At 44.0% G+C, this 72,089-nt stretch overlaps 1 protein-coding gene and 1 non-coding gene across 11 annotated transcripts; one reads left to right on the top strand and one right to left on the bottom strand.

Annotated features, from left to right (window-relative positions):
• Window positions 1-8,902: 8,902 nt before the first annotated feature.
• On the top strand, window positions 8,903-9,009 carry LOC121827816 (U6 spliceosomal RNA). Its single transcript, XR_006070098.1, has one exon. It is a non-coding gene; the product is annotated as a U6 spliceosomal RNA (small nuclear RNA).
• Window positions 9,010-11,831: 2,822 nt separating this feature from the next.
• On the bottom strand, window positions 11,832-69,221 carry Esrp1 (epithelial splicing regulatory protein 1). Of its 10 annotated transcripts, none has more exons than XM_006974935.4 (16): window positions 68,732-69,196; window positions 68,088-68,216; window positions 66,815-66,928; window positions 62,398-62,512; window positions 48,188-48,286; window positions 48,011-48,065; window positions 46,232-46,342; window positions 45,997-46,129; window positions 45,859-45,901; window positions 42,555-42,856; window positions 41,507-41,725; window positions 39,238-39,424; window positions 34,924-35,092; window positions 24,786-24,936; window positions 19,573-19,682; window positions 11,832-13,336 (listed from the first exon to the last, which is right to left on the bottom strand). In XM_006974935.4, exons 1-15 carry the CDS (start codon window positions 68,861-68,863, stop codon window positions 19,608-19,610), a joined length of 2,034 nt encoding a protein of 677 aa, XP_006974997.1. In that variant the 5' UTR covers window positions 68,864-69,196; the 3' UTR covers window positions 11,832-13,336; window positions 19,573-19,607. The 10 variants fall into 10 exon arrangements, with proteins under 10 accessions (XP_006974997.1, XP_006974998.1, XP_076420006.1 ...); XM_006974936.4 differs by having other exon boundaries at window positions 39,226-39,424; window positions 68,732-69,166; XM_076563891.1 differs by having other exon boundaries at window positions 39,226-39,424; window positions 46,232-46,339; window positions 68,732-69,039.
• Between the last annotated feature and the right edge of the window lie 2,868 nt (window positions 69,222-72,089).

Raw genomic sequence — 72,089 nt, 5'->3', positions numbered from 1 at the left:
TCATGCCTGGCAGGCCCAGTGCTGGACCCCAGAACAGGCTTTGTTTCAGTTCGTCAAAGGCCAACTGGTGGTCCTTAGTTCAAGTGAAATCTCACCCTTCTTTGGTGGCCTCATATAAGGGCTGGGCCTGTTCTACACAACCTGGGATCCACAGCAACAGAAAACTGCCGAGCCTAAGAACTCTTTCCCTGCCTGGCAGTAGTGGGTGTTGGGATCTTAAGGACTGTTTCCTTCTGTGTCTGAGAGCCACTGACGCCCTTCCTTCAAGACATACCCCAGGTATGTTACCTGCTGCTTGAAGATTTGGGATTTCTTCACGGAGGCATGGTACCCTAGGTCCCCCAGGGTCCAGTCAGGCAGGTTTCTTGATCTGCAGCTGCAATCAGTAAGTTGTCAACATACTGTAACAGACTGATTTCTGGGTTCTGTGCCTGATACTCACCCAGGTCCTTATGCAGAGCTTCATCAAAGTTGATGGGGGAGTTTTTGAATCTTTTTTTTTTTTTTTTTTTTTTTGTGGTTTTTCGAGACAGGGTTTCTCCGTGTAGTTTTGTGCCTTTCCTGGAACTCACTTGGTAGCCCAGGCTGGCCTCGAACTCACAGAGATCCGCCTGCCTCTGCCTCCCGAGTGCTGGGATTAAAAGCGTGTGCCACCACCACCTGGCGAGTTTTTGAATCTTTAGTCTGGTCCATGTCAGTTGACTGCTGATCCCAACCTCTGGCTCATGCTATTTGAAGATGAAGTACTGTTGGATTTTGGTGGCTGGAGCAGACTGAAAAGGGCATCTTTTAAGTCCAGGACAGTATACCATTGCCAGTCTGGGGGCAACCAGCTGAGTAGGCTATACGGGTTAGGCACTGTGGGGTGTATGTCAATCACCCTCTTGTTGACCTCTTGCAAGTCCTGGACTGGTCTGTAATCATTGGTATGAGACTTCTTGATGGGCAACAGGGGTGTGTTCCAGGCCGACTGCACAGGCCCGAGGACACCCAAGTTCAGTAGCCTCCTGACATGTGGTGTGATGCCCTTTTTGGCCTCTAGGGTCATGAGGTACTGATGGACCTTGACTGGGTCTGCCCCCAGCTTAATTTCCAAATAGACTGGAGGGAGCAGGGGATGCATTGCACCCAGGCTGATGGGGACTCCTGTAGCCATTTCTCCAGCTGGGGATCAAGCTCAGTGGCTGCCTGATGCAGCCTGTACTCTTCAGTCAAACTACTGGTCACAGTACATGAATGGGTTTCCCATTTTCATTAAGCAATTTAGCTCCTTCATTAGAGAAATATATCTGGGTTTTCTTGCTCAGTAACAAGAGGTATGGGCACACTTTCTCAGCCACCTTTAATAAATCCCTAATGTTTGTTTCTCCAAGGCATTCCAACCTCTAGTTTTCTCTTGATATCTAGAGCTGACTGGTTAATGAAGGCCAGGATCATTGCAGCGGCATTTTCCTGGGACTCGGAATCATGTATACCTTCTGAAGGCCTCCTGGAGGCGCTCCAGGAATGCCACTGGGCTTTTGTTTGCTCCCTTTCTAACATCATATACCCTACTCAAATTCGCAGACTACCCTGAGACCCACCAACAGAGTCTGGCAATAGACCAGGAGGCTCCTCCAACCTTCAACCATGCTGTAGTCCCATGCCAGGTGAATGGGGGGGGGCGGCGGGAGTGGGGGAAGCTGCATCTATGAGAGCCTGGTTAGCTGTGGGCTCTCCAGTAGGACCCGGAACCAACTTCCAGACCTCATTCTGTATCTGGCTCTCTCCTCTGTTGTGAAGAGGACCTGCAAAAGCTTCTGGCAGTTGTCCCACATGGGGAGGTGGGTGAAGAGAACTGTCTCAAAGAGGCTGATTAGCTCCTTATGGTTTCCCGAAAAGGGTGGCATTTGGGGCTCTACAATTGTACAGATCACTAGTGGCAAAGGGCCAGTAGTGGTATGGTTGACTCCCATCCTGGTCAAGGGGTCTTGCTGCCCTAAGGGGAAGGACATTTGAGGCAGGATCAGGGGTATCTCCCCTACAACAATGTGTCCTATGAACCGGTCCCTCTCTTGCTCCAGAGGCAGGAGCATTTGGGGCCGGGAGAGAAGGAGCTGGCTGAACTGATGGTGGGGCTGGTGGTGGGATGGCTGCATCATGATTGGGGGTTATAAGGGGGAGGAAAGATCTCTTCCTCTGTGTTGCTTCCTTGAAGGATCTCCAGTTTAGGAGCCTAAGGAGCCTTGGCGGGTAAATCTTTCTCAGCAGTGGCCAGGCCTTTAACCTGTCAGGGCAAGAATGGTTTAATCTAGGAAGGGGGATCCTCTACTAAGTCCCTCCAGACCACTATGTAGATCACTCATGGCCTGAAGACAATCTTCTCCACTGCCCCTATAAGGGCCAGGTTGAAGGGTCCCTCAGGAGGCCAGCCAACATTGAGTGCTGGCCATTTCAATCTGCAAAAGGTGACAAGTTGAGACTTTTTAATCAGAACCAAAAGATTTTGAGCACGTGTATTAACATCTTGGTAATGAGTTAAGAGTAAGTCCAGAGGAGAAGTCGTCTGTCCCACAGCATTCATCATGGTCAGAAACACAGAGACAGAGAAACACAGAAACCACAGAAGACCAAGGGCACAAGAGAAAAGCTTGTCCCAATGAGACTGAAAGCAGAGTGTCAAATAGAATGACAGCTTGCTGCCACATTGTGGGAGTACCATCCAGATCTGAGGCTCTCCAACCTCAAACAGATGTGGGGCTCTCCATCCTCATTACCAGGGTCTAGAACGTCTTCCAGCCCCTTGTGATCACAGTCCTCCAGCACGTCTACCTTTAACCATTTCTGATCACATCACCAACTTGGGTACACCACAGAAATGAAACTAAACACAGACAGACAGACATTTAGAGACATTTACTGGCCGGTCAGAGACCCTCTGCTCCAGAGTCTGTGGAGTGGTGAGGGTTTCTGGCCAACACACCAAATATTGCACCCATGCTACAAAACCCCCAGAGACCACCAAGGAGCCAGTTTCCTATGCAAGCACGCAAGGATCTTTATTGTTAGGTTTGCACCCAGACGACCACCCCATGCTCCAATGCAATGGATGGAGGGAATGTGGCAGCCTCCAGCTTAGGGGGAGGAGAGTTTTTAAAGGAAAAAACTGCAAGTCAGGAGTTATATACCTTGGTATTTCAGGATTGGGTGAAGGGATATGGGACAAGTTAATTTTTTTAAACTATTGGTTAAACTTTTGCTGAGAAACCACAACCTGCTGACAGGATATCTGGATATCTGCAAGGACCATAAACCACCAACAGGATGTCTGCAGGAGCATCTGGAGCTTATTAAATTTTACCACCCTGTTTTTTAATTGGCTTCTTCTAGGGTATCTGTTCAAATTTGCTGTCATGGCATATTCCTGAGGTTCTTCCTGGAACTAAATATACCCCCCCAGTCACCAGATACTCTAAGATGGTGGACCCTTTCTAAGATGGAGTCTGTAAATTTAAGTCTAGGCCTTCACAGAAACAAGGTTTCTCTGTGTAACCTTGTCTACACCTAACCTGTCCTGGAACTAGCTTTGTAGACCAGGCTGACCTCGAACTCACAGAGATCAGCCTGCCTCTGCCATTCAATTACTAGGATTAAAGGCATGAGGCACCACCGCCCAACTATTTTTTTAATGTGAATGGGTGTTTTTTTTAATGTATTTAATTTTATTTTATGTGCATTGGTGTTTTGCCCTGGGTGTTCGGTCCCTTGGAACTGGAGTTACAGACAGTTGTGAGCTGCCCTGTGGGTGCTGGGAATTGAACCCTGGTCTTCTGAAAGAGCAATCAGTGCACTAATCCATCTCTCCAGCCCCAATGTAGTTCTTCTTTGCCTAAAATCTCCCTTACTGTTGTGTGGGTCTCCATATTTGTGTGTGAGCAGATGCATGTGTGTGCACGTGTGTCAGCCAGAGGTCAACCTTGGTGTCCTCTTTATTTATTAGTGAGGGTATGTGCACTTGCCACAGCATGCAAGTGGAGTTAGTTCTCTCTGTCCGTCTTGGTTGGTCATGGCAGCTGAGCTCAGGTTGCCAGGCTTGCCCACCCGCACCTTCCCCACAAAGCTGTCTCATTACTTCACCTCACTTTTTGAAACAGAGCCTCTTACGGGGTTTAGGAGGCACGGCTTAGAGTATGCACGGCAGAAACCAGGATTGTCAGCCACAGGGGCCTATTTTCTTCAATAGATGCATGGGATTGTTTGAATCTTGTTTTCTAGTCCCTCCCCATCACCACCCTCATAGTCTGAAGGTAGATTTTTCTCTTGATAAAGGAACAAAAAAGGTGAACATCTTGTTTGTAAATAGGTATCTAGTAACTAGTGGTAAACTTGAAATGGTAGAATTCTTTAAAGCCTAATTCTAGGTAGTCTTAAGAAAATGTATCTTAATTATTTTTGAACCTGTATTCACCTTGTTTTTTTCAAATATCTTAAGTTATATTTTCTTTTTCAGAGCTGCTTCTTATTTGGGACTACTTTTTTTTTTTTTAATTGAGGCGTAATTCATAAAAGGGTATATTGTTTTGATGAGACTTTTTACAACTATGGCTGGATGTCTTTCTTTAGTCTTCCAAGAAGGGCCATTTTACTTTTTTAGAGTTACTTTTTAAAGTCATGAGGTCAACAACTTGGACTACTATGCATGTAAGTGCTAATGCAAATTAAAACCCAAGTTGACCTCCAGCAGCAGTTCATTCTATGTTGACAGTGAGAGAACACTTTGCCTGTTAGGATACTGTTACTCGTGGACTGAAATGCTGAAAAAACCCCTCCCCCTATTTTGTTTTTTGCAAAAATCAAGGTATATTCTAGGGTTTCCTGGTTGACCTCAACAGATAAACTGAGATGATAGTCTTAGTTCAGAAATGATCTGAATGTAGATTTACAGTCTACGTGTACAGCTGGCTAAGTGAGATCGCTTTCACAGTTCTGCATGTATCCCATTGGCTCCCCATTATTCACTGAACTCTTAAAACTGGTATTGTAACATTATCACAATGTTTTGCGCCAATTTTATAAACTTTACAGTACAATATGTGTTCCTTTTCTGAGGCAAACCAAAGGTATATTTCTCAAGGTTCTGCTGCTATCAGCAGCGTTGATGGAGGATTTTTTATACATTTGTAATAGATAGAAATAAACCAGAAAAAAAGAAGAAAAAAAAAAGTGGTGGAGGAAAAGGTGAACACTGCAAGAATACTCAAAAGGGCTGAGAGTTGCAAACGCCAAGAATGGCTTTGCATAGTAAATGGAATAGAATAGCTCTGAACTATAGCTTACTTTTCCTGGTTTGGTCTGACAGAATGATTGAATGCTTTTGTACAAAAATCAGAGCCTTAAAAACAAGGATTTGGTGAGATTGTAAAATGGTGTGCCACTTTGGCAAAACAGTTTGGTGGTTGGTCAAAATGCAAAACATTGTTACTCTGTTACTCAACAATTCTACCCTTAGGAATATATCCTCAAACTACTGAAAATGTGCACCTATGAAACATGTACATGAAGGTTTACAGCAGTGTGTTGCTAATAGTAAAAAAGTTAAAACAACTCAAATAGCTATCAAGTACTGGAGAGAAATAAAATGTGGCTTATTCATACAATAGAATATTATTAAGACATAAAAATGAATGAGAAACTGACAGATTAAATGACTTTGGTGAACCTTCATAATTTCATTTGTAGATCTTTCCATTTCTAATTTATAAATACATTTGGGGTTATAAATTATAAATGTACTGCCTCCTGACAACATTGTATACTTCTATTTGATGATTTCTGTGTCAAACATTATATGGAAATGTTTTCAAGTATTTTCTGTATTAACTGTGAATGAATAGAACAAAATAAATTGCCTGTGATGGAAAAAAAAAATAAATAAAATGTAAAAAAAAAAAAAAAAAGAAAGAGGCCCCATGTACTTGGAGCTCACTGATTAGACTAAACTGGATGCCCAGCAAGTCCCAAGATTCCACCTTTGCCTACCCACTGCTGGAGCTGCAAGTTGAGTGATAAGATAAAAAGGTAGATATTAAATCTACTTTTAGAAAGCAACTACTAGTTTTAAATATTTTACATTGGATTGGGTTCTTGTATGTTGTATACAAATTGTGTATATTCATACAAAGCTGAGATTATTTTTGTTGGAACATACTATACATATATTTCTACTCTTATTCAAGGTATTGTATCTGTACAGCTCATTTAACAATGTAATGCAAATTTCTAGTCCTTGAAAGTTATTATTACCAACTAATTAGGATACAAAGAAATGCAAGTTAGTGGTTAGTCATTACAAATAAATTTGTAGTCATATTAGGTATGTTCTCAAGGTCAAACAGAGATATATTTTAGATAGACAGGTCAACTTCAAACACTTCAGAGAGCTATATAATATGGCATTTAAGATGTTTTAATAACATATTCTTTTTTTTTTTTTTTTTGACAATGAGACATATTAGCTCCTGGCAGCACCAATCTACTCCAGAGATGATGGGCATCAAAGAAACTCCATATTGAGTTTCTTTGGCAAAAGTTAGCCACTGGGCAAGAAAATGCCCTTGCCTCAACTGCTGACAGTATGCTGTCCAAATGGACAAGCAGGACACAAAAGAAAGGACTGCAGAGCCTTGCCAAGACAAAGAAGGAAGGTTCTTTAGAAAATCCTGCTTCATTGGTGAGTCTGTCAGATATGCTAGGCCTTTATGCCGAAGATAAATGCCCCAATGCAGCAGGGGAAACTTGGGTGACTGTCCAGGTAGCCAGCTGTTTCTGTCATTTCTCACATTTTTTGGAAGTTTCTTGCTTGTACTTCCTGTTTACGTGGGTAATATTATTTCCTTCTCGGGTCTCTGAGCGAGCTGGAGACTAGATAGTTATAGTTATAGTTTTCCTTGTTAACAAATTCAGAAAAGAGGGGCTGGAGAGATGGCTCAGAGGTTAAGAGCCCCGACTGTTCTTCCAGAGGTCCTGAGTTCAATTCCCAGCAACCACATGGTGGCTCACAACCATCTGTAATGCGATCTGGCGCCCTCTTCTGTATACATAATAAATAAATAAATCTTAAAAAAAAATTCAGAAAAGAAACTCAGTAAAGAGGTATAAAGTGTATAAGTTTGCAAAACATCAAAAGATAGTTTTTGATTGGTAATACAAGTTAGGATAGAAAGTGAATTAAGTACAACACCTTGGATTCACCAAAATAGGATAAATAATGGAGTATTTTCTCTGAATCTGTCAAACGTCAATGGACTGGACATTGTTAATGTAATTCTTGACTGTATATTTGTATATAGTTATTGTACTTATTGTATATAGTCTTTATTTTTTTTATTTCTTATTTTAAGAAAAAAATATTAGGGTTGGGGATTTAGCTCAGTGGTAGAGTGCTTGCCTAGCAAGTACAGGGCCCTGGGTTCGATCCTCATGTCCAAAAGAAAAAAGAAAAAGGAAAAAATATTTATCTTATGTATATGAGTGCTTTCATCCATACGGGAAGAGGGCATCATATCCCCTTACAGATGGTTGTGAGCCACCACATGGTTGCTGGGAATTGAACTCAGGACCTCTGGAAGAGCAGCCAGTACTCCTAACCTCTAAGCCATTTCTCCAGCTCCCTAGTTTTTCTTATATTAGTTATAACTTTCTTTTACTATTTTACACAAAAAAGGGGAAATGTTGTGATATTTTGAACAAATAAAATTTGCCTAAAGATCAGAGGACAGAACAAGCCACTAGATTAAACATAGAGGCCAGGCAATGGTGGCACACACCTTTAATCCTAGCACTGGGGAGGCAAAGGCAGACATTCATCTGGATTTCTGTGAGTTCAAGGCCACACTGGGCTACATGACATTAATCCAGTCTAAAAGAGAAACAGAGCCAGGCAGTGTTGGCACACACCTTTAATTCCAGCACTGGGATCACACACCTTGAACTCCAGCACTGGGATCACACACCTTGAACTCCAGCACTGGGATCACACACCTTGAACTCCAGCATTTGGATCACACACCTTGAACTCCAGCACTGGGATCACACACCTTGAACTCCAGCACTGGGATCACACCTTGAATTCCAGCACTGGGATCACACCTTGAACTCCAGCACTGGGATCACACACCTTGAACTCCAGCACTGGGATCACACACCTTTGACTCCAGCACTGGGATCACACCTTGAACTCCAGCACTGGGATCACACACCTTGAACTCCAGCATTTGGATCATACACCTTTAACAACTCCAGCACTGGGATCACACACCTTTAACAACTCCAGCACTGGGATCACACACCTTGAACTCCAGCACTGGGATCACACACCTTGAACTCCAGCACTGGGATCACACACCTTGAACTCCAGCACTGGGATCACACACCTTTCATCCTAACACTAGGAAGGTTGAGACAGGAAGTGATATGGCTGGGCAGAGAAAGGAACATAAGGCAGGAGGAGACAGGAGCTCCGGCTCTCTCAGGCTGAGGAGTTGGTGAGGTAAGAGGTGGTGGCTGTGGCTTGCTCTGCTTCTCTGATTGTTCAGCTTTCAGCCTGATATCTGGCTCCAGGTTTTTATATAAGACCATTTAGGATTCGTGCAACAAGTGAGTGATACAATGTCCTGCTTTTTACACGGGTGCTTGGGTTCAACTCATTTTCACGCTTGTAAGTCAAGTAAGTACTTTACCAACTGAGCCATTTGCTCAGCCCTTGTTCTGGATTTTTTTTTTTTTTTTTTTTTTTTTTTTTACATCTTGGGCAAACCCATTTACAGGGATTGTGATGGCTCACTAGAAGATAATAGTGTTAATTGGTCTCAGCAGTCTGAGAAAGGACAGGTTAAATTCTTTTTCATTTTAAAAATGGAAAGGCGTGCTCGCTTCGGCAGCACATATACTAAAATTGGAACGATACAGAGAAGATTAGCATGGCCCCTGCGCAAGGATGACACGCAAATTCGTGAAGCGTTCCATATTTTTTTGAAAAAAAAAAAAAAATGGAAAGGCACCAACCTGGTCTACAAAGCAAGTTCCAGGACAGCCAGGGCTGTTACACAAAGAAACCCTGTCTTGAGAAACTTTAAAAAAAAAAAAAAAAAAAAGAAAGAAAGAAAGAAATGCAGTTAGCTATCAAATGGACTCTGAGTTCTTTATACAGTTAACTCAGAAACAAACTAACGAGACCCCTCCATACCCTAACACTGACCATGACAGTTGGCTCTGCTGTGTCATCAAGGCTAGAGTGGAAGGGGCCCAGCATCATCCTCTAAGTGGCCAGGGTGGACCACTCTCGAGCATGTGCAGATAGCTTGTGCTGGGTGTTACAGATCAGGTGCCTCCCAGCCTGCCTTCAGTCACTCAGTGCCAGCAGCGTATGTCATCACTGGCCCCGCCACCGCCAGGCACGGTGCATTCCACTGTAGCTACATATTTTCCTATGTGACAGTCACCTTGGCCCAGACCTGCTGAGGTACCCTCGCTGCTTAATCCTAACACTGGGGACCAAGTAATCACACTTCAAATTGTATTTCTGAGCATGTAACACACAGATACACACACACACAGACACACAGACACACACACACACACACACACACACACACACACACACACACACGAAGGAAATCTAAATGGAGTCACAAAATAAATAATGGGGGGAGACAAAGCTGTAACTAGACATTTTTACCACCAAGTGAAACTCCAGTGCCCAGTGCTGGAATGGGTTGTATCTAGCTGAGTTGCTGGCCAGAGGGGCTCCATGGAAACCCAAACAATCCAGGCTATTGCCAAGCTTATTTGTTTCTCTCCACAAAATGATGACCAGCAGTAGACAGCCAATACGAAAACAAAACAAAAAACATTCAATTACATTTTTGGAGGTTTGTTTTTTTTTTTTTCTGTCTCATCTCACTGTGTTGTTCTTTCTCTGACCTTACTGGTATTTTGCTTGTATATTATGGTTTCCAATTCTGTATCATTATGGGTTTTGTTTTATGTGTTTCTGTGTATGTTTCTTGTGCTTTTTCTTTTTTCGCCTGTTTGTTTTCTAAAGAGAAAGAAGGTCCATGGAATCAGAGGTGGGTAAGATATGGGAGATGAGGGAGGGGAAATCATGATCAGTATATACTATATAAAAAATTATTTTTAATAAGAAAGGATTTCATAACAGAAAAACTTTAGCCAGGCACTGGCCTGTAATCCCAGCTACTCAGGAGGCTCTAGTAGGGGAACTACTAGGTTGGACAATTTAGTGAAAGCCTGTCTTGAAACCAAAAGAGCTGGCATTGTAGATAACGGTAGCACACTTGCTTGCCATGGATTCAATTTCTAATACTACCCAGGCAGTCAGGTTTTCTCAAATCCTGTTACAAGCCTGGAATGTACCTACGGCTGGGAGTTGGTTCCTGAAAGGCATGTAGCACCGTGTGTCCAGTAGATGTCAGAAGCCACCAAACAAAGCACATAAATCTCATAACCACTGCAAATCCAGATGTGTAGCTAGCTGAGCATGAAAAGCAACTTCTTGAGTACATTAGTATTTCAAAATAAAAGTCAGAACTGGCTGGGAAGTGATAGCTAGCCTGGTTAGTCTACAGAGCTAGTTCTAGGACAGCCAAGGCTACACAAAGAAATCCTGCCTTGAAAAACAGTAGAAGTCAGAACTGTACTGATGTATCATAAGCTAGTACTCAAGAAACACAATTTTACTATGGTGGCGCACGCCTTTAATCCCAGCAGAGGCAGGTGGATCTCTGAGTTCGAGGCCATCCTGGTCTACAAAGTGAGTTCCAGGACAGTCAAGGCTACAGAGAAACCCTGTCATTTTTATTATTATTTTGGTGTTGGAGATCAAACTCAGGGCACTGAGCAAGTACTCTATTCACTCAGCTTGCACCGTGTCCCATACGTCAGGGACTGCAGTCCAAGAAGGTAGTGGCTAACAAGAACGGCACGGCCACCTATGCCTTGAGGTCCGCTTGGGCCCCAAGTCCCGGCTAAGCAGGGCCGTCTGAGTCCAGGGCCTGGGGGAGGGAAAATCAGGGAGACTATAAACTTGACCGGGAATGAAGGTTTTTTTTTTTTTTTACACATTCTGGATCTCTTTCTCATTTCTTACCCCATCACCCTTATTCAATTCCATATCTCCCGAATACTTCTCTTGAGACAGGGTTTCTCTGTGTAGCCCTGGCTGTGCTAGAACGCGCTCTGTAGACCAGGCTGGCCTCAAACTCAGGGATCTACCTGCCTCTGCATCCTGAGTGCTGGGATTAAAAGTGTGCGCCACCACTGCCTGGCCATATTGTATTCCCCACCCCCACCCCACCCCCGTTTTTGTGACATTGTACCTCAGTCTGACCTCCAATTTGGAATCCTCCTGCCTCATCCTTCTAAGTATCGGGATAGTTGTGTCCAGCTGGTCAAGCACAGAGAACTGGAACTAAGAATCGAAACCGGTAGGCTCAGTCAGTAAAGCACGTGCGCAGCCATAAGGCGAGGAGTTCGGGTTCTCAGCACCCACCCAGAAAGCCGGGCGTGGCGGCCGCACAGTAACCCCGGCCCTGGGAGGCGAGTCACGCTGCTGCAGGGACTCACTGGGGCTTCTGTCTCAAACAGAAGTTGGAGAACTAACCACACACACGGGCCTGGGTAGGTGCCCCAACAGAAAAAGATGTAAGGCTCAAACAACTCAGAGAGCCTCGTTTATCGGAAGCTTTTGTAACTTTGTATGCCCTACAGAAAAGGCAGACTTCCCCCGCCACGGTCACCTCACGCCTCCACAAAAAAGAACGCCAACGCTGAGATTAAGCAGGCAAGTTTTATTGTTGACTGTAACAATTCTACAAAAGAAACGCAGCAGTACGGTAGTAAGCGCGGCCGCCCACCTTAGTCCCTCAGAGCTCTGGGCAGGAATGGCTTCAGGCATCAAGTATGAACTTTCTTCTTGCTTGTTTCGAGTACCAGATCTCACCAACTTTCACAAAACGCTTTTTTTTTTTTCCACTGCAGTTGAAGGGCTAGTGTTGGTCAAGTACGAGGGTAATGTTTGACTCCCAGTCAAGGTGTTAATGCAAAGTAACTAAAAATAGCAGCCACAAAATCTGCATGACATTGCATCCAAGGAAAGGGCAACATGAGTTAACAAAGAAATATGTGCATTTAATCAAATCACTTCTCCCCTTGAGTTACACAAGGCAGCAGTACCAGCTAGTGTCTAATATTGCACTGCTGGAGCATAAACACAGCTAACCAGCGAGCGCTGATACTGCTCTAGCTGCCTCGGTGATTACGCAGTCCAGCATGCTGACTACAGTCTTAGGCGTTTACAGGCTTTAGGTATTTGACAGCTGAGGCATCAGAAAAAGGGCTATCATAATATACACAAGCATTCGCTTCCGTTAGTATATCGCTTTCCAAAATACACTGTTCAAATAGTCTTCTTTTTGTGACATTAAAAACTATGGAGTTTCTCTTATTAAAGTCCAAACCATCAACAATGAAAAAAAGTACAATATAAAATAATACACATGAAGCTGAACATTTAGTTACAGCTCAAACTAGGAATACTAACTACATGTAGCTGCTTCATTTTTGGTTTCAAATTTTGGCCCCTACTTCATTCTTATTTACAACTGGTACCTGCTGAGAAGAACATCCAAACCGGTAACTAGGCATATGTGTGGAGAGGAAGCTGGGACTGGAACCCAGGGCTCTAGCATGCTAGGCAAGCTCTCTGCCAGAGCTCCAGGCCCAGCCTGTCTGAGGTGTTTTAAAAATCTGTTTTTAACTATAAGGCATCATTATGGCATATTGAAGGAAACTAATATTTGGAAAAATATCAGTTTTATTTTATTCCTTTTCTTAGTTTGGTTCTTAAGTATTCTAAGAACTTACACTTAAATTACTTAGCAAGAGGGTTTTATTTTACAGAAAAAAGGGAGATAGACTAGTGGGAATACACAATGAAGCTTCCATAGCAGTTAATGGAGGAAGGTGGATACCAGACGAATATGTTTTATCTAAGACTTAAATTGATGCCACGTTAGCTGGAAGTGAGACGATTGACTTCAAATTCACATTTTAATTCCTATTTGCACTCAGCAAGGAGCCAAGTGTGTGCATGCTGCTCACTATTAAGATTTGGTTTCACTGGCTCAACATTTTTCACTCCACCAAAAGTAAGGCCCAGGCCCACTATCCAGTCGTGTTGGCTGAAAATACTGCAGCCTGAGTGTAGACAAACATCCCCTGAAATTGCTCCAAGTTTTCTTGTCTGATAGTTTCAGGATCACAATACGTCTTTCAAACACTGAAGGGAGAGAAAAAAAAAAAGGCAGTATTATAACCTCTAAATTTAAGTTTTCAAATTCTTAGGAGGCTAACATCTTTCAGACAGTCCCAGTTCTTATTCACAGTGGCATTCACATAGTCAGTTAGTTTACTAGACTGGCAAAGGCATCGGGTATTTTCTAATTACTCCCTCTGTATTACTCAGTATATTTAACATGTAACATGGCACTTGTCAAACTCAATTCAGTTCCAATTTTACCCATTCTTCAGTGGGGTCAAGTAATTGGGATGTTCTTACAGCATTATAAAAGTTCAACTCAATATTAAAGGTCTTATACAGAGCTGGAGTGCCAGGCATGGTGGTCTACACCTTTAATCCCAGGAATGGGGAGGCAGAGGCAGGAGAATTTCTGTGAGTTCCAGGCCAGTCTGGACTACATAGAGATCTTGTCTCAAGAAAACCAACCAAACAGAAACAAAAATGGCTCAGTGGTTAAAAGCACTTGCTGCTCTTACAGAGCACTGGAGTTTGGCTCCCAGCACGCAGAAGAGACAGTTCATAGCTGCCCGTAACTCCAGCTCCAGGGGTTCTGATATCCTGGCTTCTGTGGGCGCGCGCAATTTTAAAAAAATCTTTAAAAATAAATCTCGAGGGGCTGAAGACAGGGCTCGGCAGTTAAGAACACTGGCTGCTCTTCCAGAGGACCTGGGTTCAATTCCCAGCACCCACATGGCAGCTTACAACTATATCTACAGTTCCAAGGGATCTGATACCCTCACACAGACAAAACACCAATGCACATAAAATAAATTCAAAAGAAATCTTTAAAAAAATTTAAATATCAAGTTAAAAAAAAATCCCAAAACTCACAAATTTCAACAAAAATGTTAAAATCAACAGGCAGCACCAAGACATGACTGATGGCAACCAGGAACTCTCTAAGCCAGGGACTGATCAGCACTTGAGGCCGACAGTTCCTTCTCACACACCCCGAGGGTCTCAACCCCTCTGGCAAACCTCTATGCCCCAAAATATTTACATTTCAATTTACAACAGCAGCAAACCTACAGTTATGGAGAAGCGACGAAAAGAATGTTGTGGTTGGGGGTCCTCATAACACAAGGAACTGTATTAAAGGGTTGCAACGTTAGGCAGGTTGAGAACCACTGTTTGAGGTCGTCGTGCTACATCCATCGGACTGACTTTGGTAGTAGGGGTGAAGCCCAGGTCTTCACACACCCCACGGCCACCTTGAAGATGGGCAGAGTGAGGCAGACAGTGTGGAACTGGCACAGCAAGCCGTTCACACTCATGGATCCAGATTTATACATTTGAAGGGTGGGTAAGGACCACTCAGGAGGAAAAGCTGAGTCCTGATCATGGACACACTCTTCTGGTCAGTATCTCCTCCTTTATTTTTATTACTCGTGATTATGTATATTCATGTGTCTGTGTGGGAATATGTGCATATGTGGAGGTGACTGAGGCCAGAGAGTGCCCCGGAGCTAAAATTACAGGAGGTTGAGAGCCCTTCATGTGGGTGTGAGGAGCCAAATTCAGCTGGTTAGCAAGAACAGTGTGTGTTCTTTTGTTGTTTCAAGACAGGGTTTCTCTGTGTAGCTCTGACTGTCCTGGAACTCACTCTGTAGACCAGGCTGACCTCAAACTCAGATCCGCCTCCCTCTGCCTCCTGGGTGCTGGGATAAAAGGTGTGCACCACCACCTGGCTAGCAGTAAGTGCTCTCAAATACTGAGTCATCTCTCCAGCCCACTTTTTACTGTTCTCCAAAAAAAAGCAACCACTGGCAACAGGAGCAACCAGGCTAGGTGTGGTGGTGCACATTTGTAACCCCAATACTCAGGAAGCTGAGGCAGGAAAATTACCCCCAAGGCAAGTCTGGGCTACATAGAAAGTACCAGACTAGCTAGGAGATACAGCAACACTGTGTGCTAACATTCCCTTTGCATTGTATTATAAGTAGTCTAGAAATATTTCAAGTTATATAGGAGGATAAATGTGGGCTATAAACACATGCTATGTAGCTTTATATCAACGTTGGGAGCATCTGTGGATTTTTGGTATATGAGGTCTCAGATTCTGAGGGCTGGTTGGAATAGACAGACCTAGGATAAAATCTTTACACAGACAGGTTTCCCCTATGCTGAGTTATTTACATGGAATATGAAACAAAACCAAAAATACTCAAAAATTAAAATGAAAACTGTTGGCATTGTGCATACTTCTCCATGGAAATAAGAAACAGATAAAGAAATGGAGATGACTCCAGTTTCAAGTGGCCAGTCTGAAGTATGGTCAAGACTAACAGATTCTACAATTGAGACTAATTACAATCATGTCTTCAAAAACACCCAAAACCAAAAACAACCCCCCAAAAAAACCCAAATGCTAGTTTGTGAGCATTCCTGCTTAAAATGTGTTTTACAAAGACACAACTTAGTGCTCAGCTTAAAACACTATGCATGGAAAAGCTTCTCTTTGGATACAGAAAAATACTGGTAGAGAAATCTATTAATTATTCACCATGATCACAGTTTCCCACTTCTTTAGCCAGCACCCCTAGTTTTCCTGAAAGAACTTTGCCTTTCCCAGTGCAGTATCACAGAGAGGCAATTTTACCAGCTAAAAGAGCAATGAAAGTCTTGCATAATCCAGCATCATGAGAGAGTCGTGAGCCTTGACAGAAAACCCAGTTCCTGCCTTCTGACTTGAAAGTTGTGGATGGGTGTTTCATGCCGGTAACCTGGCTAAAACCAGGCCCTGGATCTTCCCAGTCATGAAATCTGAGCCTACCAGTTATCATGCAGCTCTGTCTTCCTCTTCCCAGCTCGCTATAGTATACTAAGAATCACTTTGTGGGCACCTGAAGTACATGCATGTCCTAAGTTGTTGGAGGGAAGGGTCAGAATTATTAAAGGATGTTGGATGTTTAGCCTCCTCAGACCTGCTGCTTCATCTCAGTGAGGTCAGTGGCATTCCAGGGTTTAACAGTGGAGCTGCAGCATCCTAACAGCTAGCGGGAAAAGAGAATTCCAGGACACAGAAAAAATGTTTCCTTTTCTTCTTTAGCAACAATAAAGCAAATAGTATGATCCAAAGATAATCTTTAAAGTTTTAAATGCAAACATTCACAAATTTCTCTTTCCTTTCTGGTAAGATGTATGTTAAAACAATGTTTTATTTTGTCATAAACTATAATTAAAGTATTATGTACACAAGAGAATTTTTTTCCTTTTCCTTTTAGAGACAAGGAAGGCTTCATGCTGCAGACCAGTCTGAGGCTGCCTAGAAAGGCACTAAATAGCCAGGTGGGGTTTGAACTTTGAACTCTTCTAAGAGCTGAGATTACAGGTGTGAATCACCATGCTCACTTGTTACTCTGAGTTTAGTTTTTGAGACAGGATTCTTCTTGTGTTATCTTGGCTAGTCTGGAACTCATGGAAATCGTTCCTCTGCCTCGAAAGTACTAGAACTGTGAACTTGCACCAACACACCCAGCCTACACAGGAATTTTAAAAGATAACTGGATATCACCAGGTATGAAATATTAGCCTGGGTTATATAACAAGACCCTGTCTCAATAAAACAAAAAGAAAAACAACCCTAAAATTCTAACAAGTTATGTTTAAATACTCTCACATAAGGTAGACTGGAACTCATTATGTAGTCTATGCTGGCCTTGAATTCTTTGCAGTTCCTATTTCAATCTCCAGTGTTGGGATTACAGGGTCATCACAAAGAATTACCTTTCTGGCCTAAGTGGTGCACAGACATACATGTAGGCTAAATACCCATACACATAATACAAAATAGTATATGCGTATATACGTATGTGTGTATGTGTGTGCATTACACAAAAGTAATAGATCATTCTTCCAAAACGCAAATTCCCGTTATTTGGGGACCACGGCACAGTGACAAAGGGTGGGGGAGACACAGCGCAGGAGGTAAAGGGGCCAAGAAGCCGAGAGCCCAAGTCAGTCACATTCAAAGACTCTAAAAAGGGAAATCAGTGGATGGAACACAGTAAAGCGAGGAGCTGAGCAGAGCAGGCTCCTAAGCCCAGAGGCAAAATGTTCTGAGCAGCACAGACTACTCAGTCCAAGGAAGAGTCCTGGGCAGGAGCCTGGAACACAAAAGGGTTTGTGTGGAAAAACTGGAGAAATCTTCATTATTTCTTAATAATTATAACTTAGGAAGTAAGATACACTTCTGTAACCTTAAGATCAATAGTATCAATACAGAACTTTATAAAGCTCACAGCAGGGTGGGGGGACTCGGTAGCAAAGAGCTTGCCAGCATATACACAGCCCAGCTCCACAGAAACACACTTTACAAATTTTGTTTCCATTCATTAACCCAGCTGATTCCTAGATAAGGTTGAGTCAAATTCGCAACATTGGTCGTGTGGGTACCTTAAAGCGCAGAGACATGCTGCCTCTAACCCAGTCTCATCTCTATGTGAGTACAGAACACATCCATAGACAAGCAATTGATAGACTAAATTTAGATGCAAACACTACCTTTGGGACCTCAAAAGTACAGACTAGAATTACACAGGGAAAGAACAAAAATAAAAACCTGTCCCTTTAATCCCAGAGCTCGGGAGGCAGAAGCAGGCAGATCTCTGTGAGTTCGAGGCCAGCCTGGTCAACAGAGTGAGATCCAGGACAGCCAGGACTACACAGAGAAACTCTGTTTCAAAAAAACTAAACAACAAAAAAACAAAAATACACAACAACAACAAAACCCTTGTCTAGTTAGAATAGGAGACATTTCTTCCAGCCAAATTTCTAGCCTCCTTCTCAGGGATCAGGGGTCCTCTGGGCATGCTCAGTAACTTGTGAAGTGCTTTCACGATCTTTTGGAAACACGAAGAGACAAAAGGAGAAAAGGGTATCTGTGAACTAAAATGATTGCTTTCATCAGTGGGACCTGGCCAGGTTCCCACTTTGAGGAACACAATGATCCTTCAAGGCCCTAGCTACTAGGAAGTCTCCCTGCAAAGGCAGATCCAAACCTCTTCACTTGTAGCCCAAACTATGTGTGGCTCAGAACGAGGAGTCACACACAGAGTCACAATTCTCAAAGATGATGAAATACTGGCAATTACATCTCCAGTTTAGGTTCCATCTGGTTAAAGCTCACACCCATGAAAATGTTAACAAAATCAGAAAATGACAAGTCTGCAAATCCAACAACCAAATATGAAGAAATGAGCCACACCTATCCTGGACGTGGCCCTGGGATACCATGTCCTCGGGCAACCAAACACAGAATGCCAGTACCCTTCTGGGAAAACTTGCGGGTTAATTGATAGGGTCCTTCTTAACAACAGCCCATAAACTATCAATATTTCTTCCCACTAGTTTTAGATTTAAAAGAGAGAAAAAAGGGCAAACAATGAAAGCATTTGGAACAAAGCCCATTTTTTGAACATGAGGTCTTACGATATCATCCAGGCTGGTCTCAAACCCTAGCTTAGGCTCAAGTGATCTGGCAGAAAATAGTAGGTATCTATATACCTGGCTGAGCTGTATACTCAAAAAAAGTAAGTCAATTTTTCTAGAGGGGTGACTTTTTCTTTTCTATAACATTTGTGTGTGGTGCACATGTGGGAGTCAGGTCTTAACTTCCATTATGTGGGACTCGGATCAAATTCAGGTCATCCAGCTAAGCAGCAAGTGAGCTATCTTGCTGGCCATTTTAATTCAATTAAAAAACAAAAACAAGCTGGGCAGTGGCGGCGCACGCCTTTAATCCCAGCACTTGGGAGGCAGAGCCAGGTGGATCTCAAGACCAGCCTGGGCTACCAAGTGAGTTCCAGGAAAGACACAAAGCTACACAGAGAAAACCTGTCTCAAAAAAACCAAAAAAAAAAAAAAAAAAAAAAAAAAAAAGGAAGGGAAAGGAAGAAGGGAGGAGGAAGAAGAAGAAAAGCACTCTTACCCTATCCCATAACTGAGAAATGAACAAATGTCCAAAAAGTCATTTACTCCAGAGTTACACCCAAATCCACAGTAGCACACAGCTCTCACTCATATACACTACACTGATATCGTGTTCTTGGATTACAAACTTCATTCCAATCTACATTCCTTCAAGGTCTTCAGACGTACCAGTGAGGAAAGGGGAGGCCCCTCCTCATCTCCTTCCTAGAGAAACCTCCAATTCTTGGCATATCATTTTGGGCCTCTCTGATTTAGCTTACACGATAGGTCCTTATAGTCCTTACCTTCTTTTCTGAGGACGATCTAACTGCTTGGGCCCTTAAATACAAACCCATTCTTTGGGTAGAGTCCTGGCCTGGTCATTTGTGTGTACAAGTCCATCCTCGGTTGCATACTAAAATGCAAGTTAAAACAAACAGGATCAATAGATGGACAGCTTGTCACTGTGGATGTTATTTTAACTAAACAAATTTTAACAAAAATATATGACACGTAGACCCTAGGAAATCACACAAGCGACACACACTGACCTCAAGGCTTCATTTTATTACTTATCAAACTCTTTACTAGGTGGAAGTTACATTGAATATATGGATTAAAAACAGACACAAAAGCACTAGACCACAACTAAGAAGGATCAAATCCGATCTTTTTTTTTTTTTTTTTTTTTGGTTTTTTGAGACAGGGTTTCTCTGTGTAGCTTTGCGCCTTTCCTGGGACTCACTTGGTAGCCCAGGCTGGCCTCGAACTCACAGAGATCCGCCTGCCTCTGCCTCCCGAGTGCTGGGATTAAAGACGTGCGCCACCACCGCCCGGCCCGATCTTTTTGTTTTTGCATGTACATCTGTACACCAGAAGAGGTCACTGAATCCCACAGATGGTTGTGAGCTACCATGTGGGTACTGGGAATTGAACTTGGGACCCCTGCAGAGCAGCCAGTGAGCTATCTCTGCAAACAGAATCTGATCTCTTAAGTTAACATGATAACTTCCTTCCGGTAGGACAGGATATCATGTATTTGAGCATCAATTACCTTGTCAGGCATTATACATTAACCCACAAACCCAGTAAATTTTAAATAGTTTTAAATTTGAAATAAACCACTGAAATAAATTCTCAGTTGGGAACTAAATAAAAATTTTTGTATGAGTCATCAAAAGACTCAAAGTCAAAATGTTGAGGAGGAAGCCAGTATTTATTGAAAACCCAAAGTCCTTGAAAGTAACGGCTAATGAAAAGAGCAAATGAGAAGTATTAAAGGTGTATGAGGACTCCCTAGAACACCCAGGGTAAGTAATCCACCAAAGATATCAGAGCCTTCAATTTACCAACCAAATTAACCCTCTCACTGCCGAATGCTTTCCAAGTATTTGCCTCCTTCAGAAATTCTACTCCCCATTTCTCTTCAGCATAATCTCCTTCCTTCCTTTTATTCCTGACAGAGTTTTCTCCAGACCACAGCCTAGACCCAAACCACGCCAAACTCTGATCTTCTCGCCTCTACTCCCAAGCGCTGGGCTTATGGACATGTGCACCATGTTGGGTTTATGAGTTGTTGAGGCTGAAATCCAGGCTTCCTGCATGCTAAGCAGGAAGCTGCTTCACTGGTGGAGCTGGATGGCCATCCTGCTCTTGATACACCTTAGGCTAGTGCTAAGCCCAAGTGCTGGCATTACAAGTGTGTGCCACCACAACCAGCTACAAGGTTGGGTAGCCACTCTGCACATCAGAATTTCCCCTATTTAAAAACTCCACACTCTTGCTAGCTTCGTACCCCTACTCTCCTAAGGAGGGAATTCACAAAGTTGGAATAGTTTATGAGAGAAATGTTACTGAAGTTAACGGGGAAATAGCTCTGAATTCTTTATTTAAAGAGTATGTTTTCCCCCCTTTTCTTTTCTTTTATTTTTTTCAAGACAAGAGTCTCGCCATGTAGCTCTAACTGTCCTAGAACTTACTATGTAGACCAGGCTGGCCTCACAGAGATCCACCTGCCTCTGCCTCACAAGTGCCGGGATCAAAGGTGTGTGCCACCACACTCAACAAAGATAATGTATTTCTAAAATGACATTTGTCATCATGACACCAAGTTTTAGATTCAATTAAAAGATAAAACTGGACACCACTGGCAAATTTCATTTATTCAACCAATTATTTCCTGAATATTTTCTTAATATATAATATATAAGCATATAAAATTAATCAGAAAGAACCAGAAATAAAAACATTAACAACAGTAACTGGCATGGTGATGCATGCCTTTAGTCTCAGTATTTGGGAGACAGGCAGGTGGATCTGTGAATTCCAGGCCAGCCAGGGCTGCATACTTAAATCCTGATAGAAAGTAGAGAAAAAGGATGGGGGTGGGATGGGGGCAGGAAGATTAGAGACAAGAGCAATAGAAAATGGCCAACAGCGATCAAGTACACTGTGGGTGAAGATAAGCAGACTATATGAAATGGAATAGTTTAAGAGAAGTCATCTACAGATCTTACCACCTGTGACAAAGTCAAGGTAGGTAGGACCCCATAGGAACCAGCTGTTACCTCAGGAGCCAACAAATGGGGTGGCATGGACTTTCAAAAGAGAGTGGAAATTGGGCCAGGTATAAAGATTTGAATTCATGCCTCACAGCTTGAATTATTGAAGGCTTGGATGACTGAGTCCCAAAGCAATCCCAATTCACTGATGCAGTTTATAGATTCTATATAAGCTCAGCACTTGGGAAGCAGAGCCCGGAGGATCACAGCCAGGTGAAGGCTAGCCTGATCTACATAGTGCTCCAGAGATCAGCGGAACTACATGAGTGTATCTTAAACTAAGTTAATAAGTAATAAAATAAATTCCAAACACTTCTAAACAAGAGCAGAATATCTAGAAGAAATAATGTAGTATCATTGTGCTTCTGATTATAGCAGATAATTCTAACTTTGAATGACTCCAGGAGCTATTCAAGAGAATGTATCATTTTTGAAGCATGTCATTTAAATTTTAAATCTTTCTCACGTTTCATTATTTTGTACATTTATGTGCATACACACAGGCATGCTGAAGCACACATGATGGGGCATAGCACAGAGATGGAGGTCAGAGGACAACTCTGGAGAGGTGGTTTCCTCCACCGTGAGGGCTCAGGGAGTCAGGCTGGACTGCAAGCATCATTACAATCTGAGCTATCTTGTCAGTCCGTGTCAGATTTGACCATAAATCTAGAAATGATGCTAATTATGTGTTTGAGGAGAAATAAGTATCTACAATTGCCAATCATGGTACTTTTTACCTAAGATTAATTTTGCTTAATCTCATTATTAATGTATGTATATGAAAGCAAATGAAATTGGTCAAATCAAGCTAAACCATTAAGCCCAGCTGACCATTAAATTTGAAAATTCATCAGAGTTCCTATGAAGGGAAAATACAAAAGTCAAAGTATTTTCTCCATAAAACTGAGTAACTTTTTCAATTCACTTCTAGTAAAAACTCTGTATGTAATTTGTAGAGTGGTGGTGGTGGCACACACCTTTACTCCCAGCACTTGGGAGGCAGAGGCAGGAAGATCTTTGAGTTCAAGGCCAGCCTGGTCTACAGAGTGAGTTCCAGGACAGCCAGGGCTACACAGAGAAACTCTGTCTTGAAAAGCCAAAATACAAAACCACAAAACATCTGTATAAAGAGAAAAAGGTGGACTGTAGGTAACCTTTTAACATCCAGTCCTCCAGAGGCTGAATAATCATTTGAGAAGAGCAATGCGCTATTGACCCATCGAGAACCGGGAGTTCTTCCGGAAGAACACGCTACGTCAGGAAGAAATGGCGACTTCCTCCTCTCTGACAGAAAATAGTGTTTGAGACAATGATGAATAGGGTGGTGGATGGGGGCTATCTAACCAGACACAGTTTTACTTGAGACCACGCCCTCCAGAGTCATGGACCATGCTTGGGAAACACATCCTTGTCGTGGACTGGCCTCCACAGACCCAGCTTGCTCACGCAGTGCTGTGCATGAGCAGGGTCGTCTGGAGTCGACTAGTCTAAAAACTCGGGCTAATTTCAGCACTATGAGGAAAGATTTGAGTGACTTCAGGAAGGCATGAGGTTTGCTCAGACGAATGGGGAAGGAACAGATTTTATTCACTGTTACACACCTGTTGCCAATTAAAGCTTATCCCTAGTCAGAAGACAGCGATGGACACAGGAAGCAGCAAAGATGGATGAGAGCAAAGTCAGCGGCAGCAGAATCAGGCCGTCTCATGGAGGCCAGTGCCCCTCCCCAGCCCAAGTACCAAACAAGTCTGTTAGCTGGGCTATTTTTTTTTTCCAAGAAAAACAGAAGTTTTTCATTTTCAATTCCCCCCAGTGCCATTAGAAGAGGTTTCCTGATTTTTAAATACTCAAGCTTGAAACTCCACATTTATATGTTTATTTTTATTTATTTTTTACTATTTGCAGTACTGGAGATTGGACAAGTACTCTATCACTAAGCTATACTCCTACCACTCCATTTATTTATTTACAAATTTTAAAATTACATCTACTTATTTTGTGTGTGTTTGGGAAGGTGCATATGTATGCTGTAGAATGTATGAAGTCACAGGACAACATTCATGAGTGAATCCCAGGAATCAAAATTCAGGTCACAAGGTTTGGTGGTAAGGGCCTTCTTAAAAAAAAAAAATTAACATTAAGGTAGGTGTGGTGGTGCATGCTTTTAATCCCAGCACTTAGAAGGTCCCTGTGGGTTTGAGCCTGCTCTACAGAGTGAGTTCCAGGACAGCCATAGCTACCTAGTGAGACCCTGTCTCAAAAAGTGAAACAAAATTCTATTTTATGTGTATGAGTAATTTTGCTTGTGTGCATGTATATAAGTGCATGTGTGCGTCCCTGATGGTTGTAAGCCAGTCTTGTGGGTTCTCAGAACTGAACCAATGCCCTCTACAAGAGCAGTAAGCACTATTAGCAGGCCCTCCATCTCTCAAGCCCCATTGTTTTATTTATCTACTTACTTATTTTCGTTTTTTGGGATAGTGTCCCACTTTGTGGCCCTGGCTGGCCCGGAACTCACAGACCTGCCTGCCTTTTCCTGTGATTAAAGGCATGCACCACTATGCCCAACTTATTTTATTCTTTTAAGTCAAGGAATGAGGAGACAATTCCAAGGAAAATGCCCCTTAGCAACCCTGTTCTTCATGCACACACCTATACTGCTCACCCTCATGAACTTTCTCATAGCACACAAGTTTTAAAAGCACAGACAGATTAAAGGGAAAGAGGATTATGGGGCCAGAATTACGACAGGAGAGGAAAGCCCTAATCTTGTCAGGAGGATGGACCTGGAGTTAGGTCTTCACCAGAGACCGGATCTACACGCTTCAAAAAGCAAATCCATCAGCACAGGTACACACATTTCAGAGAATCAGTTTCCTTCCTAGCTGCAATTTTTAGGCAAACCGATCTTAATAATAAGGGCCCTGAGGATTTTTCTTCTTCAAGCTACTGACCTGGTAACCTTGGAAGAAGTTAAGAATTTCCTTAACTCCAGTATTGTAGGCCAGGCCCTGCATTCTGACCACCGTGCCAGGCTGGGGCGGGACACTGCTAAGATTAGCAGCTGTAGGGAAGTAGCCAAGACTATTAGGCGAACCTGGGGGGCTAAAGGGAGAAAAAGCACAGTGAACCAACAGGAACACACAATGTGGACATTTACTCTAAATATATTACTTAAGAAACTGATGTTTTGAAGGTGCCATTTCTTTTGCTGCGATGAGGTATCTGTCCTAAGACAGGTAAGATTGTCACAGAGGTTCTGCCTCTCGTTTCGGCAGCAGCCAAGGGGAGAGGAAGTGGGGTTAATGCAGTGTTAGATGCAAGACTTTCGCGAACCTCTCAGGTTCTCAAAGGAGAGAGAGGAGGAAGAACTAAGCCATCTCACCCACTCCACCACTTCCAAAGCCCAGATCACTGAGGGTTAATGAGCCAGTTTTCAAGAATATTAAGGCGTGAAGAGGCATGGCTATGAGGGACTAATAGGAACCCCAGCCAGAGACCAAAAGTGTCCGAACTGAAAGCCCCCAAGAACCAACGGCTCCCCACGTGCACAAGAAGACATGAAGCCCAAGAATGCCACAGCAGAGCAGATCACACCAGGGCCATTTTTGCCAGTGTGACTCTTTAAAAACAGGGGAGGGAAAGAGTTAGAAGGGACACTTAGCAAGCCGAGCTGATCGCCATTGAAACAAATGAGGCCTCCTGGCATTATCTGCAGCCATTTCCTCCCAGAAGTGCAAGACTTGTCCGTGCCAGGCTCATGATGTACCTCTAGCGACCATTATATTAGTCTCATTAATGAACTCACCAGTCAGCTTTATGAGAGTCCCTCCCAATTGGCTTTCTACAATTGGAGTCCAGATCATTTCAATTTGAAATACGTACAGGAATATTTTTTAACCCAGTCATGAACTTAAGAAGCAATACTGACTCCAACTTTAGATCAGGAACCTCTGGTCATCTTCCCACAGAGATAACTGTACCACTACAGAGTAGCCCTCTACGTAATTCTAACAAGTAGGTTAGCAGATGTGCCTCTAGCCCACAGATTACGTTAATTAGCCCAGAAACCGTTCATTTGCTGTCACACAGGGGCAGTCGACACCTGCAGTTTCACAGCAATGTTCTCAGAGAGGATTTAACATATCCGGTCTTCATCTGATGAATAAGATTCTGTGACATTCTCTTACTCTTATTATCATTTATTAAATATTAGAAAACAGCACAGGGCACCGGGCACTAAACCTTTAGGTCTCTAAATCAGTGACCTCAACTATGTGACAAATTTGAATTACCCTAGGAGAACTTCACACTTCTGAAGAGAGCCCGCCTGTCCACCCATCCAAATTACAAATCCAAGACTCAAGAAAGCCAAATGCCCCATGACTGTACCAATAAGTAAAGCAATTAATTCAAGTGATTTTAATGAAAACCAACATTGATATCACTACTTAAGAGACTTGTGCAATCGACACTAGAATTAGGGTGTGTGCTGAATGGCATCTAATGCTCTGCCCCTAAAGCCAACACCTCCGCATTTTTACAGAGGTGAGATAATTTCCTACTGAAAACGTATCAGTTAGCACTTTGTCAAATGAGAAAACCACACTAATCTCTCAAGTTCAATATTTTCTTCATATTTAACCAATATTCAAAGTATATCTTTTCATACCAAGTATCTGATATAAATCTAATATACAAAGACCACATATTTCAATACAACCTAGACGCTTCTATAAAAGATATGAAAGTCTTGTCATGTCCCTAGCATATTTATTTTCATATACTGTCCTATCACATTTTATTGCTTTTGTCTGAAAATCTTCTATAAATTCAGTTTGGAGTCTTTGGCACCTTCAAAATATATTCAAGATGGAAGCAGATAAGGGGCCAGTGAGAGAGACAGCTTAGAGGGGAAAGGCATTTGCTGTCAGGTCTGATCCCTGGGACCCATGTGGTGGAGAGAGAGACCCAGCACATGCACACACACACCAACACAGAATGAACATAGATTTAATTAGATACAGCAGAGATGCTGCCTTTTTATTTTTAAGACAGGGTTTCTATGGGTAGCTTTGGAGCCTGTCCTAGAACTCACTCTGTAGACCAGGCTGACCTCGAACTCACAGAGATCTGCCTACCTCAGCCTCCCTGCTGGGATTAAAGGCATGTACCACCATGGGCTTCATAAGCAAAAACAAACAAACAAAACCCAAGTAGTCATCATAAGGGTTGACGGCTCAGTGGAGAAATGCACGTGCTGCATAAACCATGTAACGTGAGTTCTGTCCTTGAAATCCACACAGAAGCGGAAGGTGACAGCTGATCCCACAAAGTTGTCCTCTGACTTGCACATTTACCCTATAGGTTGTGCACCTGTGCATATGCTATTAAGAGAAATCTTTTAGGAAGCCCCAATTCAAAATTTAACATTATACAAGACAATTAATTTGTTCAGATCTTGAGGTAGCAATTATTCCAATGACATTTAACACAACTTCAATTTCATCTCACTTTTCTTTCTTTCAGTTTTTTGATACAGAGTTTCTCTGCATAGCCCTGGAAGTCTTATTATTTTCCTAGCATCTTATTTATATACATTATCCTATTGTATTTTATTGCTTTTGCCTAAAGATCTTCTCTAAATTTGGAACTCACTCTGTAGACCAAGCTGGCCTTGAACTCACAGAGGTCCGCCTGCCTCTGCCTTCTGAGTGCTGGGATTAAAAGTGTATGCCACAACTACTCAGCTTCTAGTCTCATTTTTCAAAACTATAATTACCTATTAGATTCTAGAAGCCATAAGGAAACTCGAGGAACCTGTCTATCTCCTTGAGAGGGAAGAAATTTCTACAACCTAAAATCTGAATTCCAAGACTTTGCAGGGATTACTCAAATGAAGAGCAAAATGAACACATTTTACAATAAAAATGTCAGATTCAAATGTAACTTTATATAGAAAAATCAAAGGACAGTTACTAAAAAACCTAATAGGACTAACAAGTTGGAACATTTTAAAGAACACAACGATTAATTGCTTTTCCATATAAGACAACAAACACCACCACAATTAAAAACAATTTATAGTAACATCAAAAGGAACATTCCCAGGGGAAAACACACACAGAAGCACATGAGTTGAACACTACGTATTCATAAAACTCATGCTCTGGACCTGTTTCAAGTTGGAAGCAGGAGTACAAGTCATCCTCAGCTGTACAGCAAGTTCAAGGCCAGCCTGGGCTAGGCGAGGTGTTCCCCCAAAGAACCGACAAGCCAGGTTTAGAAGCTTGAGCCTTGTTAAGATTCTCCATTCCCTGAGTCGGGGAGATGTTTCAGCTGCTAAAAGCATCTGCTGTGCAAGCCTGATGACCTGTCCGGCTCCTGGCACACAAAAACTTGGAGGCACTGATGCACCTCTCATATGATGAGATGAGAAGCGGAGATAGAAAAACTGGCAACAAGCCCGTCAGCCTGGGGTACACTGCCCGGCAGCTGAGATGAGGAGACCTTGTTCGATAAAGTAGAGGGTGGATACTAACTCCCAAAGGCTTTCTTCTAACCCCAAACCCTTAATATGACAGGAGCATGGGTGCACCCACACAAAATTTAAAAAAAAGAAAAAAGGGTTCTTCACCAACTTCAAAGTCATCATGAAAAATGCCCAGTATAATCCATACCTTTTTAGTTAAGATCAAATGTAATAAATAGCTGAGGCTGACTCCAAATTTGTAATCCTCCTGCCTCAACCTGAGTGTTAGGATCACGGGCATTATAAGTTTCAATGTAGCTCAGTAGCAGAGAGCATGTTTAACTTGCATGAGAACTTCAGTGTGGTACCCAGTACCACAATTAAAAACAAAGCAAGGGAGATGGCTTAAGAGGTAAGGTGTTTGCCCTGTGTGAGGACCTGAGATCAAATCACAGGAACAGACGTAAACAGCTGGATGTGGGAGCATATGCAGCTGTCTCAGTGGTGGCCATATAGGAAATGAAGACAAATGGGTCTCTGGAAGCTTGAAGTCTAACTAGATTTGCCTCACACAAAAAGGGAGAAGGTACCAAGATTGCCCTTAACCTGTAGATGTGCTCGGGGCACACATACACATTTATTTCTTTTTGGGTTTTTAAGATGGGTTTCTCTGTGTAGCCCTGGCTGGCCTCAACCTCACAGAGATCTGCCTGCCTCTGCCTCCTGAGTGCTGGGATTAAAGGCGTGCACCACCACTACCCAGCCACGGACAAATTTATTATACACTAAAACAAAGAAATAAACAAAACCAATAAACACAAAGTTCAGCTTGTTAAGTGGTTATGGAACAACAAATTTAGACTCCCTATCTGAAATACTATAAAAAATTAACTCAAATTGATGTACCTGACAAGATGGCTTAATCCCAATAACTCATGTAAATGAGTACAAGCTCGGTTTCCAGCCAACACACACAGATGCCTGTACTCCCACACGGGAGACCACTAATAAGTTTAAAAAAATTAAAGGTGAACTCAAATTGAGTCCTTTATCTAAATATGAAAGCTTAAAATATAAAAACTCAAGGAAAGTGCATCAAGCTTTTGTACCTATATTTAGATTTGACACCAAAAGTGGAGTTCAGAAAGGTAGAAAAGATGAACACACACACACACACACACACACACACACACACACACACACACACACACACACACACATACCTTTATATGTATCTCAAAACAAGTAACAACGGATGGGCTGAGAAGATACCACTATCAATAAGATGCTTGCTATCAAGCAGGGAGATGGAGTTCAACCACCAACATCCACATAACGAGACACACATGCTGGTGTTAGTTGCATCTGTCATCCTGGTACAGGGGAGGCAGAGACAGGTGGCTTCCTGGAGCTGGCCAGCCAGTCAACCCAGCTCAACTGGCAAGCTCAGGTTTGCTGAGGGACCCTGTTTCAAAAATACAAGGTGAAGGTGAGGAAGACCCAACACTGATCTCTGGCCTTCACATGTACAAAAGTACATACATGCACACACACCCATACATAGCGGTGGGGTGGAGGTGGGAGTCTGGATCCACACAAAAATGTAAATGCAAATCTTGACTGTTGCCTAGTATATATTAGGAGTGTGACATCTTTTATTATCACAATAAGGACGTTTTTACATAAGATTAGATATAATATAGAGAATGTAAGGAACTCAAGCACCAGGTTCTCAAACTATGCTTCAACTACTAACATAAAGCGAGACTGCCAGGAACTTTAGAGGGTTGAGATTTTCACGCGTCAATGTGTCAGTTCTCACTCACACTTGGAATGAATGATTTAAGTTCTACAAATGCTAAGGACTTGACAGCACTAGAAAAGAATGAAATGGGTACCAATGAGAAGTCAGGACCACACTGAACTCAAGGCGCTTCCCATGGTGAGTTCGGGCCACATAAGAGAAGCTGGTGAAGACTGCGCCTGATCTGGGTGACGGTCCTGGGGGAGAGGCCCGAGAGAGGGATGAGAGCAAGAGGAAGAGGAAACCACTACATCACCATGACTGTGAAGACAGGACAGTGCGACGCTACCACGGCTCCCTCTATGCAAGGTGCCCCAAGAGCACGAAGCCCAGGGTCTCTCCTCCTCAGAAGTGGACAGAGGTGAACGCAGAAACTCACAACTGGTCAAGGTGCAGAGAGTCGAGTGTGCAACCCCAAATGGGACATCTCTAACACACCCTCCCCCAAGGCTCAGAGACCATCACGGGAGGGAGGACAGGGACAAACTCTGCCTTCTGGCCGTGACTGGTCAAATCCACTCAAACATTCATATGATGAAGTTTTTCTTTAAGGCTGTAAACTTACACAAAATTTACGTACCAATTTAAATACATGTTTTTGGTAGACAAAGGAAAAGAAAGAATGGGATCATGCTCTGTACCCAATTGTTTCCATTGTCTCAACGGCCTAATGGTCACACCAGGTTACTAGTTAATGTCGGTGTATCTCAAGTACTAAAGTATTTTTTTGTTTTGTGAAACAGGGTCTCTGTAGCCATGCTAATCTAGAACTCGTAGTGATCCTCATACCTCAACCTTTCAAGGTGCTAGGATTAAAGGTGTGAGCTACCATGCTTGGCAAATATACTTGTTATTTTAAAAAAAAAATATTTAAATTTAATAAAGAACTTCTCCATGTGCAAGTTCTTTCACGAGGGGGCCTGATCAATGAACTCTGGTCACTGGTCTTGGTGGCAAATGCCTTGACCTGCGGAGACATCTCCGTAGTCCAAATATTTTATTTTTAAATTTTAGTTTTAAACGACTCCAGGCTGAGAGCTCAGTATTTACCCTGCTTGTATAAAGGCCTAAGGCTCAAACATGGTCCAGGGTGGGAACTGGAGAGATTTACAGCATGAAAATAAATACCCCATGTTGTAGTAAGTTCATGTGCTTGTGCAGGCAATGCCATTAGAATTAGGGAAATTAATAAACACACTAAGAGTTAATCCAGGGCTGGAGAGATGGCTCTGTGGTAAGAATGTTCAGTGTTCTTCCAGAGGACCCAAAGCTTGGTTCTCATGCCCATCACTGGGTGGCTCACAACCACCTCTAACTCTGTGCACATATGCATAAATAAATAAGTTATATACTACATATATAAAAATAAAAAATGCTGGTTGTTTTACGTCAACTTGACACAAGCTAGAGTTATCTGAAAGGAACCTCAATTGTGAAAATGACTCCATAAGATCCAGCTATGGGATATTTTCTTAGTGACTGATGGGAGAAGGCCCAGTCCATGGTGGGTGGTGCCATCCCTTGGCTGCGGGGGGGGGGGGGGGGGGGGGGCGGTTCTGTGGTTCTATAAGAAAGCAGGCTGAGCAATCTATGAGGAACAAGCCAGTAAGCAGCACCCCTCCATGGCCCCTGCATCAATCAGCTCCTGCCTCCAGAATCCTGACTTCCTTCGATGATAAACAGTGATATGGAAGTGTAAGACAAATAAACCTTTTCTTCCCCAAGCTGCTTTTTGGTCATGGTGTTTTATCACTGCAATAGAAACCCTAAGATATGTGTGTGTGTATCAATCCAGAAGCAATAGGATAGATAAATCTAAAGCATGGATCTTCAATTCAGAAATTTCATGTCTGAATCCTCCTATAGAAGTTAAGCATTAAAGATGAAATTTGGGATACAGAGAAAATTATAAGCTTTATTGTTTAAAAATAAAGAAACTGTTATATTATGGAGTGTGTATATGTGTGTGTGTATCCCCCCAAGACAGGGTTTCTCTGTGTAGTCCTGGCTGTCCTGGAGCTCACTTTGTACACCAAGCTGGTGGCTACAAACTCAGATTCCCTTCCTCTGCCTCTCTAGTGCTGGGATTAAAGGCATGAATCATCATGACAGGCTTGTTTCATTTTTTTTTTTAGATATAGGTACTTCCTCCTCTATAGTCCTGGCTGTCCTGGAACTCACTAAGTAGATGAGGCTGGCCTTCAAATCAGAGATTTGCCTGCCTTGAGTTCGAAGATTAAAAGTTTGCACCACCACGCCTGACATCTGACTAGCTTTTAAAAAAGAAGCAGGTACATGTTTAGAAATACACATGTATTGGGGGCTGGAGAGATGGCTCAGGGGTTAAGAGCACTGGCTGCTCTTCTAGAGGTCCTGAGTTCAATTCCCAGAAACCACATGGTGGTTTACAACCATCTATAATGAGATCTGGTGCCCTCTTCTGGTGAGGAGGCATACATGCAGACAGAACACTGTATACATAATAAATAAATAAACCTTTAAAAAAAAAAGGGAAATACACGCGTGTATGTTTTTAAACTAATAATGACTTTTTGGGCTAGGCAGTATTCAAGATGAAAGTCTTTTACTCATTATACATCTATCCTCTTAGACATAATGATGAGTATATCCAAAATTTTAAAACTACTAGGTGGAAAAAAAAGTATTCATCCAAAGGCATGGTCCCAAACTTAGAGAAATGATTAAGACATCCATGTTAGTTCTTCTTATCTCTGGCATTTCAATTCAACACTCACGGTCATTTCTAAGAGAGTCCTTCTTACAACAAGGCCCAGGCAGTTGAGTCAGTAATGGAGGTGACTACGGAAACATACTAGAGGCGGAGGAACTACATCAGGGGCTCATCATCTTTTAGTCCTGACATTTAGAAGACTTAAAGAGGCAGACAAAGAGTGTCCTGACAAAAGAGCCCACCAACAATAAGCGTTCATACAGGGTTTAGAGGCCAGCCCACCTCAGCACTCACGGAGTCAAATGTACTGCCTTCCACACACTAGGTGAGCACTTTACCATGAAGTGTGCACCCCACCCCAGCCCAGCCCAGCCCCTTTGGAGCCATTCTAAGCTCTTAAAAGACAACTTCCTGGTAATCATCGAGGCTTTAATCCCATTCTTACTCCCCAGCAGATTCTCAAAGCGCCTGATCAACAAGTGTGGCTAACTGGTTCTACTGGGAGACAGACCCCAGCCTTCCGGTTCCCTGCTGGAAGACTCCACAGTGGGAGAGGAGACAGCAGCAGGACAGCAGGGACAGGACAGACAGACAGCAGGGGAAGGACAGACAGACAGGAGGAACAGAACAAACTGGCTTTGGGCCATTATCAAAAGCCTCACATACAGATGCGTAAATATCCTCAAAATACCAGTCTAAAGATACTTAGGATAAAAACAAACCCTGCTATAAACACCTAATGATTTACAAAACTGAAAGTTTTATATGAATAAAGAAAGCTTACAACTGGATAAACAAAGGTACTGAAAATTCTTTAAAACTGAGGATTAGGCAGGGCGGTGGTGGCACATGCCTTTAATCCCAGCATTCAGAAGGCAGAGGCAGGCTTCTGGATCTCTGAGTTTGAAGGCAGCCTGGTTGACAGAGCAAGTTCTAGGACAGCCAGGGCTGCACTGTCTTGAAAAACCCAAACCCCGATCATTAGAATTGTTTCTATATACCCAAGTTAGAACCACACACAGATGTAAAAGAGATTCCAAAAACCTTCACCAATCACATCATTTGATAAGACGCAAACAACCAACTTTTGTTTCACCCCTGGGACCACACAGTGGAGTCTCCAAGTCGTTCTAACTTTCTCCTGTGCACACTGGCATGTGTGTGTGCATGTGTAATTTTAAAGAAATACAGATTTGGTATGCTAGCACACACCTGTAACCCCAGCACTTGGGAGGCAGAAGCAGGAGGATTACTGACAATCTGAGGATAGCGTAGACAGCAAGGGGTACAAAGTGAGACCCTGTCCTTAAAAAATAGAGGGAGGAGAAATAAAAGGAAAAACAAGCCAATGAATAAAACACTGACATTGCCGGGCGTGGTGGCGCACGCCTTTAATCCCAGCACTCGGGAGGCAGAGCCAGGCGGATCTCTGTGAGTTCGAGGCCAGCCTGGGCTACCAAGTGAGCTCCAGGAAAGGCGCAAAGCTACACAGAGAAACCCTGTCTCGAAAAAACCAAAAAAAAAAAAAAAAAAAAAAAAAAAAAACACTGACATTGAGACAAGGCTTCCAACTCCCCAGCGTACGCCTCTCCGTTACACAGTTCCACCTCCCAGAAACTGGCTGCAATGGAAATGAAGTAAAGACATAAAGTACGCAGACCCTAGGAAAACACTGAGTAATTTCAACCTGAATTTGTTTATAGTATTTATTTAAGGAGTAAAGAATACAAGCATTGGGAAATTTAAAGCAACTATATTTATTACCAGCTGACATTCAAGCTAAAAAAAAAAAATACAGTTGTTCCCATTATGAATTATTGTTTTGTGATTCATCTCCATGTTGTTACCACCTGATCCTACTACCCACTTGCAGTCCAGTAACAGGAGGTGGAAGGGAGAGCTGAGCTCCTGGTCAGTCTGAAGACTATTCTAGTCACATACCGCAAAATGCATAATAAACTCCAGTCTGTCTTAAAACGACCTATTGGTCAGAGACATGACCAGAAGCTGTGGCCGCCACGCTAACCTTCAACGAGAGACAATATTCTTTTGTGAGCTCACACACTGGTTCTCAAAGGAGTCCTTTGTTTCCGTCCCTCGCTGTCACTTCCTGTATAACCTTACCTGGGATAGTATGCTGTGTAGTTCATGAAGAGCTGAGTGCCTGCTGGGTAGTATGCGGTGGAGGGCTGCAGCGCCCGTGGACTGAAGAGCAGAGACGGCTGATAAATGGCAGCTTCGGTAGGAATCACTGCTGTAGGAGCTGGGAATGTGTAGGAGGGAGGAGACAGGCCTAAATAAGCAAAGAGAGAGACTCTGAGCCACGTTTGCAACAGCTACCACGGATGTTAGCACTCACGCCACATTCTCCTCCCCACCTACATAGTTTATAAAGATCATTTTTTTGTTTTGTTTTGTTTTTCAAGACAGGGTTTCTCTGTGTAGCTTTGAGTCTTTTCCTGGAACTCACTTGGTAGCCCAGGCTGGCCTCGAACTCAGAGATCCGCCTGGCTCTGCCTCCCGAGTGCTGGGATTAAAGGTGTGCACCACCACTGCCCGGCTTATAAAGATCATTTTTATGTGTCTATGGATATACCTGTGTGTGTTAATGTGCAACACATGCAGGCAAGAGCCTCTGGAAGCCCATGGGGGTGTTAAAGGCAGCTGTGAGCTACCATGTGTGTGCTGAAAACCGAAACCAAGAACAGTCAATGCTCATACCTGCTGAGCCGTCACCCTACCTCAGCTATATATTTTAAATGAAAAAACCATCACAGTTCTTTGCATCCCAAGCAACTTCCTTCTGATTTTATGGAAGTTTTACCCTTTAGTATGACACGAAATCAAAGATATTAGGCTAAATCGCTGCACCATGCACTGTGCCAAAGCACATGTGTCTCAGGAACTGTTTCCAGGGACCAGATAAACGCTACATTATGTTCATCCAAAAAACAGGCTTTGAAGCTCATCTACACCTTAGGAAACAGCCCAGAGGAAATAGATACATAACGCTTTCCCCAAACCAGCTGATAAAAAACTGGCTTAGCTGGGCTTGGTGGTGCGTACCTATCTATACTGCCAGCAGTCAGGAGGCAGAGACTGCGGTTATCGTCATGACTTTGAGACCAGTCTACTCTATATAGCACGTTTCAACCGAGCTAATGGGGTTACATCATGAGAGTGTGACCCAAAAAACAAAACAAAACAACGAAATCAAAACCAAACGAACCAAACCCCACATGTACAAAAGGTGGCTCAAATTTTGAATAAATGAAATCTAGGGGCTGAGGGTATAGTTAAGTGCAGTGCATGGTTAGGCCCTGGGTTCAATCCCTAGCACCATGGGAGGAGTGAGGAATTTCCTCTATCTTCTAGTTATCCTGCATTTTCCTTGATCTGAAACTCCCTAAAACTGGAGCTGGTCGTGATCACTAGCTTTCCAAATAGCATGAATACACTAGAAAGACCATATGCACTGACTAGAATATGAATAACTAAGCTGACAGAATCTAGGGTTCCTGACTTTAAACAGCACATTGAGATCCATTAGATTCTGTAAGACGTTTACACACAAGTCTCTAGGATGACTTCTGGTTTTCTTTGTTCTTGGAAGTTTCTCTTTCATTATGAAGAATATGGTGGGCAGTTATTACCATGGATTCTGGTTCAACATCTAAGTAAGCATGTGTGTATATACTTATCTATTACAGTGTCATGGGCCCAGCCCAGGGGTTTGTGCATGTTAGGTAAGCATGCTACAACTGTACTACATAAACAGCCTTGAATGTTTGAGACAGTCTCATCATCTAGCACAGGCCGGCCTCGAACTCATAACTCTTATTCAGCCTCCCTAGTGGTGGGATTCACGTGAGTACAATCACACCTGGCATTGATCGAAAACTCTGCTAATGTTAAACAATGATAAACCTTTAAATTATGTTGTTAGGCCTTCACGATCACAGAACGCTGACACTGTCAACTGAGAAGAATGGACCAGGCACCTATGTGGCTCAGTGGTGGAGCATGAGAAGGCTCTAGGTTCAGTTATCAGCCATCATACACACAAAACCCCCAAGATCTCAAGCATGACAAAATTATGTAGCCTGTGCTCATAACTTGCTTATAAAATCATCAAGAAACTCATTATGTACACACATGTTACATGCCATTAACAGGTGTTGGGCCTATAGCTCAGGGGTAGTGTACTTGTTTAGAGTGATCAGGATCCTGAGTTTGATCCAGCAACACAAAAAAGTAAAGAAAAAGGTATATATTCTGTTTCAAAACAAAGAAAAGTAAGATAACACAGACAAGATCTGAGAAGATCTGGCCATTCCTCAAGTGGAAATACGGCTACTTCTTATTTTCCTAAAAGAGAAACCAGGCACATCTATATATGGGCTATAAAACTAAAGTTGACTGTGAAATGGACTTTTTCTTTGATTTTGACATTTGGCTGCCCTGGGACTAGCTATGTAGACCAGGCGGGTCTTGAACTCTTACCTGCCTATACCTCCCTGCTGGCCTCAAAGATGTGCACCACCTCGTCCAGCTTAAGCTGACTTCTAAGTGAGTTAAAGTGCCATACTGTAATAAGACTATAGCAGCATTTTTCCAAATTCATCAAGAAAATCTTCCCTGGGAAGTATCAGCCCCAACAGTAAATTGCTTTAAGTCTTGGAGAGTATATAAAAGAGCATGCTATTTGTTTAAGTCTTGTGGTTGTGATATAATGAGTAGTCACCTAGAAGTGGTGGCACAGATGGGCAGAATACAAACAAATACATACTGAACTCCTGGTTTTTGGTTTTTTCGAGACAGGGTTTCTCTGTGTAGCTTTGAGCCTTTCCTGAACTCACTCTGTAGCCCAGGCTGGCCTTGAACTCACAGAGATCCACTTCCCTCTGCCTCCCGTGTGCTGGGACTAAAGGTATATGCCACCATTCACCCAGCTGCAGAAATATATTCTTAAAACATTGTTTTTAAAGACTAGGTCTTCAGAAATATAATTTTTTTTATGAAATACAGATTTAAAACTTCTCCTTTGCTGGCTGAGAATCATGGCTCAAACCTATATTCCTAGTAGTACCCAGGAGGATAAGATAGAGAGTCACTGAGCCTCGAGGTCACATGACTACATTTTGCGCTCTAGGCCAGCCTAGTATATAGTGAAACCCTGTCTCAAAACTTGATTCTACAATAAACTGCACAAGAAACAATGGGCAAATCTGTTTCATGACATTGGACAGATCGTCACTAAGGGATATTATGCTAAATGGTACTGACATCCACAGTGATTTACAGACATAAGACATTCAAGTATTACCCTAAAAAAACCTTGTATCTTATTAACAATAACTATTAGATATTTACCAACAGCAAGCAGCAGGTAAATGAAATGATTAGAATTCAGGAATTCCAAGGGGGAAAAAAAGGATTAAGCCCCACCAAACATTCTACAAACAACACTTTATTAAACAAGTTAATTGGCATAGATCCTTCTTTGCCTCACAATAACACTCCATGCCTATAACTGCCCATTTTAATAGAATCAAGCAGATCAACCCAGTGTACCTTCCCAGTTATCTCTGAACTCTATCCCAAGTTCTTAAAACATATCCAACATGTTATGTGAACTTAAAGATGTATAAACTTAAAAGTTAAAACTGCATTTTTCAAAAAAAGGCTCATGTTTTAACATCAGGTTTCCAAATGCTCCTTAGCCATTAACTAGAACTTGCTTCTAGACTACGGGGCTTATTCCTCTCAAACAGGATTCCAGATCGCTTGCACCCAGTTGCCAATGAGCAAGAGCACAGCTTGGAATTAAGCACTGATCCTGTGATCCAATCAAATATTGGCTAAGTCAATTACGCATTTATATATAAATGTAGTTTACTAACTTGCTCATTCCAGATATCCTGGAAAGCAACAGGAATGCTCTCCAGGTTATCATTCTGAAGACACAGTAGATGCTCACAACAGTTAAGAATCGAAAATGGGCATCAAATCACCCTTCTTAAAGCTTAACGTGTAAAAGAACAATGAGTGAGTAAAAAATAAACGAAGACAGAAAGGAAAGGATCCAACCAGATGTATATTTTACCTTTAAATGCGTATTAATTTATCTACATAGCCAGGTTGCCTCCCAGAGTCAGTGCTTATCTGGAGCACACTAAGCCTCAGAAACCCAATGCTTATCACTGGAAAAGCAAGAATATAATTTGAAAGGAGGTATTTGTAGCATCTCTAATTATGGGTGTCCACAACCAAGGTCTTAACTGATTACCAGATACTAGTGATTTCAGATGGGAAAGGCTTTTGTAACCACCTCACCTGCCTCAGAAAGAACCAGGGCCCAGAAAGCAGCTTAAGCACCTACCAGCACACAGCGTAGAAGAGCGCCAAGACCCAAGACAAACTTACATGGTAACTTACATGGCGGTGGGGATAAGCCATTTCGATTTAAAGTGCCCCCCATTAACACAAAGTTCATCTCCTCAGCTGAACACTGAAAGACTTCAACGTATCTGTCCTTCATGGTTTTTTTATGATACTTCTGTGCAGCCAGGAACGCTCTGTCTGCAGACTTCATCTGGATAAAGGCATCTCCTGACGGGCGTCCCTGAGTGTGTGGGGAAGAGGAGAAACAAAAGGAGACTGTCTCCTTCAACAAGGAAATAAATGCTCGCCTACAAAGCATGCAAGGTGACAATCACCCATAGTACAAGACATGTTTAGCCACTAAATCTGGGTGACAGTGTGATCTGCTGAAATCTGATTTGGATTTCATTCCCTAATCACCAGAATGGCCCACAAAATCTTGAAGAAAAAGTTCTGAGAGATCATGGCTGAAAGCGATCCCTTTTGGTTCCTATTAAGTTAGTATCAAATTTACAGGACTTTAAAAGGTCTCGTTGTGACTGTAGTTTCAAAATATAGGATTATAAATTGGATTTTTTTTCCTCTCCTGAAAAATCCGATTAAATATCATTTGATGAGAAAAGCTAGTAGTAATATATCCTCCTACAGGAAAGTAAATAAGCCTGTGTTGTCCTCAGGCTCTCTGTTGGTTCCTCTCTGACCTGCTACATCCTTTTAGCTTGTCGCTCACCCCTGGAAGACTAGGCTGGAATGCATCTTGAAGGCAAGTAACAGGGAGTTGTAAGGTATGACGTTAAGCATCTAGATGCTATCCGCCATGATGCTGAGAAGCTATTCTCTCCCACATGCTCCCATTCTCTCCCAACTGCTCATAGAAGTATTCAGAGGCAGTTTTTGTTAGCTAAACTTCCCCTCTGGAAAACCAAGCCTCTCAGTTTGTGTTACATACAAGTAGAACACCTTGGTAATATTTTTTACATGAACAACATTGGAGAGGAAAAAAAGAACCAGTTTATAGGACTATTTTTAAAGTTAGTTCTCCAAGTCTCCTAGGGAACATTTATAATATTATACCATTTTACAAATGATTACCATGCAAGTTACCATAATAGTCACCATACCAGGGAAATTAGCAACAAACCAGTCCATGATGAAAACCTAACATTTTCCAGGCAGATAAGAACTTGGTCATCATCAAAGGAGCATTTTCTCACGGGTCACGGAGGTCAAAGGAGAGGCAAACCTGTCTACTGTTGTTAATCAAAAGGTAATGGGCCCGGGGTTATTAGATAACAGTGACTGGAAGGACTGAGTTCTGTTTCAAAGGGTTCCTAACAGTGAAGCGTGCTCCGAGTGGTCAGATGAAGAAGGTGTGTGGCTCACACAGACTCCAGTGGGAGAGGAACACATGTGGTGTAGACTGTGCGTGGGCTCAGGAGCTTGGACTACCTGGGCCCGAGAAGTAGGGAGATCGTTATAAAAGTGAACAAACTCCAAGTGGCAAGAAGTGGGAAACCAGCGGTCAGAAAAAATTAGTATTTCCACTGCAGGTTTGTACTCAATCCATTAATAATCTGAGAAAATGACTGTTTTCCAAAATTAAATTCTTTGCTTTTAACAGAGTTCCTGAGTTTTAAACTAGTACTACGTCGCCTGTGAGTATTTGGAATGTTCTCCTGCTTAAGACAGCACAAAATACCTAGGAGGATTAATTCTGTTGTTTCACCAGACCTGAAGTAGCACCAAGCAAGGAAGTAAATACATCCGGGCATATGGAAAGAATTCAGCCAGCCTTTTATAGAAAAGCTTTGCAATTATTCTTTGATGCAGCTAAGACTAATATTCATACACTGCCTCGGAGTGTAACTCTCCAGGTCCTCATTCAGCTGAATGAAAATGGATGTCTAACACGTATCTGAAAAGAATCTGAAGTCAGTCATTTGTAACGTCTGAGGATATGAAGTACTTCAGAATGTGGGTAAGTAAGCGCTTTGCTTACGTTTGGTCTGTGACCACTCTCACATCAAAACAGAAGAGTTGCAAGTTGAGTAGCTACAACAGGAAAACGCTGTATACACTCATAATATACTGCTGATAACGGAACAGATTTCTGTAATGAAAGAAACAGAGCTGAATTTCAACTATCACACTAATAGCAGGCTAGTTTTTGGAGTATATCCTAAAGATTTCTTACACTTACAGCCAAATCTTTTCTTAAAGACAATGTAAAACTTTGGACTATTTATTGCACTCTTCCTAGAAGGGGGACCTTGACCACCAGAAAGAATGGGCAAACACGTCTTCCAATAATCAACTTCCTTACCTGGTGATTCAATACCATGTGAACCCCATGCGTACGAATATCTGTGGAAAACTCCCCCAGAAAGTCCAGAATGTCCTCTACTGTGGCAGCATAGGGAAGACCTCGCAGACGTATACAGTCTCTTACATTTGTGGGGGGCACAAATTGCTGAGGTAGTACTGGGATAATGGGAGGGGTTGGAAGTGGAATCAGAGGCGTTGAGGAGAATCGGTTCAGCACCTACATACAAGACAAAACACAAGCGACTTCAGTCTTGCTGCTCCTGTGTCCTACAGAGCACCACCAGTGTCCCCAGGAATGCTGGTAAAAATGCAGGATCTAGTGGGAGCAGAGCTGTGGAGCCCACATGAGGGTGGAGGAGACCCCGGGTCAAATCCTCAGGGTGTGGGGATGTGCTGAGGCATACTCATGGCTCCACTACACAACTATCACAAAACATCACTGGTTCTCGGGATCCTTGGGGGTATGTAAGTGTGAAGAAGAAGTCTGAGAAGCCCTGATGAAGGAAGGCCTCATGCATTTCTTCTGGGAAAGTGTGATGTCCACTTCTATCAAATACATGGTAGTACCGGCCTGCAATCCCAGCCCTCGGGATGCAGATACAAGAGGGCCGTCCATGAATTTAAGGCTGGTCTGCTCTATATAGTGAGTTTTAGGTCAACCAGGGCTACATAATGAGACCCCGTCTTTACAATAAAAGCACACACTCCATATACTAAAATGTACTTACTAGGCGGTGTCTATCTGGGCTAACATATGTAAAAATCTAGGCAGACTGCTGGATGTGGACTTTTGTGGTCATTTATTCTTCAACTTCTTTTCACTAAGTACATTTCACATAGTGTTCCCTTAGCATTATCTTCACAGTCCAAGTCTAAACTCAAAAACGGCCTCAGGTACCACCATGCCAGTTCTTTAATTTTTTTTTATTTATTTCTTTCTTGTGTCTAGGTAATTTCTATTTAGGAACTTAATATATGGATGCATACTACAACTTAATAAAATAAAAAGTTAATGCAAAGGTCCCAGGAGACCCCGTGACACTGACCTGCTGAACTTCCGCCGCAGTACTCCTGAAGAGCTCGATGTATCTTTTACCCAGCAAGTCCTTATGCTTCCTCAGGGCATTCTGAGCATACTCCTCACAAGCAAAGAGCACAAAAGCATCTCCAGTCGGTCTGCCATCTGGATAGGTGACGAAGAGGATGCCTTCCTTTCCTCCAGTGATGGGGCAATGCTGTCCGAAGAAGGCTACCACCTCCTCCGCGGTGGCTGTGAAAGGCAGGCCCCGCATGCGGACAATGACTTGATTTTCCTTGGAGAGGAACTGGGCTACCTCATTGGACGTCCCTATGAGTATTAGAAAATGAGTATTAGAAAACACAAGGAGAAGGAGTTAAGATAGCTATCTAACAAAATTTGATAAATGATAAAACTCCCAACAGCATGCGCATGATGCATGGAATCAAACCCAGCACCTTACCCTATCAGGCATGCGCTCTACCACTGAGCCACATCCAAGGCCCTTCTGGCAATGTTCTGAATCTATAGTGAAGATCCACGCCATTGCTAGATTCTTTTTTTTCTGTTTTGTTTTTGTTTTTCAAGACAGGGTTTCTCTGTGTAGCTTTGGTGCCTGTCCTGGATCTCACTCTGTAGCCCAGGCTGGCCTCGAACTCACAGAGATCCACCTGGCTCTGCCTCACGAGAGCTGGGATTAAAGGCGTGTGCCACCACTGCCTGGCTTGCCACTGGATTCTTAACTATAACATCCTAGGACTCAGAATTCCCTTCCTGTGACTTTGAAACTCTTCCCAAAGACTTTTCTAAAGTGCCCCTCTTAACTTAGGAAGCTGGCCAGACAAATGGGAGTGTCCACCCAGTCTTCTCACAGACAGCCAGGAAAAAGATCACGGTACTTACAGACGCCTAGGTCCTCGGTGGGGATCAAGCTCAGTGCCAGAGCTTTTGCCTAATGCATTCAATGTTCAACAAAAGGCACAAGTCCTAGATCCAGAAACCTAGGTCTCCTCTAAGCTATGCTGTCTACTAGAACAGATTTTATTCAAGCTTAACATCTATGTCTTAGTTTCCACATCTGCTAAATGAACAACTTCATAAACTATGAGAATGAATTAGGTTAATAAAGCACATGGTGTCTATAATTTCATTACCTTTAATTAAGAAAATTTTATAGAGAATAACAAAAACACATGTGCACAGTTCCAGTGTTTACCATAGCATCTGTATGCCCCTGCATGGGGCAAGCCCCGACAGGCACATCTGCACACTCCCACCAACACCACTCTCTTCAACAGACAATGCTTATCACTCCATGCCCAGACAATGAAATCCAGGGAACTCACTGTCCCAGTCTGCAATGTGTTTACCCTCAGAGTCCAGGGCACAGGAAGAACCTGGCCACTCCAAACACATCAGCTGCTCCCAGTCAATGTCAAATACTGCTGTGGAACTTCAGAAACCGAGTAAAAAGTAAAGCCTTCCACTCTGAAGTCTTAGGATTTAGCCAAAGAAAGTAGCAGAAAAGAAAAGGAACTAGAAAGTTGGAAGAAAAGAATACTTTTGTAGAAAACAAGTTTGACAGCTGAAAAGATTCACCAGTGCTCTATTATGTGAGATTCTGCATTTTATGAAAGTCAGCCTAGCATAATCTGACAGCTGGTCAAAAGTCTATTAAAAAGGCTTCAGTTCTCAGATTCAGCTCTCCTACTTTCAGAGACCCATCCTAAGATCAGTACACCCAAACATATGAAACTTCACAACATACTTAAAATGAAAAGTCAGCTCCAGGAGTTCGGTAGGGATGTGTAAACACCTGGTATAGAAGCCAGCAGTGGAACAGCGGGACGCACCTTTAGTCCCAGCACATGGCGGCAGAGGCAGGGGGATCTCTGCGTTTGAGGCCAGCATGGTCTACAGAGCGAACTCCAGGGCAGCCAGGGCTACACAGAGAAACCCTGTCTCGAAAAACCAAAAACCAAACAAAACCATTGTATGTACAATACTGCATACAATTAACATTAATGAAATTGAACATGTGCTGTTTAGAATGTATTAAAAGAAACAAAGTTTTTAACCCACATGAACCAAACAACAGAAGCTTACAAAGTAGACATCTAAAAATTACCTTAAAAGAAAAAAAAAAAATCAGCCAGGCAATGCGGCTCATGCTTCTAATACGAACACTGCAAGGCTTAGGGAGGAAGAGTGCCTGGACAGCCTGGGCTATGAACTCAAACCATCTGAAAAATCAAAAAGAGCTGGACTGATGGCTCAGGTGTTAAAGAACACTGTCTGCCCTTCCGGAGGACCTGGGTTCAGGTACCAGCACCCAGGGGGGGGCTTTCTTTAACTCCAGTTCCAGGGGCTCCAACACTGTCTGGCCTCCTCAGGCACCAAGTACAAGCATGTGCACACACATGCAGGAAAAACACTCATACACACAAAATAAAAATTCAAATCTTAAAAAAAAAGTCAGTATTTTGTGCATCTTAGATTTGTTTGTTTGTTTGTTTTTTGAGACAGGGTTTCTCTGTGTAGTTTTGGAGCCTGTCCTGGATCTGGCTCTGTAGACCAGGCTGGCCTCGAAATCACAGAGGTCCTCCTGGCTCTGCCTCCCAAGTGCTGGGATTGAAGGCATGCGCCACCACTGCCCAGCTGCAACTTAGGTTTTAAAGTTACAACTTACTCAAAAACTAGAGATGCTACTTTGAGATTAATATCAACAAAATATGCTAAATATGTGAATGTTCTAATAAGAAAAATTTGAAACCTAAAACAGATTTAAAAATCTCTTTATTCCTCTGGTCTTATTTCTGGGAATACCATGTCTGAAAACACTAGACTGGACCTGATGACCTCACAGCCCACAAAAAGGTGGAAAGAGATAAAGAACCAAATCCATAAAATTATCCCCCCAAATACAAGAAACTACCATGGTCCTGAGCACTGGGAAATTCAACAATTTAGAGAAAATCTAGAAACAGATTTGTAATAGCCTCAGGTATGGCAGGTGACTGTTTCCAACAGTTCGGACACATTTTTCTCAAGAACTACTCTTTTTCTTTATATGTAACTGAATATGACCTTTCACCTTTATATGGTCTCATTCTTAATGGCTACTTAACCAGAGTAGATTGGCTCAGGCCTTAGGGCAGATGTTACAGTACATTAAATTCACCAGCAGTATTGGAAGTTTCTTCTCCCTATTTATAAACCAAGCCCCAGGTTTTACTAGGAAAGAACCATTTATAGTCACAGGAATCTACTCTTAGTGTGTGCACAAAACTTCAGGTTATCAATGGAACACGGACTACGCAAGAGCAACTTACCTCCAGCAATTTTAAGAAAATCTTCACCTGTCGCTTTGTAAACCTAAGAAAATAGAGATGTTAAGAATCACTTCTAAACCAGCCATCCTATGCTAACAGTCAAGCGGAGAGGTCAAGGTGTCGGGCTGTGACTCCTACCTCGATGTACCGGGTCCCCATGTGATGTTTGTGCCTCTGCAGCGCTAGGTCTCTGTGCTCCTCACTCACAAACCTAACCAGTGCTTCTCCGTTCCTCCGCCCCTGAGCATTCAGACAAAGTGCTGCGCCTCCCCTTTGAAAGAAACAGAGCAGATGGCAGGTAGGGGAAACAGTGAGGAGAAAGGACAGAAAAACCTGCACTCCTTCGGAGTCGAGCAAAACAAAGGAAACCAACTTGGCGATATTGAGTCCTTTGAAGAACCGTGCGATGTCTTGATCCGAAGACTGCCAGGGCAAACCTCGAGCCCTCACCACTGTGTTGTCGTCAATGAGTTCCATCTTGCTGCTGTGAAGGAAACACAACTTCATGTTGCCTCGTTAACGCCAGGCAAGCTGCGTGGCGACATCCGAGGCCTGAGCTTCATCTGGAGATCAGACTGACTTGCAACCCCGACTTCCTCTGGACCCTCAAACTTGTCTGGAGACAGCGCAAAGAATCTGTTATCGCACTAGAGAAAGATGGCTGTGCATGTCCCGTCAGCTAGCTCATCCAGGAATCCATCTACCAGCTGAGAAGCTGCTTGCTTGCCATACATTCAGAAGCATCTCAGATCAGTTTACAGGAAGCAATTTCTCTCAGCACTCTTATGGCCTGACCTAGAATGAAGGTTTCTTTGTCTTGGTTTTGTTGCTGTTTGGAGACAGCACTTCAATAAATCACCCTGGCTGACCTTGCACTTGAGAACTTCCTATCTCAGCCTTCCAAGTACTAACTCAGATTCCTACCTTTAGCCACCATACTGCGGTCAATCGGGGGTGGGGCTTCAGTTGTTTTTCACAACACAGGTAGGAGTTAAATCCAGCTTGGCAGCAAGGATCAGAATAAAGCTACAATTAACCCACACAGGGCATGTGGTCAGAGGACTATTTAAGTGTCTCCCTCAGTAAGCTGGAGGGCCAGGCAGCACAGGTGTTTATGGAAACACTTGGGAGTCTCCACACCTTAGTGAGTCACTTGCAAATCACCCATTATTTTGATACCTTTTGATGGTCTGTCTTTCTCCTGTTCCTATTTTCAGTAATCCTAGGACATTTTCCTACTGAGTCACTTTCTCTAAACGAAATCAGCACTAAAGTTTCTCCACTGACAAAGCTGTCAAAGTTTCTATTCATCACCAGGTGCCAGACAATCTCAGGACAGTGACTGACTGCCATAACCAAGACAACTTTGATCACAGAGATACCACGCCAGGCTCCTCCCTTGATGTCCACTGAGATAAAGCAGATACTGATAGTATATCTGTAACTTACCCCATGAATGTTAAGATCCATTTAAAGATCCTAAAATGGACCTTTAGAGATCCATTTGTTATTTATGTGTAGGTATGTGTGCCTACGGGAATTTATGTGCACCCCAGGCCCTTGGAACTCGAGTTACAGGCAGTTGTGAACTGCCTGGTGTGGACGTTTGGAACCAAACCTGGTGTCCTCCACAAGAGCAGTAAGAACTCTTAACTAATGAACCATCATCATTCCATTCCAGTCCCTCCAGAACTTTCCCATCCTATGACTTTTCTTTAGAAAGGGCAGACAGATAGGAAAACTAAAGTAAGAATCACAAACAGAGCATATACCTAAGCCAATTAAAGTAAGTCAAGACGCCAACACTTCACTAAATTTTTCTTTTATTCTTTTTTTTTTTTGGTTGTTGTTTTTGAGATGGGATGTAGTCTGGGCTGTCCTGGACCTCACTGTGTAGACCAGGCTGGCCTCCAACTCAGAAATCCACCTGCCTCTGCCTCTTGAGTGCTGGGATTAAAGGTATGCATCACAACCACTCAGCACAAAATTTTAACCTCAACCTACAAGCTTGCTTTAAGTAATAGATGACTTAACAGCAAGAATTGGTAACTGGCAGGTTTAATAAAATTAGGAAAATCTACAAAGAGACTTAAATGTCATGAGCAAGAACAAATCAAAGGTTCAAATGAATAGTAAGTACTCAACCACTCACCATGTGCCACTTTCAAATTTGTAGTTTACTCTCTCTGGATCTGAAAATCTGTGATCTAAAAATGAGAATATACAGTCATCATTCTGGCTACTAGACAGCAAATATGTGCAAAACAATCAAAAGTAAGATTAAAGGGATCAAATCCCAGCACTACATAATCACTACAGTGATACTCACTGTAAGGCTCTGAGATCATTGCTAAAATTATGTTCCCCATGTCTTCCACCTGAGAGGCTCCATATCGGGAGACAGAGTCATTCTTCTCAAAGTTGAGACCTGTGCGGCTAAGTTAAGGAAACACTGAGAGGTAAAGGCAGGAGTTAAACTTAAAGGGAAGTTCTTTAGAAAGCTTAGCATGGCTGAGCAGCCAGGACTGCACCCAAAGTCCTGGTATCACCCTCTCTGCCCTCTTGCAGCAAGTGTCCAATTAACCCTGGCCCGGGGCATTACCAGTAAGAAGTCTGGTTTACTTAGGAAACAGCAAATACATAAAAACTGTGCATTTAATGTCAAGTGATAAAACAGCCAAGTTAATTAGAATCTTTTATCATTATACATACAAGGCAATGACCAGGTAACCTAAAGATATGGTTGTCAGCCCAGAACGGGAGGTATAACTTTTGCAATTCACACTTGAGAATACCAGTGACATCATTTCCATGCTTTTACTCAGAACTTCCCTTCCAGAATACTTTTAAGAGCCCTCTGGGATATCATATCTTAATGGTAACACATAAAATGCAAGTTCTTTCACAGCAAATCTGAGAAATAATTCACGCACCTGGGACGAGCAATGTCACGTGTGTTTTGACATGGTGACCTCACTGTGCTGCCCAGGCTGGTCAGGACTCCAGGGCTCAAGCAAACCTCCGGCTGCAGCCTCAGCGTTGAGTGTGGTTGCTCGCTATGGCCAACCCCAGTGCTCCCTGACTGTGCCAGCACTTTCTGGGTAAACCAGGGGTTGTCTTCCACATTTTTTGTTACTGATAAATCACAATTTTTTTTTTTTAAATATTGAAGTATTTTTAAAATTTCTATTACATTTTAATTATTTGTGTTGTGGTCCTTTGCTCTAAAAACTGGCATTCAGTGTGTGGTAGTGCTTATGCACTAGCCACGTGTGAGGACAGCTGTGAGGGGATTCTCCCCTTTTACCACGTGGTTCCCAGGGATTGAACTTGGGTCTTACCTGCTGAGCCATCTCACTGGTCCAGAATACATTTTTAAAGATCTATTTACTTAATGTACACTGGTGTTTTGCCTATATATACTCTGTGTGAGGGAGTCCGTTCCCCTGGAACTGGAGTTACAGACAGTTGTGAGCTGCCATGTGGGTGCTGGGAACTGAACCCAGGTCCTCTGTAAGAGCAGCCATTGCTCTTAACAAGTGAGTCATCTCTCCAGCCCCAGACTACATTTCTAAAAGGAACCAAAGTCAATACCGTGAGAATGCACCTGTTCCCTAGAATGAAGGGACGCGTCTGCGTTGTGAGGAGTAGAATGTTTCTTATTCCATACTGTTCCCTGTCTGATATTTTTAAAAGCTTAAAAAGCATTTTTAAAGCCGGGCGGTGGTGGCGCACACCTTTAATCCCAGCACTCGGGAGGCAGAGCCAGGCGGATCTCTGTGAGTTCGAGGCCAGCCTGGGCTACCAAGTGAGTTCCAGGAAAGGCGCAAAGCTACACAGAGAAACCCTGTCTCGAAAAACCAAAAAAAAAAAAAAAAAGCATTTTTAAAAAGAAGAGGAAAAAGATACGATCCCTTATGGACTACTTAGGGAAAAGTAGATTATAAAATTCAACAACTCAGAGGCTAGTCAGTCAACCACAAGCACTTTTTCCATCTCTTTAAAGTCATTCCCACCCCTCAGCCTCCCCCCACCCCTCAGCCTCCCTCCCCACCCCTCAGCCTCCCCCCCACCCCCCATCCCTCAGGGTCCCCTTTTCTCGGTAGGGACAGTTACCAGGCCATGACTTAACCCCACTAAAGTCCAGCTTATCTGTAAGCTGTGATGGCCTCAGCCTCTGGGTTTTGTGTGAAGATGGAAATAAAAAGGCGCAAAGCAGACATTTAATAACAGCATGCTCCCCTCCTTCAGACACCCCAATGCCTACTCTCAACCATGATGACCACCTACAGCCCTAGGACTGAAAAAAACCTGAAAATTCTCACAGGACGACAGTCGGTCTCAATGGTAGACAGTTTCGCCGCTACCTTTGCACTGTCTGGTGAGAAGACACCTCGTGTGGGAAGGACTAGAGTCGGTCGCAGATGTTCAGGCGGATGGCGTCAGTCTGCTCTAAAGGCTATCATCTGCAGGAGCTACCCCTGCGCATTTATGAATCCAAAAGATGAGAATGCTAGGAAGGACAGGAGAGTCAGGAAAGATGATCGGGATCTTTAAAGAATCAAGGAATGGAAGCCAGCCCCTCGGTGTAAGTCTGGTGTCTCAGGCTCAGCACTCGCTTCACCACGAGTTGGCCATACAGTTCTTTGTTGGAAGGGCAGGGGTGGGGATGGGAGTGGGGGGTTCTGTACACTGTGTGACTGGCAGCATCTTGTCCTCTACCCTCCAGTTATGATATCTAAACACACACACACAGGCTATTCTATTCAATTTTTTTTTTTTTCAAGACAGGGTTTCTCTGTGTAGCCCTGGCTGTCCTGGAACTCGCTCTGTAGACCAGGCTGTCCTCGAACTCACAGAGATCCTCCTGCCTCTGCCTCCTGAGGGCTGAGATTAAACAAAAGTATACACCATCACTGTCTGGTCCTCTACTCAGTTTTTTTTTAATCATTATCATCTTTCTCTTTTATAATTGCACAAATGAGTTCCATGAAACGCCCATCTCTCATCTTCTTCATCGGGAGGCTTTCCTTAGCCGCTCCAGGCCACAGCCAGCAACTCTGTGAGCTACTGTCCCCCGAGAAAACTGTTCTTCCATGGTTTTACTCATTTCCCGAGTATGGACCTCACCTGGATCTCGTTCACTCGTCCTTAAGTTCACTCTGGAGCGACACGGTTGCTATGTCAGGGAAGTGATGAAAAACGATAGTTGTTTCTACAGAGAGCTCACAGCTACAATTTGCTGTAGCCTGGAGTCCAGGGTGCTGAAGATAAGGGAGCCGAATCCCTTCCCAAGGTCTGCTGCGGACTACAGATGCTGGCACCCCAGGTACTTCTGGGCAGAGCTGTGGGCTGTCAACAGGCTGGGGTAGGCCATCAAGGACCCTCACCACACCCCCACTTTCACCATGTACACAGAGGCCCCCTGACAAGACATGGATTCACATTTTTTTGTGTCACATACAGGATTGACATTTCCTTTTTGTTTTATTTTGTTTGTTTGAGATAGGTCTCACTGTGTGGTTCTGGCAGGTCTGGAACGTGCCAGTAGACCATACTAGCCTTGAACTCTCGACACCTCTGCTTCCTGATTGCTGGGATAAAAAAGACATGAGCCACTGTGTCCAACTAGGTTTGACATTTTCTAATCCTACTTCTAGTGATTTTAGTCTTCCTTTTCATATTATGATTAAGCAAATCAAATATATACCTATAAATAATTCTATAGAAGCTAGGTGTTGAGACCAGTCTGGTCTAAACAGCAAGTTCCAGAACAGCCAGGACTACATAGAGACCCTGTCTTGAAAAAAAAAAAATCTCTAGATACATGACATATCAAATCATAATAGGATTATTTAAAGGATCCCCACCAAAATATACATACCCACATGATATGCACATGCGTGTACATATTTACACAGGTAGAAATAAAGGCATTTAAAAGACCATTTGTGCGATCATCCCCTTCTGTCACTTCTCACAACATTCCATCACCAGGTAGGGAAACAACACCCACAAAATGAAGAACTAGGATTTAGAGAGGTTCCCCAACTCAGTTTCTTCACGGTAGGTAACAGGACTGGACTATAATACAGCCACACTTTGCTGACTGGACTATAATACAGCCACACTTTGCTGTACACACGTCCCTGCTCTAGGCTAAAAAGTTTGTTTCATTTGTTTACTTTTTGAGAAAAATAATTAAATTTATAGGAATAAGTCAAGGAGAGAGATCAAAAGTAAAAATGCAAAGTCTCCTTTCTGGGTTGAAATAGATTTGTAGCTAAAGAATCACTTTACTAAATTCTCATTTTTCATTAAGACTATGTCAGGCTGTAGAGATGACGCAGTGGTAAAGAACACATACTGCTCTTCATGAGGACCTGAGTTCAAATCCCAGCACCCACGTCAGGTGGCTTCCAACTGCCTGTTGTTACAACTCCTCACATCTCTGACCTCTGTAGGCACTTGAGTTCATGTGCACATACCTCCCATACACATAATTAAAATAATAAAATCTTTAAAAAAATGTCACTGGCCTTTGGCTTATATGTTTCTATATAATATATCCCACCATATTTTCCTTGTGCCACCAGAGACCAGCAGCCATCAAACTTTTACAAGTCACTGGGCCTGCTTCATGCCCAAATCACCTCTTAACACATGTGTGGGCACACATACACACGACTTAAATCTGCTCAATCCGCTTCATTACCAGAATCAAAACACAAATAATAAAGGCGAGGTCTTTCTGTCTTGTACATGCCAGGAAATGTACTGCTGGTGAGTTACATACCCGGCCCTAGGCGGGTTTATTTATTTATTTTTTGATGATTGGTTTTTATTTTTTATGTGCATTGGTGATTTGCTTACATGTGTGTCTGTATGAAGGTGTCAGCTCCCCTGGAACTGGAGTCACAGATGGTTGTGAGCTGCCATGTGGGTGCTGGGAATTGAATCTGGGTCGTCTGGAAGATCAGCCAGGGCTCTTAACCGATGAACCATCTCTCTAGCTTTGGAATTGTTTAATGTTTTAGCAACAATACTTTCTTCCATCAAAGCCTATTATACTTTTAATTATTGCTTCACATCTGATCTCGAGAGAAGGGGAGATGAGCCTGGGCCTCCTGATTTCCTGCAGAACTGGTCACATCAGTTACTCACGGAGCCCTCGGGCAGCCACCACAGCACAGACAGGCTCAGCCAGCTTTACAACCAGAAATGCCAGGAGGGGATCAAGAGTCCAGCCCAGGACAGTGGGAACAAACCCTGCCTCTCAAGCTGATGAACACGGTCCATCCACAGAAGGTGAGGCTGTCCCAGCAGCAGGGGCCTTCCTTTATCACCTTTGGTGAAATGGGCCGAGGCTCTAGCCCATCAAGCCATCTATAACTAAACTCACAACGTCTTTCCTGACTGCCAGGAAGCGACACACTTTCAGTGTATTTACTTTCCACATGTAAACAACAGCTTTCTCAAACTACTTCTTTAGTTTATATCTAAGACAATCACACATAAAACAGCATACGTTTCAAATCTCAGAATCACATCCCAATAGAAATTCTGTATCAAAGCCCTGGGGAGACTCATCAGAAGACAGTCTCCTTACCTCCCTATTGTATTTATAGCACGACACAAATACTATGTTGCCAGACCTATTACAACACCCGTGGTGCACGCAGAGGAAAACAAACAGCACACAGCAGGGCTGCACCAAGAACCAACATTTCCAGTGTAGGAAGGAGGTGAAGGACAAAGTAATAAGTGCTGTGTAGACTTTTAAAAAACAGAATGCAGGGCTGGAGAGACCGCTCAGAGGTGAAGAGTGAGAGCCCGGGCTGCTCTTCCAGCCTCCAGCTCCCCACCCCCACACAAAATGGATGCTACATAACAAGTTGGAACATTTGGGAGGCACAGGGAGGAGGATCATAAGGATCCTCCACTATATGGCAAGTTGGAGGGCAGCTGGGACTATGAGAGACTCTCTCACACACAACTAAAAGGATGCTTGCTAAGGCAATGCTGGCCCACGCCTTTAATCCCAGTACCGGGAGGCAGAGGCAGGAGGATTGAAGCCAGCCTGAGTCTACAGGTCGAGTTCCAGGACAGCCAGGACTACAGAGAAACCCTGTTTCGAAAAAGGAAAAACAAACAAGCAAGCAAGCAAAAAGGATACCACAGCAAACTACAAGTGGGAACCACAACTGTAGACTTTCTTACACCAGAAATACGCTGGGAAAAGAATTTAAAGTCTTGGTTTAACTCCAATTACTCTTTTCTTTCCTTTTTTCTATATAATTTATTCATTTTTATTTACTTATTTTTATTTATTCGTTTTCCCTGCATGTATGTATGTGTGAGGCTGTCAGATCTTGGAGTCACAGACAGTTGTTAGCTGCCATGTGGGTGCTGGGAATTGAACCCGGGTCCTCCAGAAGAGCAGTTGGTGCTCATAACCACTGAGCCATCTCTCTAGCCCCAATTACTCTTTTCAAGGGGCGGGGGGAGATCCCTACCTAACAGGTATTAGTTAATGAAGGACCAAGTAATGGAATTTCAAACAAATCTGATGAGTCAGATACACCACAGAAGCGGTACGATGTCGGTAGGCACTAGCCACAGAAACCAATGTGGCAGCTCATGTCTGTAACCTTAGCTGCTTGGAAGGCTAAGAGGGCAGGCTCATGAGTCTGAAGCTACCTAGCACCACAGTGGAACAGCAACTCAAAAGCCACACAAAAACAACAAGAAGACAAAGGAAAACGGGCCTACGTAAGAGTTGGAGGCTACGAACTGTGGCCCAGTGCTTTGCTTGCCTGCTACACAAGACCCTGGGTTTAGTTCCCAGCATTGCAACAACTAGAACACAAATAAAAGATTTTTTTTGTTTGTTTCGTCTTGCTTTGTTTTAGCTAGAATCTCATTCGGTAGCCCAGGTCATCCCAGAACAAACTATCCAGACCAGGCTGGCCACAGATCCTCAGTGATCCACTGGAACAAAGGTATTTATATGGAGTAAGCAAATTAGGGAGAGACTCTGTGAAAACAAAAACCAGGCCTTCTTTTTTGGGGGGGTTTTCAAGACAGGGTTATTCTGTGTTAAGCTTTGGAGCCTGTCCTGGATCTCACTTTGTAGCCCAGGCTGGCCTCGAACTCACAGAGATCCTCCTGCCTCTGCCTCCCAAGTGCTGGGACTAAAGGCGTGCGGCACCACTGCCCTTCTTTCTTTTAAATTTTCCTTCATTCCTGAATGCACTTTGGTTGGATCAAATCCACCCTCACATTCACCCCTCTTAACTCTGTGTCCCCCAGTCCCCTTCCCAACTTTATGTATGGATAGATGGATGGATGTGTACACACACACACACACACACACACAAAAAAAAAAAAAAAAACCTATGGGTCCAATTAATGCTGCTAAGGGCCTTCTAAAACAACATTTTTCTGAGAATTCTCAGACCAAGTTTTTTTGTTTTGTTTTGTTTGTTTGTTTTTTGAGACAAGGTTTCATCTCCATTTGACTATGTAGCCGAGGATGACCCTGAACTCCTGACTTCCTTGCCTCTACTTCTCTTGTGCTGGAATTACTGATGTGCACCCCTACATAAACATCTGGCATATATAGGACTAGCGACAGACTTTAGGCATCAAACCCAGGGTTTCCTAGGTGCTAGACAAGCATTCTAACAAATGAACTCCATCAGAGGCAAAACATCCTTCTAGAACTGCTAAGTCTTGCTGCTGCTTCACTCACGACAGACCACAAGCCAATGTGTTGGCTAACTCGGCTCACATTGGGCCGACATGACGCCCAAGTTAATTCTCTCCCTCTCCAGATAACGAAGGCAACTACCAGAGCACACCTGAACTGCACACTTGATCCTCTCATTTATTTTCATATAAAGAGGTACTTATAAGGAAAAGTTAGAGCTCTTTCCTCCATCTTTTAAGTTGGGTAGGGGTTTGTGATAATTATAAAAGTCCTGTTCTATTAATCATAAAAATATCGTGCAAAATTGAGCCATAGGCCGGGCAGTGGTAGCACACACCTTTAATTCCAGCACTTAGGAGACAGAGACAGGCAGATCTCTATGAATTGGAGGCCAGCCTGGTCTACACAGCGAGTTCCAGGACAGCCAAGGCTACACAGAGAATCCCTGTCTCAAAAAAACCAAAACCAACCAACCAAACAAACAAAGTCATAATCACATAGTATTTACAAAAGGAACAAACAAGTTAACACAACCATTTACCTGAAGCTTTCAAAGCTCTTAGCCAGTGTCACACAGGTTCAAAACTTTAACTATAAAGCAGTACAAGAAAGATTTTCAACCAATAAGGAAGTCCATTTCAAGTTGTTGGCAGCTCTGCTATCTCCTTTGATACACCCAATAATCTGGGAGGAAAACAGTCACGGTGGCCAGGCACTGGATAGTGTGGTGGCATGTATCCACACTGGATAGTGTGGAGGCATTATTCTCTGAACTCTTCCCTATTTTAATACAGATAAACTGAGGCTGTGAGTGCCAACAACTTAGCTCTAATACATAAGACTCCAGAGTTCATGTTTTTAAGCAGTATGCCATGCCATTTTTTGTTTTCTGGTTTTTTGTTTTGTTTTGTTTTGTTTTGTTTTGTTTTGTTTTTTTCAAAACAGGTAGCTTTGGAGCCTGTCTTGGCTGGCACTCACTCTGTAGACCAAGCTGGCTTAGAACTCACAGAGATCCATCTGCCTCTGCCTTCCTAGTGCTGGGATTAAAGGTGTGTGCCACCATGGCCTGGCCAGCTATTTTAGTAAATGAATAAAAATCATTTATACAAACGGCTCTGTAATCAAAATGCCAATAGGAAGTAGCTAGTATTAGTTTCTCTGAGGGATCTAATATAATGTCTTAAAAAACATTTAAAAAAATGAAGCACCACCCTATCATCACCCTTTCCTACCTCGCCTGAGTAAATACATTGCAGTTCCCAGTTCACCTGATAGATAAGGCTTTTCCAGACACCATCGTCTAACTCACAAACGGGTAGCACACCTACAGCTGGAATTACTCTGGACACCTAAACCAGAGCTAGAAACAGTTTCAGAGCAAACACAAAAACCTGAGGGGAAGTGCTGAAGGAACCAGGGCTACACCACAAAATCCCCGAGCCGCCTTTTCTCAAAGCAGCCATCCTTTCCGCTTACACAGACTGACAAGGTCCACAGAACTTTCTTTTGGGAACATTCAACATAGAGAGAGGCAAGTTTAGGTCCCACAAGGGCAAATCTACAGAGTGGCTGCCCTCTCAAGACCCAGTTACAAGACATCAATACTTAAGCTTCCTTTTCCACTGGAAAATGACAATGCTGGGGCCGGGGCCGGGGTCGGGGTCGGGGCCCGGGGCAGGGGTTGGCGCAGGGGCTAAGTGGTAATACAATTGCCCAGAAAGAGACAGCAGACAGCATTCTCATTTTATTTCACCTTCCCTAAGTACCTTGAAAAACCACATATTCAAGTTCTACATTTTTTTTAAACTCAGTCTCTCTCTCTCTCTCTCTCTCTCTCTCTCTCTCTCTCTCTCTCTCTCTCTCTCTCTCTCTCTCTCTTTTTAGTACAGAAAACAAAGTGTTAACCACAAAACTGCATGGAGATAAAACAGTCATAGCTGTACTATATACAACCCAGCAATCACAATTCTCGGTACTTAGCCCAAATGAATTACAAATTTATGTCTACCTACAATCATGTATTAAGCTTGTCACAACTGGGAAACAACAAAGTTTTTGGTAGGAGAGTGAATGAACTCTGGCATACCCCGACTAAAAGGAGACAAAGCATCAAACCATGGAAATACATGCAAGCACCTTAGACATGTCTTGTTCGGTTTAATGTGAAGACTATTGCTATTTTATTTTGGCTACAAGACATCCTGGAAAAGTCGAAGGCACAGGGACATTAAAATGTTTAGAGAGGGAAGAACAGGTGAAGAGTTGGGGTTAAAGGCACGCGCCACCACCGCCCAGCTAGGAGGTTCGGTTTTATGTTTTTAATCATTTATTTAACTTTATTTTATTTTTTGTTTCTGTTTTGGAGCTGAGGATCAAACCCAGGCAGGGCCTTGCCTAGCAAGCGCTCTACCACTGAGCTAAATCCCCAACCCTAACTTTATTTCATGTGCATTGGTGTGAAGGTATCAGGTCCCCTGGAACTGGAGTTACAGACAGTTGTGAGCTGCCATGTGGCTGCTGGGAATTGAACCCAGGTCCTCTGGAAGAACAACAACCAGTGCTCTTAACCACTGAGCCATCTCTCCAAACACTAAGAGGTTCAGTTTTCACAAATCTGTATGCATGGGCCACAGACAGTGAGGAGAGGGTGGGGGTCATCGGCAAGAGCTGATGCAGGACCGAACAAGTTCCAAGCTAGCCTAAACTGTGTAGCAAGTCCCCATTTCAAACTGAAACAAAACCAAAACAGTACCAGGAATTTACATTCTAATTGGATGTAAAGTGAAGAAATACCCCCACACAGTACCACAGCCACTGACATTCCAAACAGATGCACATTTCTACTCGGGCATTAAAAACAACAAAACGAAATACACCAGCTGGCCAGGGCGGTGAGTGCCTATAATCCCAGCACTTACAGAGGTGGAGGCAGGAGGATCAGGAGTTCAAGATCATCCTTAACGACATAGCAAGTTCTGGGTCAGCTTGGGCTACATGACACTGTCTCAAATGACTAAGATTTAAAACTGCACAGTAGGAAAAATTTAGAAAGTGTGTCAACCTACACACTCTGGCTACTAGTGGGACAGAGAAGGTTACAAGAGCCAAGACTATCACTCGAAAAAACCATCAAATACATTTAATGACTATCTTCACACGTCCACCTTCAGGACAGTGTTTAGTGGTTACAAGAACACAGCTCTTCGGCTCAGACTGCTCGGACAGATGAACACAGCGATACTAAGTTTCCTCTGACCTCTGAAGTTGGTTTGGCAGCCTTAGTCAGGAAATTACCTATTTCTCTGAATACAAAGTTAGATTAATTGATCACAGCAGGAATGAAAAACAAAAACTATTTTAAGAAAAAATTAATAGCATTTCTTAAATGTTGGGCGGGGGGGACACAAACATTAACCAAAACATTTAATGTTAGAATCCATTTTTTTTTTTTTTTTTAAAGACAGGGTCTCAAATAGCCCAGGCTGGCCTGGAATTTGCTACATCACTGAGGATAACCTTGACAGCTGATCCTCCTGCTTCTACCTGACAAGTGCTGGGGTTACAGGTGTGACCCAACCCAGAGATCCATCTGCAGCGGGCACTCTACCAGCTGAGCTACACCTCAGCCTCGGAACAAGCTGCATTTAAGAAAGAGAAGAAAGTCCTGTCTTTGTTTTTAATCAAATGCATTGCTAAACGGCCATGCGTTCTACTTCCAATGCCAAGAACAATGCATGTAAGGAGGAAGTTCAGCTTGACTTAATCACAATTTATCCGTTTACTATTGACAAATATTTCTAAGCTTTATCACTACTGCACTTGAAAAAGAACTGCCAGCATATGCTTACAGAAGCAGGGTCAGGCTGGAGAGCTGGCTCAGCAGTTAAGAGCACTGGCTGCTCTTCCAGAGGACCTGGGTTCCATTCCCAGTACCCATATGGCAGCTCACAGCTGTCTGTAACTCCAGTTCTAAGGAATCTGACATTCTCACATCCATGCATAAAGATAAATAAATTATTTTTTTAAAAAAAATAAATGGAAAAGTTAAAAATAAAAAAAAAGTAGGGTTGGTGGGAACAGTACACAAAACCATGGGCACATTATCCTGCCCCCTCCCCAAAGGTCAGCAACTAAAATACAGCCCAGAGCAAGGAAGCAACCCAAGTAACATTCCTTAAACGCCAGCAAAGCCTCAACCTTACATATGCTAAGACAGCTGGAAGGAAGGGGTAGGGGATTATGTTTTATCAAGGCAAGATTTCTCTGAATTGTCAACTCTCTGAGAAAAATAAGAATGCCTACACAGAGGACCTCATGCATACAGCAATGGACATTTTACCAACATGACGAGAATACCACCAGGTAAAGGTTTCATTTTGGGGGGTAGAGGCGGAACCCAGGGCCTCTACGTGCTCTACCACTGAGCTATATAAAGCTTTGATTATTTTCTAGTTACTTTTATTTTCTATTTTATAGAAATTTTCTATTTGCACCAAATAGTTTAGCATTTTGCTAGCACTAAATTGTATGTGTATGTTTGTACCCTAACTCCCATGGTGACTATCTGGAGATAAGATCTTCAGAGAGTAAAAAAAAATTGTATGATCTTGTTAAGACTGAACAAGAGGGGAGTGCACGCCTTTAATCCCAGCACTCAGGAGGGAGGCAGAGACAGGGGGATCTCTGTGAGTTCAAGGCCAGCCTGGATGGATTCTAACATTAAATGTTTTGGTTAATGTTTGTGTTTTTCCCCCCCTCTAACATTTTAGAAATGCTGGCCTCTTATAAATCAATTTCCAGGAAAACCAGGGCTGTTACACAGAGAAACCTGTAAGGAGTCGGGGTGGCGAGGGGATGAGGTTTCAGTTATTGAAAACAATTAGAAAGTTTAAGCAATGTACAGTTTGGGTGGCACACTCCTGAAATCCCAGCACTCAGGAGGTGGAGGCGGAGGATCCCATTCTGAGACTTATGAAAGAAAAAGAAAGGAGGATGACAATAAATGCCAGCAGCCCCACAATCCTAAAAACAACCTAAACTGGACTTCAGGAGGATGCTCCAAGCGGCTCATTAAAAACACAAATCTGGATGTCTATTAATATTTTTAAAAAGATTTTGAAATTTATTTGTTTTTTGTTTGTTTGTTTTGTTTTGTTTTTCGAAACAGAGTTTCTCTGTGTAGCTTTGCGCCTTTCCTGGAACTCATTCTGTAGTCCAGGCTGGCCTCCAACTCACAGAGATCCGCCTGCCTCTGCCTCCCAAGTGCTGGGATTAAAGGCATGCACCACCCGGCGAAATGAATTTGTTTTATGTGTTTGTGTAATGTTTGCAATATATATATGCATACCTTGTAGGTGCCTGGTGCCCAGAGGCTACAAGAGGGTGTCTAATCCCCTGAACCGAGAGTTACAGAAGGTTGTGAACCACCCCATGTGGATGCTCAGAACTCAAGCAAGAGCTCTTAAGTGCCATCTCTCAAGCACTCCACAACCCCCAAAAGTGGCTTTCAAGGAGCAACCTAACTCAATTCTCAGCCTCCCTCTGATACAGTAATACATGACTACTTATTAGCACATTAAAAAGATTCCAGATACAAGACAATGGGTCATTCATGATATAAGATTTCTAAGCATTAAAACTTAATTTAGGCCGGGCAGTGGTGGCGCACGCCTTTAATCCCAGCACTCGGGAGGCAGAGCCAGGCGGATCTCTGTGAGTTCCAGGCCAGCCTGGGCTACCAAGTGAGCTCCAGGAAAGGCGCAAAGCTACGCAGAGAAACCCTGTCTCGAAAAACCAAAAAAAAAAAACAAACTTAATTTAACAATATGTAAAGTGTTCAATAAACTTATTTTTGTAGCCAGGTGACATACACCTTTATCTCAATACTTGAGGGGGCAGAGAAAGGTAGATCTCTGGTCTACATAGTGAGTTCTAGGGCAGCCAGAACTACTTAGTGAGATCCTGTCTTGAAAATAAATAAAATTAAAATAAATAAATAAATAAACCCCACTATATTTGTAAGTAAATACTTTGGGGACAATCCATTCCCCTCCCTCAAATTTTTGAGACACTCTCACCATGTATCTCTAGCTGGCTTCAAACTCACAGGTATCCACCTGCTGCTGCCTCCTGAGTGTTGGGATTAAAGGTGTGTGCACCACATCTGGCTTAGTCCCTGTTTTATTATGCACCCAAATATCTTACTATGATCACAAGATCTGGCTGGTATATATTTGAAACAGGTATATTCTAAAGGGCACGCAGTACCTCAAAACAAAATCTTATCTACTGTAAAGAAGCCAAAATAGACCCCAAGACCAAAGCAATCCAGCCCAAGTGGCTTCAGAATCTCCAGACAGTGTGAAGTCTTCCTATTTTATCTAACCCATCATATATCTTTGTGTGTTTATCTTTACACACACAAGCACGCACGTGCATGCACGTACATCCCTATATATGATACACTCATTTATTATCAGAAATGCAACCATCTCATATAAACTTGGAAACCATGTAACTGCTCACTTTTGGTAATGACCACTCTGAAAGATGCCCATAGTTTATTTTGCTACTTCCTCCTGGCACACATGGTATATTGACACAGTTTGGACAGGAACAATTTTATCCACACACTGACAAGGTGCAGTGGTTAATGCCTTCAAGGCAGCCCTGGGGAGGTCTCGTGAGGCAGGAGGATGCCACATGCTCAAAGGCAGCCTCCCTTCAGGCCATAACAAGAATTTTCTCCAAGATGTAAAAACACAAGTAACAACAGAAAAAGAAAAGCATGAGGTAGGGGTACAAACCCTTAACACTTTAAAGGATACTCTCCACCATCGCTGCTACATCCAGCTTGTCGATATCAGGTGAGCCAGGGCAACATTTCTTGAATTCTTTTCGAAGATCAAAAAAGGAATAGAAGCATTCAGGTAGTAATACATTCTGAGGGAGGATAAGGCAGAGGCTGTTAACTAGGTGAACCTGGTCCACATTTCTCTAATAACTAGGAACCTAACAATGGAATGTAGTACATTTACCACAGTTTTTAGAAATATAAAATTCAGTGTGGAATGGCTCCATTTTTAATGCTTGATCATAATACTGAATTAGATCCTGTAGCAATTTCACAAAGTCACCTCACAGTAATGGAATGGCTAACAGTGTTACAGTCCACTGTGCCTTCCAATCAAACCATTTTTGTTTTTTTCTTGTTTTGTTTTGGAGACAGGGTTTCTCTGTGTAGCTTTGGCTGTCTTAGAACTCACTCTGTAAAACAGGCTGGCCTTGAACTCACAGAGATCCGCCTGCCTCTCCCTCCTGAGTGCTGGGATTAAGGCGTGTGCCACCACAAGACATTTTTTAAAATTTTAATTTAGTTTTATGTGTATATTTGCCTGAATGTCACCAGATGTGTGGGTTCTCACGAAGGTCAGAGGAGGTTGTCAGGACCTCTGAGACAGGAGCTGCAGGAACTGATGGTCAGATGTGAAGGTCAGGAACTGAACAGACCCCTGCTGAGCACTGAACCACCCCCACCCCCACCCCCGCCCTATCACACCCTTTCTGAAGCTATGACATATGTGGACTATGGTGCTGTTATTTTTCAGGTCACAGTCGACTTTTTCTAGCTGTTATCATTTTGGACCATCTGTGTTTTCAGGTATCCTTTTTTCCCAGATAAATTTAGACTAAGATTAAGTGGTAAGACTGTGCAGTTCTAACTCTGTTGAGTCCCAGTAATATGGACATTTGTTATTAAACATGCCTAGGAGTAGTCAATTCCCTGCTCTTTGCAAAAGATTACTTTTGGGCCAAATTACAGTCCCGTATTAAGTTTTTCCCCTCATTCTGGCTCTACCTGAAAATTTGAATTAATTTTAAAAATATGCATCACAGGGACTGAAGAGAGGACTCTGGTTAAGGCACTTCTTCAATCCCCAGCACTCACATGGTGACTCAATCACCTGTCTCTTCAGTACTGGGAATCTGACACTCTTCTGACCTCCACAGGCATGCATGCACATGCCACACACAATCCATGTAGGCAAAACACCAATACATATAAAAAATAAAATAAATCTTCAACCAACCAACCAACCACAGGCTGGTCAGGTGGCTCAGTGGGTAAGGAGCTTAAGCCTGATGACGAGTATGATCCCTGAAATCCACATAACAGTGGAAGGAGAGAATGGACTCCAGGTTATCCTGACCTCAACATGTGAATGTGGCATGCTAGCAACACACACACACACACACACACACACACACACACACACACACACACAGAGTAACAAAACATTTAAAACAAAAAGGCACACAACTAGACAAGGTAGTCAAAGTGCACTAATTCTGGAGGCTGGAGAACTGTGAGACCATGCCCAGCCTGAGTCATACACTAAGACTGTCTCACAAAAGCCAAGGGTGGTAGAGTGCCTGCCTACCATGAGCAAGGTTCAACGCTCAGAGGTTCAATTCCCAGCCACAGATCAAACAGAAGAGGAACTTTAAGTCAGAGCAAAGGAGAAAGTTACCTCCTGTTCTTAGCTCTGAACACCTCTTGTGGCTAGTAAAGGTCACTGTGCAGATAAATAAATATCACACCACTGGTTAAGGTTTTTTGTTAATTTGTTTAAGACAGAGTCTCCTTGTATTATCCCTGGCTGACCTCAAACTCAGGGTGGGCAAGCCTTGAACTTTTTCTTTTTCTTTTTAGTTTTTGGAGAAAAGGTCTCTCTCCACAGCCCTGGCAGCCCTGAACTCATGACCAGGTTGGCCTCAAACTCAGAGATCCACCTGCCTCTGCCTCCTGAGTGCAGGGACTGAAGGCGTTCGCCAGGTTAAGTCTTGAACTTCTGACTGGCATCCCCTGCCACCTCCCCTGAATGTGCCTCCACACCTAGTTTTATGCAGGCTAGGGGATAAACCCAGAATGCCAGACACACACTGTATTGGCTGAGGTGAATCCTCAGCCCTGAAGGGTAATTCTGGGCTGCTGCTTTTTGTTCAGACCCCAGGCTGGCTTTGATCTCATATCCTGGCTCAGTTTCAAGGGCACTGTTGTTAGAGGTATGGATCACCATTCCTGAATAAAAAATTTTTTTTTTTTTACAAGGCAGAATTCAGATTTCCCCCCTTTTTTACATTATTTGTTGGGTAGAGCACACACTTGTCAATGCATGAATGTGGATTCTAGTCATCGTGATTTTCTCATACTGTATCTGAAATCAGCATTATCGAACCACAGTAACTATGTGAAGCATGAATCCTCACAATGTCCTATGCTCATGATAATCTACAGCACTAACTCACACAACAGGAAAACATCAGTTTAAATCATTATTCCCATCTGAAATACTTAGCACTTTATTTAGTGTTTATAAAGGTATTGACATTACACTAAATTATAAAGCAAAATAAACAAGTTTGTATAGTATAAATGCTATTGAAAAAATAATGCTTCCCCATAGAATTCTAGAGAATATATAGTAATTGAATGTTAGGGAAATTTTTCATCTTTTGTTTTCTGTGTAACAAGTTATTTTCTTTCATGTTTTGCCATTTTGTGTGTAAAGGAATATATATAATTTTTATTACAACATTTTTATAGAAATGGCTCAGGAAACTACCATGACTTTCTCTAGAAGTTCCCTCCCCTTCAAAGCAATCCATCTAAAAAATGACAGAAGAAACTATGCTGGGCACAGTGGCCCTTACCTGTAACCCAGCACTGAGGAAATAAGGGAGGAGGCTCTTGAGTGAGAGGCCATCCTACACTGTATTCATTGACAGGCTAGCCTGGGCTATAACCATCCCAACACCTCAGAGGGGGTAAACTATTGCAAAAAGCTTTTTGCCAATAGTGAAAGAATTAAGGAATTAAGTCTTGGCCCTTCATCTATGACTTGGAGGTTGGAGGGGATCCTGCTTTGTACTTGAATCAATGACATGGCTATTAGAATACCATTCCATAACATCAACTGGTTACTAGATTCCTATAAAAGGAGTGATCAACCTTCAAGATGGAGGACCTGGGGTTCATCCTACAGATTTCTCAATTATACATTTAACTAACTTACCAGCTTTCCCTACTTTAGAGAAGGAAGACAAAGAAATCTGGGCTAACTGTACCTGCCTTCGTCTATTTCAATCTACCAACTTTCTTAGCCTCACACAATCTTTTCAACCTCAGTGCCTTCCTAGTTGCCTCCACAACTAATCAACTGTTAACAGAAACTACATTAGCACAAATCGGCTATACTGGGTGAGTTATCTATGCTCTTCACTGCCTTACCAAAATACTCTTCCCAGGAGAGAAACAGTAGATCCAGGGTAAGACTCAATTTTCTTATTGCATGGTCTTTTCCACATGAGAAAAGTCAGTAAAGGTAACCCTACTGATAAAGATTTCAGTGCACCCCTGTAATCCCAGCACACAGATGAGGCAGGGGTACCATGAATTTGAGGCTAGCCAGAGTGAGTTCCAGAGTGAGACTATCTCAAAAAATCCACACATTTACAGAAACAAACAAAAATTTTAAAATTCTGTTTTCAACACTTACTTCAAATCAAAGGGAAGTGATCTAAAATGTTACTTTACTATTACGTTGGTAACTGTTATCTAAGCAATCTTAAACAAAAAATATTTAGGTTTAGGAGGTTTTTGATTCTCTTTCAAGGATAAAGCATTTCACATAAATTACCACAATGCTGGAAAATACTAGTCTTTTCTACTTTAAGTGACAAAAATTCAAACCTTCTATTAGCTTTGGAAAATGGTGTAAATCATCGAAGGATACCTATAAAATTCCTGCAATCCCAGACATCTCCATGAAAATGGCATGTGTTTTTCAATTGTGGTAAAATACACATAATGCTACATCTACTGTGTTAACCCCTTTTCAGCTCCAGCACCAAGCTACGTGCTCAGCCTCCAGTCTTATTCCTTCCAAGTACAGCAGCGCTCTACAACTGTCACCATCCTTTAGATTCAGAACACGTTTCTCTCTCCAAAACGAAAATCTGCACCATTAAACAGTAAATCCCCGCTTGCATGTCTTTAAAAGTAGAATAATTTGGATGCCGTTTTAAAAGGCGCCAGTCAACCCCGAAGTACAGCTGTTTTTTCCAGAAGCCAGAATCAACAGATTTGGATAAACCACATGGTTGTGTTTTTGTTTCTTTGTTTCCAAATTCCTTAAGTCACCCCACAGAGAACATCCACCTTTCCAGAAGCCCCGCTCTTACCTTCTTGGAAGCCTCGGGATGCAAGATCTGCCTGACATGAAGCTGCCCATCGGTACACAAACAGAAGGAAGTCCCTACCCCAATATTCAGCTCATTGCTCACTGACTGGTTAAACTGTAAAAACAAGAGACACACGAAGGATGCAACGAAAGCAGAATTCACAAGCATGTCAAAGCAGCCAAACTTGAAGATAACCCGAGAAAAATCTTCCCGGGGACTCTGAAGCCGGACAAGGTCAATATCACAAAGACCCCCCCGCCCCCTTTCCCACGAATCTGCCTCTTTCCCCTAGGCAAGGAAGCTTTCCAACCCATCTGCAATTTTTTGCTGGGGAGAAGTGGATGTCACTCCCCAGCGGCCCTTATATTGAGGATGAGACTGATCAGAGGTCTCTTTTAACAGGTTGCCTTCAGATTACATCATTCCACCGTGCTGCTTTTTAAATGTTTGCCTGTTCCAGGTTTCAGAGACCCGTTTCCAAAAAACAAGCGGGGTAAGGAAGAAGCAGAACGCTGTAAGGTGGGTAACACTTCTTAGAAAATCCTCTAGAAATAACTTACTCCTTTAATAGGAAACTCCTGTGCCAGGGCAGAGCCTGGGAGAGCGTTGAGCATACATCGCTGCACAGGTGCTGAGACCCGCCCTATCCCGGATTCTAGCAACCGTCAGCACCCACAGCAGCCTGTTTTTAGGTCACCTCAATTCCAACAGGGGATCCCGCCAGCTCCACGGTGACCCAACAGGCAGCCCCACAGGTTCGTACTCGCAACCCCTCCCTGGGATCCCATCAAGGCACTAAGGAAGTCATGAGGAAGCCGAGCCTTTGGAAACTGAGACTTCAGGCTGAAATCAGGCGGGCGCTCAGGTGCTAGAGCGGGCGCGGCACGATGGATGGTCGGCCCCTCTACACCGCTGGGCTGCAGACCCAGACCCACCAGGGACCGCGCCTGGAGTTCCGGGAGCCGGCACTCAAGACTTGGCTGGGGTATAACGCGACAGATTCTCCCGCCCAAAGACTCCTCAGGAGGCAACTGGAACTCAGCGCATTTCCATCCCAAGACCCTGGGGGCCGGGAAGCTAAGCACAGCCGCCCCTACAGAGCGGCCCTCCCCCGCCCCCAGGCCGGACTCCCACACACAAGGCTGGGAGTCTCGCCACCCCGCCCCAGACACGGGCGGAGACCGCCCCACGAGGGCGTGGAGCCACGGGGCTGGGCCGGGGCTGGGGGCCGCCGGGCTGGGGGTGGACGGCGTGGCCCGGCCCAAACTGTCACCTGTCGGAGGGCTTGGTCCAGCTGCGGCGCGGAAGACAGGTTTTCGGCGTCTATTTTAGTTTCTTCTTTACAATCCTCCGTCAGTTCCAAGTGATCCGGTCTGACTAGTACTTCGTGCAACTGTCCCACCTCGGGGGGGAAGGGGGGAAAACGAGGGGTCAGTCCCCCTTTTCAGTTTGGAAATTCTTCCTCCTCCCCGGCTCCCCCCGGGCCGCTCGAGGCTTTCCAAGCACTCAGCAGCAGAATCAAGGCTTCCTGGACACCCAGGGATCGGGTCGCGGCTCCCCCGCCCCACCCCCACCCTACGCGGATCAAGTCGCCGAGGCCCTGGAGGGGACCCCAGCGCCCCAACAACTACAGCCTGGCCCAGGAGTCCCACGACCCGTAGAGAACGCGGCTCGGCAGCGCGGGCCTCTCTACCTGGGCCAGGTTTCGGAAGACTGAAATGGCTCCAAGGTGGTTAGCCAACAGGTTTGCTTTCCTGTGGATTCTCTAGGCCTCGGGGCCCCGCTTCATAAGCGTGCAAACGAACAAAAAGAGAGAGAGAGAGAGAGAGAGAGAGAAGAAACCCTCTATCTCCTCTCCAGCTTCTACAGTCAAGTTCTTGCCCCACTCCTTGTTTGGACCAGAACGTGGTGAAGTACCTTCTTGTTGGCCAAATCCACGACTTTCCATAACAGCAGGATCAGCTCCTTCTCATCCGAACCCAGCTTGGCCCCGGTGGCCCCAGCAGTGATCCCAAAAAGCACCACCAAGTAATCCGGAGACGCCGTCATGACGGTGGGTGGGGAGGGGGGAGAGGGGGGTCGGGAGGTGGCGAGGTGGGGTTGGAAGTGAGAACGAGAAAACCTGCGCTAAAACCCTCTTCCAAGAGAAAAAGAAAGCGCCCACCCCCCTCCTCGCGGCCGCCAGGGCAAAAGGCGGTAACCAGCCACCCAAGCCCACACCTGGCCGGCGCTCCACACCCAGGGCAGGAAGGGGGGTGGAAGGAGGGAGCAGCAGGCCTGCCCTTTCTGGATCCAATTGCTGGTGCGTCGGTGAAAAGAGCCCAGGAGCCCGGCTGCACCCCGGGGAGGCGCGCGCAATGGCTGAAAGCTTTTCTGTTTTGGGATGTGGCTCTACCTGCCCGCCCCTTTTCCCCTCCCCCACGTGGTGCAGGTAAGAGACACCTGGCGGCGCCCGCCCATTGGCTCCTTCAAACCAAGACGTGGCAGCGGTGGGGGGGGGGCGGGGGAGGGAGAGGAGGGGGCGGGAGACAAAGGCTGGATGAATGGGGAGGCCAGGGCTGCAGAGGAGGAGGGGAGGGGCGGGGAAGAGTGGGTTGTCATCTGCAGGGTAGCCGAGGCCAGACCGAGGAAGGGGGGAGGGGGCAAGGGGCGCGCGACGACGGGGAAGGGTCCCCGCCCCAAGGGACCCGAGGTGAGGGAGCTGGGGGAAAGCCTTGGCGGTGGGGGAAGAAGCTGAAGGGTCGCGCGAGAGGCCAAGGTGCTGGGAGGCAAAAGGAGGCCAGAGGTGAGGCCCAGGGCGCGGCGCCTGGGAGGGACCGGCCTCCGGCCCCCGGGAAGGTGCTGCGTGCAATTGCGGAACCCGGGAGAGCCGCTCCTGAGCCCAGCACACCTTGCAGTGCAAACAGCGGGAGGGAGAAGCCCTGCCCGCCCTGCCCGTCGCGGCGCGGGAGCTGGCGCTCGCTCGCTCCACCTCGGGACGAGGAGCCGCTCCCCACCAGCCGCAGAACCCGACGCCCGCGGGGCTGGCTGGGCAGGTCCCGGGGCGCAATCCCAGGGCTCACAGCCGTTGAGGGACTCCCGGAGGAAGGGCCCTGCAGCCCCTTCTCTGTCCTACACTTTGTTGTCTTCATTGTGCTGGCTGCTAGTTCGAGACCGGAACGCCCTCCAGGACCAAAGCACAGTTAACTGTGATTTGCCTTGGATACGAAATAAAATGCATCTGCCCCGCAGGCCTCATAAAGGTCTTCCTGAATCCGGCCAAACACGCTTTTTGCTAAATTTCCTGCCCTGTCCCCACGCCCTCCACTCCTGCTTCTTGAATTTGTTCTTGGAGTGTGACTTGACCAACTTAGGGCCACAGACTCTTGCGCCACCACCAACTCCACCCCCAGCCCCGGCCACGAGCCACCAAGGTAGGTCATGTTGACGTTTTAGCAAAGCGCTAGAGGTGTAGTTCCCTCGAGTTTTCTGTTTCACCCCGGCCTATTCTTGGGAACCGGATTCCGTCTGAAATATTACTAGCGCGGCGCCAGCTGTGCGGCCCTGCGTATTCTTGATGTGAAGTGGGGCCGCCACACCCTTGCAACCCCTGGAACCCATCGGTACCCTCCTGGGTATCTTTGTCAGGGGAAACTAGAGACCAGGCTTTCCCAGTGGAAGCCTAGACTCTGAGGAGCAGGGCGAGGAGTCGGAGGCCGGCGACGCGTTTCCCTGTATGATGAGGTGCGGCCGGAGGCGGGTGGCAGGCGGTGCAGGTGGCAGCCGCGTCCGGGAGAGCGGGTGAAGGCCTGGCTCGCACTCCGCCCCCGAGAGGGCGCTGGTACCACCCGGGTCCACCGCCGCCTCTCCTGGGCTTCAAGGACGCCTCGCAGCCCCGCCCTAGCCCGGGAGTCTCTGAGCCAACCTTCTTGTCCCTAAGAGTCGCGGGGGCTGGGACTGGGCGGGGGATCTGGAAAAACCACCCAGATTGCATTGCAGTGGGCGAGGCCGCCTGGAGGAGCCGGTTCCCCCGAGCCGCATCGCCCTGGGGCTCTCTAGACGCGAGTTCTCTGTTGCTCAGCTCTACCCAGAGAGGCAACACCTGGAGAGGGCGCGGGCCTCGGCAGGACGCTTGGCACACCAGGCTGGGAGGCCCGACGGCAGGCAAGCGAATGGTGCGGAAAACGTGATTACAATCGCACCTGAAACGGCTCCGACAGTACTTTGCAGTTTAGATTCATCCTTTGTATAACGAGTTTCGAAGAACCGAAGGCTTAAAGTCAGCGCTTTTGCTAGGAGATGCAGCAGTAGAAAAGCTAGAATCACGTAGCTGCCCCTCTTTGCAGAGACTTTCCATCCTCCACTTAGGAATGCTAGATTCTCTTTTTCTGACATTAAAAAAAATAACTTAGCTTAATTTATCTAACTGGATTTACCTTAACAAGGGTTTTGTTCTTAAATAGATTCTCAGGGCTTTTCACAGCCAGGCATGTACTCAATTTATTGAGTAATTTGAATGAAAAGAGAAAGAAAAGGAAGACATGATCGCTCCCATGAGTGAGTAAAGAAGTTTTTTTTGTTTTGTTTTGTTTTGGGTTTTTTTTTTTGTTGTTGTTGTTTTGTTGTTTTTTTTTTTTTTTTTGTATGTATGAGGGAGAGCATAGCGGGATGCATCTGGAAGGGCCCATAGTGAACATGACTGAGCCAGGCCAAGTGAGGAGGGAACCTGGAGCAACCGCCAAAATGCCAAAAGGGACAAAAAAGGGGGGGGGGGGCTGATGTAACCAAAATAACTGGGTTATGTAGGGAAGAGCGGTCCGGCCAGTCACTAGGCTGGAGAGGGCAGGGTAGATGATGGGGTATGCCAGCCCGGAAGACCTCTAACAGGGACTGAAAGGTACTGGGAGAACCTGCCTGAGTCAGCTTTGGTATGCTAATATGCGCCCCAGTTCGTCCGGGGTTTGAGACCTAACATCCCAGCCTTTTGGTCGTTGTTATGGCTGAACTTGGGGCATTGTCGGGGACGCAGGGAAGCTGGAATGCTGACCGAGGCCGGGAAGCGGAAGAGGAAGGCGTGCAGGCTGTTTCCCCCACTGCTCGCTGCGCAGGTCTGCAGGTCCACCTGGGGCTAGGGAAGTGCAGGCAGTTTCGGAGCTGCCTGTGGCTGGACCACCTAGGGCCAGCTGCTTTGGGGGTTGTCTAGGATGCAGATTCCGGAGGAACACCTGGGGCCGGCACGTTGTAGCTGTTGACTTGAAACCTGCTGGGACAGATAGACTAAGGAGAGAAAGTAAAA

Source organism: Peromyscus maniculatus, chromosome 2 (genome assembly GCF_049852395.1).
Source record: "Peromyscus maniculatus bairdii isolate BWxNUB_F1_BW_parent chromosome 2, HU_Pman_BW_mat_3.1, whole genome shotgun sequence".
In the NCBI taxonomy this organism is placed as follows: Eukaryota; Metazoa; Chordata; class Mammalia; order Rodentia; family Cricetidae; genus Peromyscus; species Peromyscus maniculatus.
The sequence above is the reverse complement of the archived record's forward strand: the minus strand, read 5'-3'. Positions and strand labels throughout refer to the sequence as shown.

Excerpts from the sequence above, each read along its gene's own strand:
- Esrp1 (XM_006974936.4), bottom strand. The coding sequence starts at position 68,863 with ATGACGGCGTCTCCGGATTACTTGGTGGTGCTTTTTGGGATCACTGCT. Across the intron at positions 68,217-68,731 it reads TGGATTTGGCCAACAAGAAG|GTGGGACAGTTGCACGAAGT; the intron begins GTACTTCACCAC and ends TTCCCCCCCGAG. Across the intron at positions 24,937-34,923 it reads TACACAGCATACTATCCCAG|CCCCCCAGGTTCGCCTAATA; the intron begins GTAAGGTTATAC and ends TTCTCCCTTTAG.